Genomic DNA, 72,089 nt, shown 5'->3' on the forward strand with positions numbered 1-72,089 from the left:
CTGGCAGAAACAACAGTCAGATTAATAACAAATGTTTTGTTTTCTAAATATATTCAGAATATTAAACACATTGATTCTTTTCTTTTTTTTCCACTTATTTTGTTTTCATCTGGGAGCTAAATTATGGATGCCGCTACCACAATATTTGTCATTTTAACTCAAAGATCTGTTATAATGCCTTGTATCAGACACTCCGCCAATCTAATAACTAAGCTTCCAAAAAGATATCAAGTTCACACAGCTGTAGATATTCAAACAATTGGGACACACTACGGCATTCTCAGAAACTGCATATCCCTCAATTGTAGAATTTTAAAATTCAAGAATAATATACTGAGTTTTGGGAAAATATGAATCAGATATTCCCACAAAACTTCAACTAGCAAGGTAGGACGTATTTGATTATATTACAATTTAGCCTTCCAATACCTAGTTACGCAAGATAACATCAGTGCATGCTTCAAGGTCAGAGTCAAGGATTAACCAGCTAAATCCTTCTAATCTACAATTGGCAACTAAGGTTAACTGCCTTGAACAGAAGCCAGGAAAATCCAAGCATAGAAGCTGGTGCCAAGTAAACCTAAAATCAGTATGCAAAGTTGCATGCAAACAGGATAGAAAGCTAAACATGCTCATTCAAGCCAAGGGAATTTAAATTGAATAACCAAGGGCAACCAATGAGATCCCCAATTGCCCTTATAATTTTAGTTCCTGGGTCTTTGTGTTTCATCCTCCATCTCCAGTGCATCTTCAAAGCGTTCGTCATCAATTCGGAGCTGAAAAACCGAGAAACGAATGGCAAAAGCATTTAGATGAGCTTATGAGTAACTAGAAATGATAATACTACTGGCACTGTTTCTAGTCTAAATATAATAAATAGAATTTAATAACATTTTAAAAATCAGATTCCTAATGATTCAGACATACCTCTAAAATATTCTCAGGCAAGTTATGTACGAAACCATTAGAATAACCAATTGGATTGGCCATGTCCTCTTCATCATATTCAAAATCCTCACCAGCTTGTACTGGAATGTCATAATTTTTTGTTAAGAATTTAGAGGACAATTGCTCATACCAGAACATTAGAAACTGATTTCACTCAGGCACACAAGCAAGGCTCACCAGCAAGTAAACCAGAATTAGCCATGTCTTCAGCACTGAAAATCCAATCACCTTCCCCTTCGACCTCTGAAGATTCAAAGAGAAGATAATCTTAGTCAATCCATTCTTCAGAGGAAATTGATCGAGCAACAAGAAACAACGTATGTAAATCCAATGCAAGCACCACAAACCTCCATCTGGTTCTGGGTTTAATTCTGCACAGGCACACAACACCTTAAACAGATCGTCCACTAGTATACAATTATCTCGGTCAAGGAGTCCAGTTCGACAAGAAATGTAGCTTACAAATTAAAAGAATCTTCAACCATAGAAACAAGTTGACAACTTAAAAAGAAAAAATCTTCAGAGAGCTAGACCACATGTTTTGCCATCAGCACTTATTTAAACAATAGATAATAAATCCTCAAAATAAATTCATTTACTACTCTGATGAAGAAAAAAGCAAAAAGCTGGGGATAAAAACAAGGTGAAAGTAATGAAAATAAACTGTTTACACAATGATTTTATAATGGGAATGCAATCAAACCACAAAAACTATTCAGGGATTTGTGGATCCTGATGATTATAGCCTGTCATAATGACATTCTTCAAGCACGTCCACTGTATGAAATTTAAATAAGTCACACAAATTAGAAAGTATAAAGCAATATACTTGTGAAGGAAAGCAGAAAAATGATAAAACTTCTATGTAGCAGTTGCAGTTCAACTTTGAAATGCAAGAAGTTCCAAAATAAATTAAAACCGTTGGTTTTACTAGTCAGAAAACTTTCCATAGAAACCAAAACTAATCTGGTCTGGTAAATCCTGGTCAACTTCAAGAACATGAGTCTGTTTCATTAATAGATAAAGCTTTTCTATTTCTTGGTTGTAATCAGCATTCCAAGGGACGCATCCCCCCTGTGCCCTCCCCCCACCACAATGCACCCTCTGCCATTTGAGGGACGTTTCCTCTGATGGGGAACATCTCAGAGATGTTTCATGCCAGGAGATGCTGCAGCTTCCCCACAACTCCCAAACGTCCCTTGACCATGGAAGGGACTTGCTGTTACAAAGTAATTGGTAAAAGACTTGCTTGTAATTCATCAATATATACAAATGAATAAACGATGTTTCCTTAGGAAACAATCGTAAAGAATAGAAACATTCTATTCTAGCTATCAATTAACTAACAACTAACTAAATATTAGACACATTCTAATATTTACAATAGATTACAAATCAATAACCATTAAATAATAATAGATATTAATAGAGGCTATCAATTATCGTAATACCCTCCCTTAATGGTTAATCTATCCACAACAACAAGTTGTCCTCTGAATTTGACAAACTTTTCAGGACCAAGAGGCTTGGTGAGAATGTTTGCAGTCTGATTCATTGTAAGAACATACTGCAAATCTATTGTCTCGTCTTCAACCAGTGGTCGTATGTAGTGATAGTGAATTTCCACATGCTTGGTTTGTTCATGGAAAGACTGGATTCTGTGCTGATTTGAAAATGCCTTCATTATCAACAAACAAAGTGGTCAGTCCTACTAGTGACATCTGCATATCCCCAAGCATCCGACGAAGCCAAAAAGCTTCACAACTTTCCTTAACTTTCCATGTGATGGCACCCGATTCCAAACTGAACACATATCCAAAAATTGACTTTTTCTCATCAACAGAACCTACCCAATTTGAATATGTGAACCCATTGAGTCTTGGATTAGAACTCTGAGAGTAAAAAAGTCCATAATTTGTAGTGCACTTCACATAACAAAGCCCACACTTCGCTACCATCCAATGATAAGCCTTAGGAGCTATCATAAAACATGAGATGTAGCTAACTATGAAGTTGATATTAGGTCTAATAGCAAAGAGGTAGATGAGACTGCCTACTAGTTGCCTGTATGTAGTATCATCAACTAGAGGAGAATCAAACTTGGCTGATTACTTCAAACCTTTCTCCATGGGTGTAGATGCAGGCTTGCAATCCTACGTATGGAATTTGTCTAATAGAGCCCTAGCATATTTGGACTGAGAAATGAATATACCAAAAGGTTGTTGCCAAACCTCAACACCAAGGTAATAATGCATGAGCCTGAGATCAGTCATATCAAAAGACTCACATAAACTCTATTTGATTCCCTGAATCAAAGATGTTGAACTGTCAATGATGATCAAATAATCCAAATAAATGACCAGAAGGATGATGTCACTATCAATAGTCTTGATGTACAAATTTGAGTCTACAAAATTCCTCTAGACGGCTTGATTACTGAGGTACTTAACAATTTTCATGTGTAATGCCCTAGGGGCCTGCTTCAAGCCATAGAGCACTTTCACTAACCTAAGAACCTAATGTTCTTTACCAACAACCTTGAAACCAGGAGTCTACATCATGTAGACCTCTTTTTGTTGGTCATCATTCAGGAAACCACTCTTGACATCCATTTCGACCTTCCAGCCAAACTAAGTTGTCATGGCTAGGATTAATCTAATAGTGCTCATCTTTGTTGGAGGAGTAAAGGTCTCCTCATAATCAATGCCCTGATGCTACAAAAAGCCCTTTGCAACTAAACGAGCTTTGTACTTATCCAGAGTACCATCAGACTTGTATTTTATTTTGTAAACTCATTTGCAGCCAATGGGTTTCTTCCCTGATGGAAGATCAAAAAGGACCTAGGTGTGATTCTTTACAAGTTCTGGTATTCAAATTGCATGGCATGTTCCCACTGGAGTTCCTTTAGCCTCTAAGTATGTTTGAGGTTCAAACACACTGTCAATGTTGGCTATAAGAGCAAAATTAACTTTGTAGGTCAGCCCTTTTTTCTGAACAGTTCTCCCATCGATGAGCTCATCATCTCGAAGATCAACAAGTGTCTTAGTCGATCACTTAGGCCGGATACGAGAAGGACCAACATTAGCATCAGGCGATACTCTATGATTAGGTTCCTCATCAGAATAATCTGGATCAAACTCAAGTGAAGCATCTACAAATCGAGGTGATCCTACAGAAGTTGAAGGTGTATGTATAGGAATCACTGGTAGAACTCGAGCTGCAAGAGTTGTTGGAGCCCTCCCATTACGTGGACCTAATCAAAGTCGTGCTCTCAAATTATGAGCCTTCATAGGCTGATCTATTGGATTAAGAACAGGAGAAACAAGCAAGAATGGTCCTCGATTCTCATCAAAGACTACATCACGACTGTATAGGAGATGAGATGTCTCAGCGTCGATCAAGCAGTAGGCTTTGTGAAGATTACAGTATCCAGTAAGCATGAGTTTCTAACTCTTGGCATCCAACTCGGTGCGTGACGCATCAGGGATCCAAAAATAAGCAAGAGAGCCAAAAACCTTAAAGTGACTGATTCTGGGTTTGAGGCCTAAATAAGCCTCTTCTGGAGTCTTACCTTTGACCACTACAGTGGGTGATCGGTTCAAAAGCTAGACTACAATGTTACAAAATAAAATTCAAGTTTGGGGGTACTTTGGATAAGTACAAAGCTCATTTAATTGCAAAGAGCTTTTCTCAGCGTCAAGGCATTAATTATGAGGAGATCTTTGGTCCTACAACAAAGATGAGCACTATCAAATTAATCCTAGCCATGCCAGCTCAGTTTGGCTAGAAGGTCCATCAAATAGACATCAAGAGTGTTTTCTTGAATGGTAACCTACAAGAAGAGGTTTGCATGACACAGCCTCCTGGCTTCAAGGTTGTTGGTAAAGAACATCAGGTTCTCAAGTTAGTGAAAGCTCTATGGCTTGAAGCAAGCCCCTGGGGCATGGTACATGAAAATTAGTAAGTACCAAAGCAGATTTCATAGAAATAATTATTTGAAAAATATAGCTCAAATAATTTCAAACAAGAAATTATAATATTTTTCGAAAAAAAACCAAAGTATTTGTTCTGATACCATGTTACAAAGTAATTGGTAAAATACTTGCTTGTTATTACCAGTTATCAATGTTGTCGATAAATTCTATATTGTAGCTAACAAGTAGAATTGTATCTAAAAGGGCGCGTGACGATTGAGTCACCCCTTCAGGAAAGTATATATACATCGTCCATAGGGACTATTGAGACATCATTAGAATCATATTGCAAACATTGGAGTGCATATTGAGTATATGACTAAAGTATCTATTTTGTGTCATATCTTACTGTACTACATGTGATAAGTATCCGTTTACCTTGTATGGTAAAAATTTGGCATTGTTGCCAATCGAAACTAGAACAAAGGAAGTGTGATGAAGATTAATGTCGAATCCGCTTAATAAAGATAGAAATAAGATAAAAGATAAGGATGAGATACGCACAGCACAAGAAGTATTAATTTTAGCACAACAGGCGAAGCGCAAACAAAAGTTTCAACAGCTTACCAAAGGACACTGAGGGGGTGAAGGAGCACAGATGGAGGGAATACATTCACCTAGCAGACCAAGGAGTGTCGAGGAATTGCTTGAAGAAACTCAATAGCAATTGAATATGGTGGAAGAGACAAGAGAGGAGTTCTTTAACTTGTATACGCCAAGGGTAGAGAATCCGAACGGAAAGGAAGTAACTCGCACGGCTCTAAGTGCCGAAGGAGCACGAGCGTGGAGTGAACTCTTCATTCTCGATACACCCGACAAATGGATACATGTAGAGAAATGAATAACTTCGCTTGAGGAAGATCTTTTCTCACTGGATAATGCAGTTCTCCGAAGTAGGGTGGTTGTCCGAAGCAACGCCGGTGCTCAGAACAGCGTGGTTATACAGCAAGTACCACTTAATCAAAAGAAAGTAGCAATGGTGGGACCCAAGGAAAAATTGTCGAAGTTCAATGGTGATGGGACGGCCGATCCAATCAGACATTGTAAAACATGCAAAACAATATAGACAGTGAATGGTGTAACGGACCAGGATGACTGGGTCTGACAGTTCCCGACGACCCTACGAGGTGTAGAGATTGATTGGTTTTCGAATGTTGATCCGCAAAAATTAACTACATGGACAAAAGTCAGGAAGGAATTCATAGCAGAGTTCTAACTACTAAGGGACGATAATGAAATTGTGGCAGAAATATACAATACGAAGCAGGAAAAGAATGAAATGATCTGTGTGTATGCAAAAAGGCTGAAAGAGTTGGTGGGGAAGATGGAGAGCCCACCGGCAGACGAATTAAAGAAATGATAGTTTGTTGAAGGGCTACTGTTGGCACAAAAGAAAATGATGAAAATGTTACCTCCAACATCGTACATAGATGCGTATAATCGGGCAATGGATCTAGAGAGAGCAGAAAACAAACAAAACAAATCGTCGAACTCAGACGATTCATCTTCTGAAAGTAGTAGCAGGGACGAAGAATCAAGTAAGAAGGTTCGAGCGTTGCAGAAGGATATGTTACGTATGATGGAGTTCAAAAATCTAAAAAAGAATCCTGACTCAGTGAAAGGGGAATTGTGGTGTATAGACTGTAAGGAGGAGGGCCACACAAAGGGCTCCTACCCGAAAAAACAATTTTGTGATATCTACCAAATTGCGGGACATTCCACAAAGGAATATCCATTCAATATGAAGACGAAGGGACACCAGCAAGTGTTACTGACACAGGAAATATCCACCACAGGAGCAGGAACGAACAATGACGCAACCTCAAGAGGATACTAGAACAATAACCGGCGGGAACAAGGTGGTAATAATAATAATAACAATGGAGGCTGAAGTCGGATACAGTACGACTCGAGTGGACGGCCAATGATACAATGTCATGCGTGCAACCTCTGGGGCACTTCGCCAAAGACTGTACCACGAAGGAAATGCCATAGCTGTTGTGCAGATGGTGCAGTCTATGAGACCACGAGGTTTCGAAATGCCCGAAGCAAGAGGTGAACTTGTTAAGCATCGAAACATGTGATGAGGAGAGACTAGCCATTACTCGCAAGCAAGCAAAGACGGCAATGTACCCAGATGCAAAGGAAGAAAGAAGAGGTTGCAGGAAGCACGAATGGAATTGGAAAAACAAATGGAAGCCTAAAATTACAAACGAAAGACACTGTCGGCACCTCGAAGAGGAACCTAGCAGAACAAAATATTATAAGGCAGGTAATGCAAATAAAAGTTCCTATGAAACTAAATGACCTTCTTACAATACCTCAGTTGCGAATAGCGATACTAAATATGACACCACTCCCGAAAGAAACGGAAGAAACACGAAAGGATGGCAACAAAATAACTACAACAAACCCAATGCTACTGGCACTCACTATGAGAAGACATCCTACAGTAGTAGAGATGGGTATACTGGGAACCGTACTTACGGACACAATCATAGACAAAGGGTTAGGAGTAAACATGCTACCGGAGGATATATGGAAAAAGTTGGGACAACCTACATTGTGGCCACCTACATTTCAACTACTCATTGCTGATCAGCACGGAATCAAGCCCTTAGGGACCCTGACGACGCAACCTGTAACCATAGGGACACAGCCATTCTTATTGGATTTCGTGGTCATTCCATTGAAAAGAAAAGAGTATGATGCCATCCTTGGACAGGGCTAGTTGGTACAGGCGAAGGTGAAACATGATTGGAAATGAAATACCTTGTCCATAGAACGTGGAGACTGAAGATTTGTAATCGATTTACGCACACAGATGATAGGTGAGGAGGCAGCGTTATCGGATTCCAAAGGCAAAGGTGGAGGGGACAATGAGGGGAAGAAGAGAATGGATCTTGATGAAGAGGGAGTATTGACACTGGAAGGAGAGTCTAACAATGATGACTTAGACTCGGTAAATGGCCTACTCCATTGGCAAATGGAGGACTACGAGCTCTTTTCAAGCTGTAATATGTTATGGGTCGACAAAGGTAATAAAGGAGAAGAAAATGAATGTCCGAAGGAATACAAAGAAACAAAAGAAGGAAAGGCAGTTGCAGCTGAAGCTAAAGGAAAGAACATACTATATGGCTAGTACAAGAGGAAGAACATACCGCACGAACCCAGCAAAAGGAAAGATTCCATCGTACGATACACAGTGAACGAACCATGCGGAAAGAAAAGGTTACACCGCACCACAGATTTAGTAGAAAGGTGTCGGCAGCAAGGAAAACACATCATACAGTTTGCACAAGAAACAAAGAGGAAGAGCTTAATAAAAACTTCAACAGTACAGAGTGAAGGTCCTAGAATCAAGAATACGATTATTAACGGCAAGGAGTGGCAACCGACGGAACTCATGGTACCAAGTTTGAGGATTGTGATCAAAAACAAGCTGAGATATATGGAAACCCTAAGGGAAAGATTGTACAATTTAAATGAACTTGATGAGCAAGGACTGCAGGCACAATGGGCCACGGAGGTTATACAGAACAAAGTAAGGCATGGCATAACAAGCATTTAAAATTGAACAAATTTCAACCGGGCCAATTAGTTTTAAAGTATAATGAACGTAACGAGATCAGACCAAGAAAGTTCACAGGGAAATGTGTAGGACCATACAAGATCCATGAAGTTAGAGATAATGGAGTAATAAAATTATGGACGCTCGGTGGGAAAGAAGTACCCGATGCAGTGAATGGGTCGAAGCTAAAAGCTTATCATGAAAGACAAAATGTGCCTCTGAACAACTCAAAAAGAGTATAAACATAATAATAAGTGATGTATATATGTAAATATAAGTAATTATAATAAATAGGTACAAAATGAAGCAGTGAAATGAGCATAATGTATGGACATCGAGCATCAATTAGAAGGAAGAGTGCAATTAATACCATATGACATCAAGGAAAACGATGGGAGTAAAACAATACTGTACCGTATGGTCATCAATTAGAAGAGTAGAAGCAATACTGTACGGTGTTAAGGGAACACCTGGTGGCAGGAGAAAACATCATTAGCACTGTATGGTATTATAGCACACAGTAGGTACCCTACGGCCGACCAATAAGTAAAGGAGAAGAACAAATAAGCATCAGACGGCTATATTAACATATGGCCAAGACAAATAAGGCATACATCAACCGTACGGTCGTACAACAACAAGTGAGCAAGGTAAACTGAGATGGGCAAGCCATCATCCTCGTACACTGTACGAACTCCTTAATAGGAAACAAGCTCGTGAGACATTCCGTATGGACAAAACATTTCAGGAATTAAAGGACAAAAGTGTGAACCGTAAGGCCTAGGGATAGGAAGTATATCGTACGGCCTACAGATACCTGTGGATAGAGAATGTATTGTAAGGCTTGTAGATGCTTGTGGATAGAAAACATACCATATGATCCCTATTTGAGAATATTGTACGGCTAGGAGGGTAGCGTACTATCGTACAGCCATAATCACAAAGACACAGAGGTTATTAGTATGTAAACATACCATATGGCCGTAGAAGTGCACCGTACGGACACGAAAGGAGTGAGTCATTAATAGCCATTAATAACACCATACGGACGTATGGACTTAGAAAGCACATTAAGAGGAAGGGATACTGTACGGTCGTAGTAGTTAAAGACAAATATAAGGTACGGGCCTACGCATGAAGACTTTTGTGTCAAGAGTATTGAAAATGTACCATACGGACTAGAGAGCAAACAAACACAGTGGCAGTAAGCACACAGTATGGTGAGCAAGTGGAAGGACAAGAGTACTGTACAGATATTGTTTTGGAAGGAAGAACTATCGTATAGCTAATACAGAGGAGGGAAGGAAAACACAAGGAGTTTTTATCTTTCCTATAAAAAGAAAAAAAACAAATCAAAACAGTGCACAATGAATAATGTATGGTACCGAAGGGAAAGACATAAACAAGTAGTGAAGAAAACATAAGCGATTGGCCGATAGAGCATGGGATCGGAAGAAAATTATTAAAATGGTGTGTTCCATAGACTTCTGAGTGGGTTTGAGGGTGCTAAGGGCTCTACCCCAGGACCCCGCAAGGGCACTGCCCTTCGACCCCACTAGGGGCGTTGCCCTTTAAACCTCCAATCAATTTAGTTATCAGTCTTAGGAAGTGTGACCAATTGATGAGACTTGGAGCTACTGCAGGCATGGAATGTATGTCTGCCAGAGGTGGAGTGAGCACTGGAGCAAGCCTTTCAAGCAGGGTGCTACGCTTTGAGGCACTCGGAGTAGGTTTTGAACGTGAGGCTGTCTTGGTGGAAGCATAGAGGGCTCGAGAGGAGCTGACCATCCAATTAGAGGCAGTAGAGTGACACTTGGCTCAACGTACCCAGGAGTTGGCAACAAAGAAGGCGGCACGAATGGCTATCAAGGTCAGATTGTGGCTAGGGAGAGTATTGTGTTAGCAAAGGCTACAGATGCAACGTTTTTTTGGAAACCAATTTGGTGCAGGCACTGGACGAATGTAAATGTGATGTGACGAAAAAATATCTATCATGTTATAGTTAGTCACAGTTAATGTATTCCATTTTGTTAATCTGTCTCAGTAATTTTGTAATTGTCGTCCAGAGACAACTTTTCTTTTGGGAGGGATGATGTTGTTGGTAAATTCTATATTGTAGCCGACAGCTAGAATTGTATCCGAAAGGGCGCGTGACGGTTGAGTCACCCCTTCGAGAAAGTATATGTACATCATCCGTAGGGACTATTGAGACATCATCATAATCATATTGTAAGCATTGGAGTGCCTATTACGTATATGAATAAAGTATCTATTTTGTGTCATATCTTCCTGTACTACATGTGATAAGTATTTGTTTACCTAGTACGGTAAACAATCAATAGATCAATATATATAAATGAATAAACGATATTTCCTTAGGAAACGATCGTAAAGAATAGAAACATTCTAATATTTACTATAGATTACAAATAGATAACCATTAGACAATAATAAATATTAATAGAGGCTATCAATTATCATAATACTTGCACATTTCTGATGCTGTTTCGTATCATTGAGCAAATCTCAGACAGTTTGGCATTCTTTCAGGGCAAAGATGGTTGCAGAGAGTTTTAGGAGGATGTAAAGGGTTTTTTGGACCTACAATAATAGTTGCTAGTTGTATAAGACCTCCATTGTCATATACAGTAATTTAAATTCATGTTCCCTACCAGCTGTGATCATTTCTGCTCTCTTTTCATGGTGTTTCCCTTTATTGTTTTTCGTTATGCACTAGTGTCATGCAATTTGAGCAATCTTGGAAGTGTATTTTCAATGTGCTGCCCTGTACCATCATTTATATCAGCATGTAATCATTATCAGTACTTAAATAGCAGAGATAGCATTGTATCAATATGCATGGTTCTTATGCTTGTTAAAAAATAAAAGATCATATAGCCTAATCATACCACATATAAAGATGTTTTTAATGATGACAAAGTTGAATTAGAATTGTTCTATTATTTCTATACCGTGTACTGAAATATTAGGGGTAATTAGAGCTCTTACTGTCTTTAGGGTAAGATCCATTTAAGACACTCCAACAAAATCTTTCCACTTATAACTTAATGTTCAAAGTTCATTGCAATTATTGCAGTGTGTTTACTTATGCAGGTATACATCTTTTATAACTAAGTTTTCAAGTACTATATGTAATCAAGCAACCCCCCACCCACCCAGCCATCAACCTCTTGTAACCCAGCAAGTAATCGTGCGTTTACTTGCCGGTAACCCATGAGTAAACTTGCCAAAATTTGCCATTAAAGTCATCAAAAACACCAATTAACTCACCATAAATCGCCCACACTGGAAAAGATGAAAACTTAGGTCAATATTGGGCAAAATTATAAAATATGATCAAATGCGGCAAAAAAACATAGTAAAAGTCTAGATGCAAACAAAATGAGGGTAAAACGCGATTTCAAGGGCAATGGTTGTTTATAAAACCCTACATTCAATACTGTTATTACAGATATTTTTGCAGCAATTTTTTTAGGTGTGTTCAATTTTTAAGTTGCCAAGGTTTTGATCAAATTAACTTGCATGTGCAATCACAACTTTTGGCCATATACAGTAAATGGGGGGATGCTCCACACAAAGAAACATTTATCCTTTTAAATGTATTTAAAACAAAAACCAGCAACTGATAGATCATGTACTTACTCAAAAGTAAAATATATTCCAAGAAAAATATTCTCCTACATTCTACTCCACAGTGCACATAGAAGTTACAAATCAATGACCTTTAAGCAAAGGACAACAAGATTCAGTCTTTGGTAGTAAACAAATTATGAATGTTTAAGGATACACGTATTTGTATCAGAAGGCACGAGACGTATCTCAGTAACCTGTGACAAATCCAGGTCCTCATCATTTACTGAGTTTTCATCTTCCAACTCCTCATAGCCATAACCATCTGTTTCTGTGTTTTCAATCTAGAAATAATAATCAATGGTGTTTGTTAGACCGTTTTTAGCCATAACCATCTGTTTCTGTGTTTTCAATCTAGAAATAATAATCAATGGTGTTTGTTAGACCTGAAAAACAATATAAGCAACAGTGCTGATAAAATACATGGTTAGCATAATAAAATAAGAAGAATTAAGAATAATTCACAGTTTACTTAGCAGTTGTGCGTGTGCACGTGTGCCTGAGTGTGTTGTGCATTTTACGTGCATTATGCATGCTTGTGTGTGTATGTGCGCACCCGCGGATGTGTGTGTGTGTGTGTGTGAGTGTGTGAGAGAGAGAGAGAGACTTTTCCCAGAGGGTTCATATCTTGTAAGACAGTGTAATATTACTGCAGATAATCATAGGTGTAGTCCTAATAAATCTAATAATAATAAAAATTTAATGTTATTACTCTGCTGAAGGGGAAGCTCAACAGTCATCTTAGAAGAATAATGGAACAGTCATTTGAAGATAATAAATGTCTGTGTACGTGAATCACTGGACAATATTGAGTTTGAATTAATACAATTCTCAAATTGATTTTGCAGTCCAAATTCCTAGCCTGACATTACTCTTAAATTATCAATGCATAGGTGCTATTTTTTATCAGTACTAAGCAAGTCTTCTGCAGTCTGAAGATATTGCAGAAATATTTAGCTTACTTTTATTTGCTCTCCCTAGTGTCTGCACAACCCCATTCTCCCATTCATGGTTCTACACCCTACACTCCATGCTGCTGTTTTCAATCTACACACACTGCCTGTGCGTTGAACCCTTTTTAAACATATTGCAGCTCAAGTATAGGGTCCAAATGAGCAGACATGGAGTATATCAAGCAAGGGTCCACAAAAAAAATTCAGAGACCCTGTTAGCTTATGCTGCTTAAGTCAATATGACTGTTTCCAAAGTCCAAGATCGAAAAATTCAATTGGGAGCTTTTGTTTTTTGTTTTGTTAGCTTTTGTGGGATTTCTTTTATGTAGCAAAGGGTTTTTTTATTTTACAACAATAGTCGAACTATTTGTTATGTCTATAAATAAAGATGTATATTGATAAGGTTCACAAGTATTTATTTCTTTATTATTGATTGAATTCTTTTGTTAAAAAAATGGATAATTTTATTTAATTACCAGAGGCATCCTTCTAGGAGGTAATTTTTTAAATGGCATTTACTTTATTTTACCCATTTTGGACTATCCTTGGGGAATTTTGAACATTACAAATAGCTTTTATTTTATTCTTTGCCGCACAAAATCAAAACAAACAAATTGCAATCCTTCAAACAAATCACATCATTTTTTATTAGCAATGCCTCCAGTAAATATGAGCAGTGCCATCGCCGTTTATTATCGCATCCAACACCTAATATACCTGCAACAACAGTGTTTGCGACAACATCCATATAAATTGTTTGAAACAAATAAGATCATGTAAAGATCATCACGAAGTGCGTAGGAAGCTTCGACCTCCGTCTATAGTACGACCCCATACTAATTTGTCATTGACAACAGAGTTCTTTTATGTTCTCTGCCTGACACTTTGCTCCCACATGCCTTAGAAGAATAGTTTCACAGTTCACTTACTAACTGGTGTATCAAAAGAACTCGCTGGCTGGTATATATCCCATGTACTAATAAATATATAAGATGGGTGGGTATATGCTATGTAGAGATCTTTCATATATCAGTCTGGCTGGTATATAGAAAGGTGACCTGTTGAAATGATGATCACGAAAATTAAAAACACTATTATCTTTAATGAATTGTGGGATGGTAATTTACGATGGAGAAGTCGAGTTACAGTCATTGCCAAAATTTAAAAATTACCAATCTAAAAGCATAGGGATGGAAGGCATTGACCTTGCTAAGAGCCTCAGTTGATGGAGAAGTTTTCAAACACATTGCAACTTGCCAAGGTTCTCAACTTGCGAACTTTGCAAGTACTCTGCAAGTTTTGAACTATATATATTATATATGTGATTCCATTCATATAAGTACTTCTTTGCCCCTCCAACCTACTTGGAGTTCTTGCAAGCAAGCAAAAAATTAAAAACCTTCACCTTCGAATACTGATTGAGGATAAAGTTGGAGGAGAAAAATCCTTTAAAAGAATGACTGAAAATACTGGACAGAACAATTCTCTTGCTCCAAAAAGGCAAATCTTCATATTAGAGCTCTTCTAAAAGTGATAGGAGCAAAAGAGAAAGGAAGAGATCAGGGAGAGAATAAAGGAAGAGGAGGTAGAAATGGCAGAAGCAATGGAAAACACCATGAAACAAAATTAAGATTATGAAATAAAACAAAAGACACAAACATGGGGAAGCATCAAGCTTCAGGTTGAGCTCAATTTGCATGGTATTACTATAAGCATGATAAGTGTAGTCTCTCTACATTACATGACTCCAATTGTGCCTCAATGAAGCCAACCTAGAGTATTGCTTGGGTCTTAGATGATAGAAAACTGATGCTGTCCAGAGATTTAAGCCTTAGAACTATTTCAAATACGTTAAAGCAGACATTGGTATAGAGTGGAAATATTTTAGAGAGTATCCAAACAGAAAAGATGTCCAAACCACGTCAAGGCAAGAAAATCACGCTGCTTCATCATTCATGTAATCTCAGGACCTCCTACAGTTCATCCAAGATTTCAAAGACCCAATTTATAGGAAGCCAGATGTCTTAGATGGTGCTGTGGCTCAGTTTGAGGGGATTTCGGCTTCTTAAAATTCCAACTAGAGTTTTGTTTGTCTTCCAAAAACCATGCTGGAGAAACTGCGATTCATACCATGAATTTGCCTTTTGTATGATCAATAGAGAAAGACACACACCTCTGCACTCTTTCATTCAGGGAAATTGATTCCTTTAACTGTTTGGCAATTCCAGAAAATGGCAGCACAATTTTACTTCAATGAGGTGTCTAAACTCTCTTTTAATTCATTAAGAATTGCATCCAAATAAAAATCCTACAAATATCTGGAACTGGTAGGTAGACTTGAAAAAGATATTAAAAATTTAACCAGTCACCAATAACACCTTTCCAGACAATGTATTATTCACCTGCGAAAAGTCCTCTTATTGGCAAACCTTTCAAATCCAGAATAATTTATCATTCTTAGAGTTTTAAGCTCAATTTTGAATCCTACCTTGATCCACCTCCAACTTGCCCAAGAAGAATTCACATCTCTGAAGCCAAATACCCTAAGGGTTTTCGAATTGAACAAGAGTCCAATTGTCACAATGTAGAATGAAAAATGACCAAAGATGCCATATTGATTTTTCCCTTTCACAACTCTTTTTATATATTACCTGCAGACTTTTAGCAAATTCTATTTTCAAATTGCATAAAGTGACCCTTTTAATTTTTAATTCTCTTGAAATCCCTGGAAAGCTACATGTTTCTGAATTTTTTATCATCTGCACTTCCATATAAAGTTTTGGAAAGGAATGGCAAACCCTATCTTTTGTACACAATATGCATTTCTAAGTTAAAATAAGACAAATGATAATATGGTTTGTGATTACTTGAGTAATTGATGTGCTTAGACAATCACCATGCTATCGATTCTCCATGTAAAACACAATTATGATGCAATTTATGAGTGACCTATATGATCACTAATGAATGGCACGGTATCACACTGAATACATTAAGGATTGGCGATATGATGGTCGGCTCAGCCCACCCATCATCATGTAATCACCAATCATTTTTGCATTTCAATAAATTGCATCTATTCACTGCATTAACATACATTACACTGCACCAAATTCGATATCCATCCCTTTGGCATCATTCATAATCACATATCCAGCTTAATTATATGTCATCATATTCCATATTTAATCCATTTTCCATTCATCAATATCTCAAGTCTCCATCATTTCACAACTGTATTTGCAATACATCCCTTGCATCATTCCATATTCTCATAAATGCACTTATCATACTATGAATCGATTATTATATTAATCAGCTAAATATGAACCGATTACTATAATAATCAATTAAAGTTAGAAACCAATTGTTATATTAATTGAATAAAGACAATGTAAAGATCTCATGAGAATTATTTATAATGACTGTTTGAGATATTAACCAAACCGATTATAAATTGGTTGAAGAAGACGACTGTTCACCAAATCATTTTATTCATGGATCGTGAGTATAATATGAAGTTCGACTCACTCTCTCAAGCATCATCAAAGACATTTGTTATTTATTTATCCTTCATGGATCTGCTCTGTTTAGGGAAACAACCTTTCGCATTGTGGTGCAAGCACATATCGGCAAATCAGAGACCACATTTCAAGATTGCAGATATTAAAGAATCCATATCAGATACAGTGTTCATTCGTGATAGCACATTAAAACCATAAGAAGATCAGACACAGCATCAACTAAGTTTACGCTTTCAAAGTGATTGATACTTGATACTGCACATATCTAACTTCATATTAGAAACAGCAATTGTGTTACTCTAAGCAGCAGAATATTCTATTGCAGATATTACAAGAAAATTCAGACGTAGCACTTGATATTCTTGGAAATATTTTCTCATCAGTTGTTGTAAAGGTAAACAGATTGATCAAGCATTGCAGTCATTGTTGGAAGACAAGGAACACCAAATTTCAAAATCAAAGTCACTACCAATAGAGCAGATCACTATAAGTAATAAATAAACACTATATAGGTGTAACATCCTGTTTTCCCAGGTCTTAATTAACAACTAACAAACTCAAGAAATACAGTTATCATTTCATTTCCATAGGAAGACAGTTAATTCAGTTTCGTTCATATGAAAGAGATTGACAAATAAAATCAGTTAAACAAAATTTCTTAACGAAGAACTGAAAACACCATCAATGAAAATTACTATAGAAGTTAAAAACCACATACCGTGACTTTTGGGATTGAAATCAAAACTAGGGGTGCTTTTGCAACCATCCAGGTTAGTCCACAAATACCACTATAACAATATCAAATGACGACTATCCTCTAGAAACAGCTATCTCAAAATCAAATGATGATTACAAACAAATACCACTATATTTAAAAATTAGGGGATCACATACCACTATAATCATTAGGGCATCGATTACCGTTGAAATCTTTTAGGGCTTTAAGTTATCTCGATATCACTTAGGGCTTCCGATACCACTGATTCAAATAGGGCTTCCAATACCACTGTTTCAATTAGGGCTTCCGATACCACTGTATCATTTAGGGTTCCAATTACCACTGAATCAATTAGGGCTTCTGATTCCTTTCCATCCGATTACTTAACTTCTCACATATAAAAGTGATAATACTTATTTCCGACAACCAATTGAATGTATGGCTCATCTTTGTCCGATGCACATCCGACAACTTATGGAGAGGTGAAACATTGTCAAGAGCTTAACCATCCAACCTCAGACGATAACTTTATCCCCACACAATCTCTAACGAGAAAGGCCCTCCCTACCTAGAACAAACAAGGGTCAATTGCCATCCACTGGGCATCCTGGCATTTAACACACCATACAACTTGGCAGTAGGAGATTACAACATCAAGATCAAGCATGAGCTAATAATAATTCATTTTTCAAATCTGATTTCTTGAATTTGTTTACAGGTTAAATCTTCACCTCTTCACCATTCTTTGGCCTCTCTGCCAAGTGAATTCCTCAGTGTCAATATATTCTAATTTCATGCCTGGTAATATGTTAAAGCTTTGCAATCATATGGATTCATTCCAATAATCAAGATTATCTCAGTTTCAATGGGCTGTATAATTGGTGTAAGCTCAAGATCATTTAAATGATTGGATTCATAACACCTCGGATATCAACAGATAGCATAATGGATTATCTCTACTAATCAGTCTTAACCAACTGAAGAGAATATGTTGAACCAGATAGAGAGAGAAGAATAAAATAAAGGATGGAAAATACATATGCATAGATATTGATTTATAATATATACTACTCAATTAATTTCTCTATCCTCCAAATCCAGAATCTAAGTATTCTCATGGTTATTCAAATTTAAATTCAAAGAACAAGAAATTGGTTTGTTTATAAAATGACAATGGTTTTAACATTCAAACTAGAAAAGAAAGGTTATGAATATGCAAACCCCTTTGCATTATTATCAGCTCTATTAATATGTACTTGACATTAATCAATAAAGAGGAACTATGAATCATAGATGCATTTGTCATATCTCTTATAGCCGACTACAGTCGGCACATACACAGTAAGGAAGAAATTTTCTATGAATTATGTTGGCGTTATTCATGACCTGTGTCAAGATTGTAGTTGATCTGGGCGTGGCTCCTCCATTCTTGGTCGGAACCCCCTGGTCTTGAATGAATTTTGTAGCAACATGAAACAAAAAAGGTCATCCATTGGGTTGATTCACGGCTTCAATCCGACAGCAGCAAGGTGAATAAATTTGCTTTACCGCAGGGATTCGGGGTGCAAAAAGTATGGTTTTCGGCATAGAAAGAGAGTGCTTTTAAACGCATACGTAGAGGATGGAGAGAAAAGAAGTATATCCTCCTAATTCAATCACGGCTTCTTAATAACTACACTGAGTCTCCTTGACTTCCATCCGTTTTCAAGAAGTCTATTCGGATGCATTAAGAATTTCGATTTGAAAAGAGGAGAAATGAGGAGGGAAAAGAAATAAAGAGAAGTTGAAAGGTTAAAAGCAAGAATATAAAAAGAAAGAATAAAGTTGTAAGATTATAATTCAAATACTATAATAATTCAGATGTTATTATAATTTGAACATTATTATAATCTTATATGTACATGTAACATCACTTTATTAATTATTAAATTATAATGGTGCCAAATCATTTTTATTTTATATGCACGTATATAAATATTTATTAAAAATAATATGATGAATGATAAATTAAAATCCTTTAAAATACATTTTATATTTTTAACCCAATTATTTTCTCAATTTATTTATTTAAATAGCTCATTCGGGCCCCACGGATGTATCTTGTTTCAAGTGGCCAGGTCCTCAACCCATTTGCTCAATGATGGTGATGCTCTTGCCTAATTCTTTTCTAACAATGCTTCCACCCCTTCAACATGCTTCCTACAAGGAAATTCTCCACAGTTAAATTTTATTATCATAATAAATTATTTAATTATAAATAATCACAACAATTAACCATCTTCTTAATTCCATGAATTCGTGATTAACGATCAACTAACATGATAATCATAACGACTAACTATGTTATCTTCACTTGAAATCATAACGACTAACTATCTTACCATTTCGCCAAATTATAACAGATTAAACTGCCAACTGACTTCATGTGAACCTCAACGGCTATATTTCAAATTAGGTCAAAAATTGGGATGTAACAATAAGCATATTCTGTGACAGTTTTATCAGACATTGCCATATTGCACACATTTATATCAGAAGTTAAATCAATTTTGATCTATCTTCCATTACTTGCTTAAATAATATCCAGTTGACATGGTAAGAAAGGAAATAGAGGTAAGCGCCCTGGTTTTCCCCAAAGAACCAAAAAGCAGGACATTACACTTACACACATGGTTGTCTTTTAAATAAACTAACTTAAGAAAAATTAATCAAAAATTGATAATGCAAGAAAATTTTAGTAATTAAAAATATTCCTTGTCAAAAGCCTCTAAATTAGCCTATGAGAATGAAATAGGCTAAGAGATCCTTCCTGAACATCTATGTCGAAGAAGGGGGCAACACAACAAAATAACTGGAGGGTTCATCAAATGAATGTGGAAACTTTATATTCCTAATAGTAAATGGCAACCTCGAAGAAAAAATAGATATGACTAAACTGAAAGGATTTGCATTTAAAGGCCAAGAACAAAGAGTTCAGCTTATAGAATATTGAAGAAACCCCAAGAGCAAGATATGATAAACTAATCAAAAACCTCTTGAAAGTGATTCTGAGGTTTCCTGTCACAGTTAAGGGCAATGGTTGTTTCTTGCATGTCTATGAAGCAATCAATGCCAACTACCCCATACACGAAAACAAAATATATGGCAGCTTCAGAGGCAAAACAGCACAGTGTTATGGCACAAAAGGATTCTTGAGGATTTTCAAGAGAAACGGTCGTTGTCATCACCACTCCTGTCTGACAATACTTTTGTAATCACAACAGTAAAAACTCTAGTCTTTGACAACCACACAAAGCATATCAACACCAGATTTCTTTCATTTGGCATCATGTAAAATATGGCAATGTACAACTGAAATATTGTCCATCTGCAATTGGCAATGTACTTCGTAAAGCAATTCAAAAAATTTGGAGATACGCTTGGTCTCACAACCATCACTTTTGTAGATGGAGAAGAGTTTAACATTATTGAAAACAACCTTGGTGTATTGACAAACAAATGTACTGGTAATAAGATTGATAAATTCATCATCATGCACAAAGAATGAAAAGACAGTTTTGGGTTTGCATCAATACTATTTTCCAGTTCATTTTATAATCCAACTTCCAAGCCTGCCATCCATGGAAACCTATGTTGACCAAAAATATATCTGCTCAGTTTATATGATTGGATCGAATACAAAATCAGAAGTAATACACTAAAACACCAAAATATAGCAATTGAGGGTACTACAAAGTAATAATTCTATTCAAAAGTATCTAGACAAAAAAAAAAAATCTATTTGATCATTCTCTAAGATGCATTGAATACATGTAAACTTAAATACTCAATGAAGAACCAAAAAAGAGTAATAAGTTATTGAGTGACTACTGAATGCAGACTAAGCAAGCCATATACAGCCTTTTTAGCAACACATAGAAGAAAGAATATGAAAGTATGCAAACCCTCCTCTATAATAGAACAACTTCGTCAACAATAGAAAATAAAAGCTTTGGTGCTTGACACTTGCTGCCTATTCAAGCATCTATTTAATCATGTATATATGCATCTTGAAGGAATTTAACAGTAGACATATAGCAAAATAAAAAAGAATAAGATAAAATGTTACAACTTAGCATGAAATAATATGGATCTTAATAGAAAAATGCTGCATAAAAAACCAGAGCCAAAACTATCAGAAATAAAATGGGCACTTAAAACAACTTTCCTAAGAACCAAAAAATCCAACAAGAAACAACTATTTTGTGAGCATAGATCTGTATTCTAGCAACTGTATCATGCCAAAAGAGGCCATCTAGAAAATCACAAGATCTAGTTCATTGTGTGATGTAACCAAATTTTATTGTAATAATTAAATTTAATTAATTAATTAATTAGTCCCAGAATTTAATTATATAATAGAAAAAGAGAGGACCTTTAATTAATTACTTTAATTAATAAATATGGGCCCAAATTAATAAAATAAAAGTTGCATTTAGGGTTTTGATTGGTTTATGTATATCATGGGCCCATCTTTTATTTTTGGTTGTAGGTGTTTGTTGTCGTGTCGGCACTTGTTGTGCACCTCGGGACTTTTCCTCCAATGGGTATTTATGATCGGCAGGTAGGATATTTATGGCATGCGATTTTGGATTATTTTCTTGTTCTATGAATTATTGTTGGAATTTTGCGTGTTCGCCATTTCGAAGTGGAAGATCTTCCCTACTTGGCTATTCCCGACTTTGGTGGGATTCAACTCTCACCCTATTCCATTTCTATATTACTTGGCTCGAATCTAGTAAATCAGAGCACCATCGTTTATTAGCAACCATGCTTTGGATTCAAAAGATGCTTTTAGACATCCATATGTCACAAGCAGACCCTTTGCCCCTCTTTTGCGTCAACCGAGGGGTGCTCAAACTTGCCAAAAAATCAATCTTCCATGAGCAAACCAAGCATGTTGACCTTCATGGTCACTTCATCCCCCAACTAGTTGAAGATGGATCGGTGGATTCAATATGTTCCTACAGCAGACCAGATCGCAAAGTTTCTTACCAAGTCCTTGCTTCTAGATTACTTTGTTTAAGTTCATGGGTCTACTTGGGATAGTAGATAGATTGACCATTAAAAAAGGCTCTCTCTCTCTCTCTCTCTCTCTCTCTCTCTCTCTCTCTATATATATATATATATATATATATTTCTATTTTTATTTAATGGTTGATATTGTAAATCTTGTACATATTAGAATGTTTCTAATTCTTATGATTGTTTCATTATGAAAAAATTGTCTTTTTATACACTATAAATGAACATCTTGTTCATTCATTAATTGTTCCAATATTTTACCAATTATCTGTGTAATAAATATAAGGATTGAGACACATCCTCATCTTGAACTAGCCACTCACATGATAACTCAAACTATCAAACACTACTTGAGAGGCACTAGACATCAATTTTGCTTCTTGGAGCAAGGGGTGCTTGCGAAAATGTTCCCTAGTCATGTATTGTGATTGTATCGTATGTCTTGATCCATTTGAAGATGTTAAGTATGTCTCAATTTGCAAAAAGGGTGTTGTTGGTGAAGTAGGTCACAATTCACAAATTAAGTGTTGTATTATGGGTGAAAATCATGTCTCGTTCACATGTCGAGTATTTCTCTTATGGATAATGTGTCTCAACTCACACATATTAATGAATAGTAAATTTAATCCATCGAAATTTATATTACGTGTGTTTTTTTTGGGTGTGCATTTTGGTTTCTTTGTCCTAATATAGTGCCACTATTCCTATCTTTGTTTGGAATGATATAATAAAGGGTGAACATTGGAAATATTAAATCTCATTGGTATGATAAGTCTTACATAAAAAACATGTGTCCTTGATGGTGCGTGATATCATGTCTCATTCACATGTAGAGTATTTCTCTTATGGACAATGTGTCTCAAACTCTCAATTCACACATATTAATGCATAGTAAAGTTATTCCATTGAAATTTATATTACGTGTGTTCTTTTTGGGTGTGCATCTTGGTTTCCTTGTCCTAATATAGTGCCACTATTCCTATCTTTGTTTGGAATGATATAATAAAGGGCGAACATTGAAAATATTAAATCTCATTGGTATGATAAGTCTTACATAAAAAACATGTGTGTCCTTGATGATGCGTGATATCATGTCTCATTCACATGTAGAGTATTTCTCTTATGGATAATGTGTCTCAACTCACACATTTTACTGAATAGTAAATTTAATCCATCGAAATTTATATTGCGTGTGTTTTTTGTGGGTGTGCATTTTGGTTTCTTTGTCCTAATATAGTGCCACTCTTCCTATCTTTGTTTGGAATGATATAATAAAGGGTGAACATTGGAAATACTAAATCTCATTGGTATGATAAGTCTTACATAAAAAACATATGTCATTGATGGTGTGTGATATTTTGGGTAGAATGGGCTAGAGAAGTTAAAGCCATGTTTTTATTGGTCGTTTGGGATCTCCAAAAGGATTGGAAAGGTGGCATATGAGCTTGAGTTGCCCACGGGTAGCAAAGTGCATTACATTTTCCACATATCATACCTCAAAAAGGCACTTGGACATAATGTGGAAGGCAAAATGGTGTTGATTTCAAGGGCAATGATTGATTTCAAGAGGCATACTCAAAGGAAAAGAACGATCAAGGAATGCTTGGTAAAGTGCAGAACTTACTAGTGGAGAATGCTACTTGGTACAGTAATCAGATTATAGCATCCAGACCTACAATTGCTTGAGGACAAGCAATTCTGGGGAGGTAGGACTGTAAGGTCCCCTTCTCACACCTAGTTAGCAATGCTTACCATTAGCTTTCCCAAGTTCCCATAGGCTATTCCGTGATGGCTAGGGGACTCATTTTATTGTACGGAGAGCTCGAGTTTCTAGTTTCAATCCTATTGATTCAGGCATTTCACACAACTTTAGCTTTAGTTCTACTTCAATGAGAACTTGTTTCCTTTTCAATGCCTTGGCTTATTTTCAGTAAGGTGATTAAAATTAATTTATAGAGACTTTTTAATATTTAAATTAAATATTTTGTAAATACCTTTTTGTGGGAGAAAAAAATATTCAAAATTTTGAAATGACCTAATTCTTTCCACCAAGCTCTGATTTCAATACATGTAATTTGGGTTCTCATTTCTTGATTTGGAGCTTGCACAATTGTTGAGGATGAAAATCCTCTGAAATCTTTCTGGTTTAGAGTTTTCATTCAAAGAATGTGTTTGATTGCTTGAGTTTTTTGTGATTCGGAGGTTTGCAAGGATGAAGATTAATATGGTATTTTGATTTAGACTTTGGGGTTTATTGTAATTCGTGATATTCAAAGCTTTGATGCATTTATAATACTTTCTGGTGAATATCCAGACCTGGCAGTACCACTTCCAGCCACAGTTTGACCCTCATTTTGGTTCATATGTGATTTCTCGTTCTTGAAATAAGGTATACTAATAAATAATATATATACAGTATTATAAAAAAATTAAAATTAAAAAATCGGTGTACTAAGTGACACTAAATAAGATATACTAAGGCATCACACTAAATGGGAAATTACAATTTACTGCGGCAGCCACATATTCATATTCAGCTTCAGAACCAAAGAAAAACATCAGTTCAATAACAGCGATTCCAATAGGAATGTAGAAAAAGATCAGGAGATTACCAACAATTCATTAGTAAAGCTTTCAAACTTTGGCAGCCATCAGAAATTCAGAGTATATTTTCTAAAGAAGTTGATTAAATATTATCTCAAGAATACATGAGTTCGCCTTCCCTTCTTAGCTAAGCATGTCTTTCCTATGCCGACTGAGCAGCAATAAAGTAATCAGCAGATGAAGTCCAATGTATAGATAGACATGCTTAGTCAAATACAGCAGTGATTGTATTATCATGATGGCAACTATAAGAAGCAGCACTGATTTTTATAATTGGAGACTTCCTTATTGATAAGCAACTATATTAAAATGACAGCGAAGATATCAGCAGTGTGATTTAAATATGATATATTTGATCTCTTAAAGCAGCAGATATCATCTTATCTAGCAGTGATAATAAAAGGCTGTGTTAAAGAAGTTTGACAAGTAACTCACAAAATCGTTATGGTAATGATATAATTCGTTTGTCTAATGGAAGTCCGCAATAATACATATGACAAATATAAGGTAGATATGATATAGTTTCAAACCAAAAGATTAGTCCAAGCCAATGACTATCAATTGCAATGTTTCATTCATGCAAAGTGTGCGACCTGTTTATTGAGAGGTAGGAATCTGTTAGCAATCAGGAAAGGTAATCAGAAACTTCAAAACATTATTATTTAAGCAGCAGTTATCATGGAGAGATGTGACCTTTGCAAATTGAAGCTATAAGGGCATCAATTCCTCACAATGATCAAAAAGGATGGAAATTTTTTTTTAAAAAGATACAGAAAGATCACTTTCCAGCAATCTGAGATACATAGTAGTATTAAAAAGAGGAAAGACTTTCATTGATTGCAAGGCATCAAATACAAAGAATAAAGCAAGCGATAAATCAGAAACAAGAGCCTTCAGCAGATCGAATATCCAGTGCCAGGGCCAGCATTTCAGAAAATAATCTGGTATGAGCTCCTTATATATAGCATAGTTATAATTATAGATTCTATGGTTAATAATGCAGTGTTGATTATGACTGCTTAGCACAGCAAGATTAATATTATCTATGTCTGCCTCTGTTTGATGTTAGTCAATATGAAAAACATGATTAGAATCTTGCAATACTCATTCACAAGGAAATGGGAATTTCATTTAAGGTATTAAGATAATATCCCGTAAGTTAGACTATTTCTATTTTTAATGGTCAATTCTAGATATTGTAAATATCTTGTATAATAGATTTTTTTCTATTATTTGTGTAAGAATTTGTCTAAGGGAACGAATGAAAATATCAAGATCTACAAGTTCAATTGATAGCACAAATAAGAGAGAAAACGATACGATCAAATGATTAATTCAATATTTGATTAATTAATAATGGATGCCCAATCAATGATACAAAGTAGGTGTGTCTAAAATATATAGGCAATGCATGATAACTAGGAGATATGCATGAGATAACTTATCAATCACCCAAGGTGTAATCACATGTCCACTAGTGATGGATCATCTTCCGTTGTACAACAAGATATATACAGCATATGCAACAACGAAAGGATGATAATGTGATGAGAGAGCTAAAGGTGGATATCACACAAAAAGACGTATGAGATGATAACTAAGTCCACCTCAAGTGGATTTCTCCAACACCATGTGCTAAAATGAAATGCAAACTCCTATGTGTCTACATGACAACTAATATGCAAATGCACTATACTAAGTAAACTTAAGTTAAATGTAATTAGTAATATTTATTTACACCAACAATATGTATATTCTTTTTAGAAACATCTCTTTTGTAATCTCTATGAGAACAATTCATTCTTAGTAAATAATTATACAATATTTTACCAAATCATTTGTCTAATATAGCATCAAAGTGGGATTTTTATATTTTTTGAATTAACTTTTGTTTGGAAAACCACTTCCATTGGAAATTTGTTAGTGAACTTTTCAAAAGAATATCTTTAAGGAGTTTCATGGGTCAGTTTTAGGGGAATTTGTACCTACCCACGTTCATTATTCTCCTCGTCTCTACTTATTCATCCACAAGTTGCAGGTTTTGGACCATTTTCATGGTCATTTTTTTATAGGAATGGCGGAATTTCCTTAAACTTGTGGGCCATTGTTCTACTCACTGACCCTTCTACAATCACGTCATAGTGGTATCTGTTAAAAAACAGCATTTTTTTGCATTTTTTGTTCTCTCACGACATTTCTACAACCTATGACATCTTCCTATTGTGTCTTTACCAAACAACAACAATTCTGAAGGCCCGTGATAACCTCTTTGTCTTCTCACGACCCTTTACAAGTTGCTTTGAACTCAAGAAAAATGGCTCAATATTATTTTGAGACATCTTTTGTTCTCAACGGGTCTACTTTCTGCAAGAAGATTTAATGATTTAGGTCGTTTTTGGTTGCTTGAAGGTTTAGTGTCGACTGTGGAAACAGATATCTGTTGGTGGCTTCGTTTTCTACATATTGTTTTTGACATTCTTTCAATATATTTGACCTTCAACCCAACCATATAGGGTTTTTTTCAAAACCTCTAGTTTCTTCATCCATTTCAGATTTCAACTATGCATTCCTTATGGATTTTCTGAGATCTCAACTAGGTTGTCTTCAATTTTATGTGGTGTCTCGTTTTCTATGCCTTAGATTTTGTGCCAGCCAAAAAAATTACTTTGTTTATAAAGTCTTGGAAGGTTTTTCAAGACCTCAATTGGGTTGTCTTCAGATTTTTCTAGGTGTCTCATTTTTTGTGCCTCAAAGTTTATCGCAGCAGATTCATATTATACTATGTGTTTGTACCTGCCTCTGTAATCAACACATTCACATTTGTGTGATTAGCCATCTAGGCTTCTAATTTTTGGTGCCTCAAAAAGTGTGCTATGGCATCTTTGAACAAAAACGTTTTGCAAGGCAGGCAAGAATTCAATGGCTAAAATTGCAATTACTTGGAAGCAGCCCATGATGACAATTTTTGCAGGTGCCTTAACAAAATTGTTTTGGGCATCACTACTCGTCCTACGGATGAAGGCAAAGAAAAGGATAAATTTAATGAGCAAAATCAAGAAGTTGTTATCCTCATCAAACTTTTGGTCACTGATTATCAGCTCCCACTCAGAGCCATCTAAAAGATTTGCATGAAAAATCAAATAACAAAAGCATGTTCTCCCTGAACAACATGCTCCCTGCAAGATCATTTCAATAAAATCAAGAATATTCGAGATCAATTGGAAGCCATTAGACACAAAATGGAAGAAAAAGAAGACATGGTGGTGATCACCCTAAAGAGTTTTTCATCTTCCTATGAGCAAATTGTTAAAACCTTATGCATTGCTTCCACCCATTCTGATGTTCTGTTTTCCAATCTTTGTATAATGCTTCTATAGAAAGATTATTGGAACAACAATTTGGCAATGGTACCAACTCATCTTCAAACACCAAAGCCTTCTCAACTAAATCCACAGAATATTAGTTCTCCCAGTCTTCTCAGCTGAATCTTTTTGCTCAGTCATCAAAGGCCCAAAGAAGAAAAATGTTCAATGCGACTACTACCATAGATTTGGTCATATGAAATTGGAGTGCTGGAAATGCTTGGTTGCTCAAGCCAAGCAATCTAGTTCACAGCCTCAAGTATATGTTGTAGAGCACACTGAGCCAAGTAAATTTGTCTTTTACGCATTCATGGCTAAAAGACTTGCAGATCATGTAAAATCCTCTGCCTAGTAAATTGATTCAAGTGTCTCCCACCACTCATCGCAGGGATTGGTTCACAAATTTTCAGCCATTCTCAAATTCAGTTGTTTTTGGAGGAGCGAAAGAGTGCATTGTTGCTAGAAGTGGCAATATCCAGATTCAATCTAGAGGAAGGAAACTAATTTTCCTTGGTGTACTATGTTCCAGGAATGGAACTCAATCTTAGACAGATTCTAGTACATTCCCCTTGGCTTCAGTTCTCATCAGTGCAATATCATTGATCAAGAAACTCAGTCCACAATTGTTGTTGGTGTTGAAGATCATGGTCTTTTCAGGCTTGTTGACTCTAGGGATTCTTGAGAACTTACCATGGCAGCCCATCGCTTCTTTATTAGTACACTTTGGCATCAGCATGGGCACTTGAATGCGCACTATCATTCTCAACTTGTTCCGAAAGATCTTGTCATTGGACTACCAAAGGTTCAAACCCAAAATCTTGGAGTTTGTGGAGCATGTCATGCTTGAAAGCAATATCACACTCCTTTTTCCAGATGGCAACTTCTAGAGAGATTCTAAGGTATTACAATTGGTCAATGTTGATGTTTGTGGACCTAAGGCTATTGCCTCTATTACTAGATCCATTAAAATTAATTTCCGTTGATGATTTCAGTAGTAATATATGGATGAATTTCTTTTGCCAAGAGTTAGAGGTGTTCAAAGTATTTCTAAGAGTTCAAATCATTTGTAGAAGAAGAGTTTGGTTGACATATTATTACTCTTAGAACTGACAATGGGAGAGAGTTGTGTTCCTCTGCCTTCTCCCGTTTTTGTCATCAACATAGCATAAAGCTCCAATTACCCTACACCCGTTCAACAAAACGATGTTCTTGAGCACTAAAATTGCACGATTACCGAAATGGCATGGTCCATGCTTGAATACAAACATGTTGCAAAGAGATTTTGGGTTAAAACTGTCCACACTGTCATCTATCTTCTTAACTGCTTCCCTATAATGGTTGTCAAGAAGCAAACTCTAGAAGAGGCTTGATCAGGTTGTAAACCCAAAATAAGTCATCTCAAAGTTTTTGACTTCATTGCATTAGTGTATATCCCTTATGTTAAACGCATCAAGTTAGATGCCAAGAGCCAGAAACTCGTACTAATTGGCTACAGTGATAATCACAACGCCTACCGCCTAGTTGACATTGAGACAAATCATCTCATCTTTAGTCGTGATGTTTTCATTGACGAAGAATGGGGGTCATTTTAGCTCTCTCCTCCAATTATAATTTCAGAAGATTCGTTCCTCAAGACTCAAGACTTGATTCTCCGCCTCCCATTAGGTCCATGAATGGGAGGGCTTCAACTATGAAGGCTCCAATTGTTCCTATTCTTTCCTTTCAACTAGTTTCTTCTCTTGCAGGCTGACCCAGACATGCAACCCCACCTAATTTTGCTCAAGTTTCATTCGATCTTTTGTTTGATGATGATGATCACATTGAACGTGATGATGATCACATTGAATGATTATGATCACACTGAACCTCTTGCTTTTGGTGTTAATACTTCTACTATCTGGCATAAATGATGGGCTAACACAATTGGTGATCTTCATGATGAGCTCATCGAGGGTAGAATTGCTCAGAAGGATAGCAAACCTTCGAACTCCCTAAAGTTTGCTCCCATGGCCAACAATTACAGTGTAAATGAACCTCACATACACAAAGGCAAAAAGGATACCTGAGTGGGAAGAAGTTATCCAGACTAAGCATCACAACCCGTTGAAATATAACACTTGGTTCTATGAAATCTTCCTTTAGAAAAGAAACCCATGGGCTACAAATGGGTCTACAAAGTCGAATACAAAGTTGATGGTGGTTCAAATAAGTAAAAGGTTGTTGCCAAAGGCTCCTCTCAATAGGAAGGAATTGATTGTGGAGAGACCTTTACTCCCATTGCAAAGATGAGCACCATCAGATTAGTTATCACCATGGCAGTTGTGTGTAAATAGAAGGTCCTTCAAATGGACTTAAGAGTGCTTTCCAGAATGGTGAGTTGCAGGAAGTGTACATAATGCAACCTATTGGATTCAAGGTTGCCAATAAAGAATACCAAGTACTCAAATTGGTAAAAGAACTCTTCGACCTCAAACAAGCTCCTTGGGCATGGTACACAAAAATTGATGAGTACCTCATAGATCAGGGTTTACAAAGGAGCTCTAACTCAAAATTGTACATCAAGACTATTGGCAATGATATCATCATTTCAGTTATATATGTTGATGATATGATTATCATTGGCAGCTTTAAATCATTAGTTTATTAGGGAATCAAATAGAATCTATGGCAGTCTTTTGATGTGATCGACTTTGGACTTCTCCACCACTACCTAGATATCGAAGTTTGGCAACAATCACATGGCATCTTCATCTCTCAGTCTAAGTATGCACGGACTCCGCATGCAAAGGACCCGCTTCACATGGGCGAGCTGGGAGAGCGCTCAACCTTATCTATTACATAGTAAATAGCTGATTTGATCTTGCCAATCCCCTACTATTAGAAGGCCGCCGTAATCAATCCGTGCAAGCAGTACTCTAATAGCTAATTCAATCTTGCAACTAGAATCTACAACTATGGAGTTTGGTCTAAAGTTATCAGCCACTTTTGGAACTCTTGTTGAGAATGAATCAACGTTCAAACAACTAGTGGGCAATTTGATATATCTCATCACCACTACACCTGATCTCAGTTTTGTAGTAAGTTCCACTTTAGATCATTGACCTATACTCAAGCACTTCCTACGCTATATCAAGGGCACTCCTGATTTTGGTAGCCCCTATGGACAAACCAAAGATACCCGACTCATCAGTTACACAAACTCGAATTAAGGAGGCTCTGTAGGAGACAAATAGTTTACTTTCGATTAGATCTTCAATTTAGGCAAAGGTGGTATCACTTGGACCAATCTGAAGCAGCAAGTTGTATCTCTTTCCTCAACAGAGACTAAATAACAAGGAACAGTCAAAGAGGGTTGTGAGGAAGTTTGGCCTAATAGGATGCTGTCTGACATCCATATGTCTCAAATAGGCCCTTTGCCCCTCTTTTGTAACAATCAAGGGATCCTCAAACTTGCCATACATTCAATCTTTCATGAGCACACTAAGAATATTGACATTCATTATTATTCAATATGCCAGCTAGTCGAAGATAGATCCATGGATTTGCAGTTTAATCCTATAGCTTACCTAACAGCTGATATTCTCACCAAGTCCCTACTTTCAAAGAAGATTGTCAAATTTAGAAGACAACATGGTATCATTGATAAGTTGACCATTACGGGAGGGTATTAAAATAATATCTCCTAAGTCAAATTATTTCTATTTTGAATGGTCACTTCTAGATATTGTATACTAGATTCTTTCTATTATTTGTATGTTTCTTTTTAGAAACATCTCTTTTCTAATCTCTATAAAAATAATATGATCTTAGTACATAATCATCCAATATTTACCAAATCATTTGTAGAGGGCTCCATATTGTAGTGGCAGTTAAGAGAGAACAACTATGAGAGCACCCTACTACACTGTAATTAATTTAGGAACAGCTAAGGGCACCGTACTACATCATGATTGAGATGAGGTTGAACAACTAAGAGGGCACCCTATTGCATTGTGATGAGGGAGAATTACTAAGAGCACTCTATTGCAAGTACCCTCCCAACCCATAATCGAGGAACAAGTGGTGAATCATAAGTAACCCCACTCATAGAGGAATGGTGGTGGATATGTGAAGGGAGAAACACGATCTTAGGGCACCCTACTATGTTTCCTTACCCACATTGTCTATGATTGGAATTCACATATAATTTAAGTATTGCATAATTAGGAATAATGTTTCCTTGATCAATTTAGAAATAATATTTAAATTATTAGATGTATGTGTGTGTATATCAATTGCATGTAGGTTTTGTGTTTATGTGGTCAATTCAAAATCTCAAGTTACAGATCGGCACAAAGAAAGCATTTATTTGGTATACCCTAACCCTAAACTGTTATGACTGTGATTTGAGGTGAATTCTAGGGTAAATTAGGAAGGTGACATTAGATCATATGTTCTAGGATATTGCTTGTTTGCTTCTGGGTATTGTTTCCATGCACTTCCTTCAGCTGGATGACTAATTTCCATACATTTCAATGGTTTATAGTGACTTTGAAATTTCTACAAGAAAGCAACCCTGCCAGGCAGGCCATACAAGAGTGGGTTGCTTTGAGCTTTGTGCCAATGGTTTTATGGGTGAGATTTGAGACAAGAGTGGGTTGCTTTGAGGTTTGTGCCAACGGTTTAATGGGTGAGATTTGAGGATTGCAAACCACACTTTCTGAAGCACTGGCACTCGTAAAGACAATAGCATGTGTTTCAAATGCAGTTTGAGTTGGAGAAGGGATTTTTGAAAAACTAGCTAGCTGTGCCAGTGCAAGATGGCAGCCAATCAGCTTCAACAGCATCATCTGGAGACTCTGGAGGCTTTCTCAGCATTCTCGAGTCCCTATTAACTGGCATTCTTGTGTCGAAGTGCTGTCATTTAGTTCTGAGCAGATTGGAAGGGCCTTCCTATGTTTGATAAGGCTTCTCTAACCTATCACTGCCCTTAGAGGGATATCCTTTGTCAAGGGGAGACACAATCCATTGCAGTTGATTTCAGGTCTATCCTTTGTCAAGGGGAGACACAATGCATTGCAGTTGATCTCAGGTCTATCCTTTGCCAAGGGGAGACAATGCATTGCAGTTGAAAATTGTTTTGAATATAATTGACCCTGTCTTGATATGACATGATTTGGGTTGGTTTAGGATATATTCCATCTGCATTTCATTTGTGACAGGAATGTGTATCATTACTGTTTAGTAGTCGAGATTTATGAGATAAAAGATATTCCCATTAAGGAATATAACCAGATCTCTCTTCATAATAACCAAAACTGCAGGCTCACAGCAAAGAAAACAATAAAATGAATGTATATATAAATACTATTTTAAATATTCAAAATTCATACCTGTGCATAGATACAAGGAACTGGGTATGCCTCAGGATCTCGGGAAACAGCATGTAAAGAAATTGACAGGAAATCAACACCGTATCCATGTTGTTTGTTCTCATCGTTCAGCCAAATCAACCTCCTGCCAGAAAAGATGAAAATAAATCATAAGCCCTGCGACTTCTGAAATGACCTAGAATTTCTCTATTTCGAGAATGGAGATATCATCACAAACAAACTAAAGAATTCCTCTATTTTACCCATGGTTTTAATAGTATCAATGGGACCATTAACATTTCTCCTGAGATAACATGGCCATAACGAAGGACACTCCATGTAGATGATTGGAAACATGCTTACCAAACTGTAAGCGGAAAGGACCTGAAAGGAAACTCAAGACCCTATTTCTTTCTTATCATGTTTAATACCACTTGTTATCCTTTTGACGACTCCCGCGCACTTCTTATACTAACTTTACAAATTGTTCTGATATAAAGGCAGTCTCCAAGACCAGAATATCTCGCCTGGTTTTCCATGGCAAAGTGCCTCTCTATATCTACTGTACGTGTTGTTTCACAGACATGTTCAGGGCACCCCAACACACAACGACAGCATAATAGTTATTAACATGCTGCATAAAAATCTGGTCGCCGTCCAACAATGACGATAATAATCAGCAATATGTCAATGTAATGCGGGGAGCGGCTTACCTCAACAGGCAATCGTATACGGTGAAGACTTAAACAAAAAATTCAAATCTGGATACCACGTTTCATCCATCCAGAAAGGAAAGTATAGTGATAAGTACTACCACCATGCAACTCTATGTGCGGTTTGTCGAATATATGGTACCTCCGCGAACCGAACCGACTTGGCTTGATACCGAGCTATTCTGGATTCATTATAGTTTATAACTTATTTAAGGAATAAGGACTAAAGAAGGCTAGTAGTTCAGTTCTAGAGGGACCCAGCAGCCTAGGGAAGGTCCTAGACTCTGAGTCTTAGCTGCTCCATGGAAATTTGAAACAAACTAACAAGAAAGATGAAATTATTTCGATTACTGTACCACAACTACATTTTGGGGTGGCAAAGCACTACTAACAAGACCAGTACCAAGCCTTGGATGAGTTTAAAGGAACCTATAGCCCATGGCTACCCAAATTTAACGAAACATTGATATCCTCACACCATGTTGCTTAAACAGGTAGAATTTATCAGAACAGTAAAACAAACAGAGAACGGGAATAGAGAAAGAATGAACAGTGCGCAAATATTATTCATACTTGGTGGTGATGTAGAGTGTCCCAGGCTGCTCGGGGTTTCGATTCCCCAGCACAATGGCCACTTGTGACTGGACATGTCTGATTTCTTCACCGTTCTCTGTGTCTAAACGGAGCTGCCCATCTTCCTCCGCTGCAGCAGTTAAACCTACACCCATTTCTGCAAAAGACAGGAATCTTTGCTACCGGAACTCGGACAACTGTTCACTTCCTAGAAACCTCAAAAAACACTAAAAAAACCCTTGTAAAGACCAATGCTTTATGGCAGCGGCTAAATAGCCGAATATTTGGCCCGTGGCTATACAGCCACGAAAATGCACTTCCTTTACATTGTTTTTTCCAACTTTTCAAAAAAAAAAAAAAATCCAGGTCCTCTCCTTCGTAAGGAAGTGCATTTTCGTGGCTCTATAGACGTTGCCAAATATTTGCACCACACATCCGTTACTTCCCTCGTCCTCTCGAAATCAAATTAATCGTACATACTGAAGAGCTAATCATCAGTCATCAGTCAGCACAAGATTACAGTAGAAACCACCGTGTTAAAAACAAAATAAAGATTTTTTTTAATGAATTTTGAGAATGATAAAAAGTATTGGTAGTCAAGGTTAAAAACATAAGGAAAATATTATTTTATTTTGATTTAATATAATTATTTTTATTTTTATTTTTATTTTTATTTTTTATAATATATTATTATTTATCATTTTATATTTATTTAGTTTCATTTATAATTTTTAAATTCATTTTTTCAAATCTATTATTAGATATTATCAATATTGAAAATTATTATACCTTTTAATTTTACTATAGAAAAATCTACTGTTTAATTTCTTCCAACTTAGAAAAAATAAATTATTTGCAATTAATATTTTACTTTTATATCTCAAAGTCAAAATTTTCTCATTCTTTGATTAATGTTATACTCCACAATAGATTAATATAATAAATATTAAATCATAATTGCACACATTTTAAAGTTAGATTAAAAGTGACAAATCTATTCACAAAATGTAGAAAATTCATATACCTCTATATATTTATTATTTGTATACTTTTTATCTTAGCAATTCAAATAAATTTTATACTCTTTTTAATATCATCACTAACATTGAATTAATCTTCATCATTAAAACAGTTTTTACTTCTTAAAACAAGTGCCACATAATAGCATGTACTTGTTGAAGAATATATTGTAATAGATATAGTAATTAAATATTATAATAATTAATCAATAGAGTAAATGGATTATAAAAAAGATAGATGTATGATTAAATTATTATTAAAATAGGAATTTCAAATCAACAAATCTATTTTCAATATTAAAATTAGTTAAATAAATAATAATTTTATAAATAACCTCATCATAATCTTCACTTTTATTTGTAAAAGTTAAAACTAAACAATAATCTAGTAATAAATTCAAGACAAGAGCCTACAACTCAAAGAAGTCTTGGGTTTGAATCTACACGTACTTAGTAAAATAATAATTAATAACAATACATAATAATTAATCTTGGCTTCGGCCTCTTAAGATCAAAAAAAAAATCTAGTAATAAATTCAAAACTACCTTGAAAGTCAATGGAATTAATGAAGTGGTATTTCATTTCAATCTAATCTCATTTGATAAAGAAGGTGGACTATGGACTTAATGAATTTGAATTGTTAGAAGATTCTATTAATTTTTAAATACAAAATAGCTAAAAAAGAATACTCTTAATTTTCCACTATTTCATTTGAGTTTCACTCTTCTCTAAAAACTTTATTCAAACTAAATAGATAAACAATCTTTAACTTTATTTGTTTCCTTCAATATAGAATTTTAAATTTATATGTAAATTAATTTCACATATATTTTCCACTTAAGAAAGAACTAATCCAAAATCTTACTTTTAGATAAAGTATATGATTAATTTCACTTTTACTTAAAAGTAGATTTTCTTCTCTCTTACAATTATCATTATCTAAAGATTTATTTTTAAAATTATTTTTCATTTAATAAATTGTAATTATAAGATTTCTGGAATAATATCTGGATAGCAAAAATATTTTAGGTAAATATATAAAATTTAATATAGAAATACAATATAAAAATATTTGAGTAGGTTTCATATAAAATTCAGTTTTTAAAATTCAAGGTGGATAAATGTTAAATAAAAAGATCAAATGTGTCTTAAAATGAAAATTAAATTTAAAATATTATGATTGTATTTGTAAAAACTAAATGAATATTTAAAAAATAAATAAATACTTAATATTGTTGTGAAGATAATATAGTTTATTAATTCATTCCTAAAATCGTGCCAATGAAAAATGAGTAATGGAGCTATCTCCAAACAAATGGGTCCTATAACACAAAATCAAAACAACTAATCAGAATGGTGAAAATTAATTTTTAGAATATATAAAATTCGTCAATAAATTAAAAAATTTTAGAAACATGTCAGTTACATAAAAATTGTCATATTGCCTAGGGCAAGTATAGTAAGTAATGTTTAAAATTAATTAATGTAATAAATATGGTAACAAAATTAAAATATAAAAAGGAAAACTTAGAACATGATTTTAAATTATTAAATTATCAAAATATAATAAAATAAAATTATTAGAATTCATCTCTTTATTTGATAATATAGTTTGAAAATAAATATTATAAATTAAATGGAAAGAGTAATTCTTAAAATAACAAAATACTAAACAAACTACTGATTGTCAATTAAAAAATTCAAACATTAAGTCTAATAAAATCAATATATTATATTTAAATTATTTCAAAAGAATATTTTAATAGAAACTAAATGTTCACATTAAAAGTTTAAATATTTAAATTTATTCTAAATGACAAATTTATATAAAAGTATAAAATAAAATTAATGTTTATGTTTTATAATATAATAAGTGTTTTAAATAATAGTAGTAGTTTGAAAACAAACATGAAAAATTAATGTAAATAATTAATATTTTAAAAATTGATTACATCAAATAATAAATTTAATAGTTGAAAATATAAATTATATATTATTATAAAAATATAAGTAAGGTATAAAATTAATAAATTAAAAATATTAAAAATTAAAATTGATATATTAAATAAAAATTAAATAATATTTCTACAACTTTACTGAGTACCAATACTTTTTATCATATCTAAATTACGTATCGTTCACCTCCTATATTTATTCTAAGAAATTCATAGTTTTTAAAAAATATATCAATTGTGACTGAAAAATTATGTACTATGTTTGCATTTTAATAAATCTATGTTGACTAACAACTAACTCTACAACATGTATGATTTGATTCGATGTTGGCTAATAGGAACAAATGACAATAGACAGATGTAACGGACATATGGTGCAAATATTTGGCTATTTAGTCGCTGCCAAGAACAAACAGCAACAAACGGATGTAACGGACATGTGGTGCAAATATTCGGCTATTTAGCCACTACCCTATCGTATACCCTTGCAAAACTGCAACGAGATCTCTAAATTCACAAGACAAGACCATTGATGTTCTAATGTATGTACGGGAGAGGGGTCAGATGTACTTTGAGGTCCACATGGATCACCATGTAGAACTAGTGTTTTAAAATGCCCTTACTTATGAACGAAGATACAAACTTCATAGGCCTATTGCTTTGTTGAGTTTTAAAATGCTTTTGATTTTCTTTCGAGAGATGAACTTTGGGTCAGGTGGAAGAATCGGGGATCCTTGAATCATAGGATGAAGAGTTGAAAGTCAAAATCAAAATTTAGATTGCATTTCAAAGTGTTTTAAGAGTGATATAGGGGTCAAACAAGGTTGTATGGTTAGATATGCAAATTGTTGATGATATCCAATAGGTGAATTTCTAATAAAGCTCCTCATGTGTGCGGACAATCTCATGGTGGCTGCCAAGTATGCTCTTAGTTTGCAAGAACATTTATTCTCACTTTAGCACTTTTGCAAAATAGTAGGGATGCAGGTCAATATCAATAAGACCAAAGTTGTGATTTTTTCTAAAGGTAGAAAATGACATCAACTTGAGTTCTATTTTGAGGGCAATGTTCTTGAGGAGCTTGTGGAGTATAAATATATGGGGATTGACTTCAACAATAATCTAAGTTGGGAAGGTTGTAGAAAGAAAAGAGTTAGAGGAGGATGGAAGATACTTTATGCACTTCAAAATAGATGTCATGATGTTGAGGTTTGGGATTGAAAAACTACTCAAATTTATTTGGGCTTCTTATTTTACCAGTTGTTCTTTATGGATGTGAAATATGGACAAGCAACACTTCAACCTTACAATGGAAACCAATCTAGATGATTCAAATGTGTTGGATTACAAGCAAGTTTAAAATCAAAAGCGTTGTTTCATATGATATCATGCTTAGTAAAGTGGGAGTTACTCCTATCGAGGCTATTGCTATGGTTCGCATCATTAGTTATCTTAAAAGAACTTAACAAATGTGTGCAAGTAGGTGGTATTTGATGATACTTTGTGCAAATGTAGAAAGATGTGGATGCAACAAAACACCAAGTGGATGAAAAAATGGAATATTCATTTCAATATATATCTTGCAAATTATAAAGAAATAAAGTTATTTGTTATGAAGAAATTCTATAAGGGGAATTGGGGAAAAGGGCTTGGAAGGAAAATGGCTTATTACATCGGCGAGTTCAATCCTACTTGTGACCAACTCCAAAAGGTGTATATAGAGGAAAATATTTTTTGGAGAGATTAAACTCTTATTGCTCATCTTAGAACCAACTCCCGCCAACTTAGATGTGAGACCAAAAGATAGAAGAGGCAAAAAGAGCCTTGGGAAGAGAGAGTTTGCACATTTTGCAACTATCAGAAGGTGGAAACTAAGCAACACTTTATTTTAGAATGTGATTCATACAAAGACAACATGATCAAATTTGTGGATACTGTATATGATAGCTCTTGGTATGATCTATTCAATAAGGAGAACATTGAGCAGTTAGGTGGGCTCATCATCAGGTTGCATAATAAGAGAGTTGATATACTAAAGTTAGTTTAGTAGATAGGGTGTCTCATAGGCTATTTTTAGCCTCATGGATGTTAAAATTTCATCTATTTGTCTATATATTCTTATTATGGATCTTATCTTTTTTAAATAAACATTGTTTACTTTCATTGACCTTCAAGAAGATAATATACTAGACTTGGATGTTCATATGTCGTGTAGTCAATGAGAAAGTGTCATTAAGTTTTAATCGTACCTTTTCTATAGAACTTGTACATCCTTTCTTTGCACTCCTTTTTGGGCCTTTTCCATCTACTTATTTACATCTAAGATGATGTGAGTTAGTTATCAGCTGAATCACTAACACCCTAGCCTTACCTTTAATAGTTGACCATGGATATGTTAGAAATAGGAAATACTAGGGGGGCGGGGGGGGAGGGAATTAGTATTCTAAGACTTTTTCCCAATAATAGATATCGACAATCAAACATATAGTTGCATAAATAATCAAACTAAAAAGAAAAGTGCACAATATAATGGAATGTTAGACATTATATTTTGTCAACTAAGGAAACCCTAGGAAAGGGAAAGCTTCAATGGGGATGGTACCCACAAAATGATGTACTAATAAAAAATACTCTATAAGGAGTGTTGATCCTATTAGGAGTTGATTACATGCATTTAGTACACCAGTCCTTGTTAGAGGACTAGACCTTGTTAGAGGCCTCAACTTTATTAGAAGTTGTATTACAAAAGGAGCCCATGACTCATACAATGAATTACAATCTATAAAAGAGCTAGATATGTTGTACCAAAATTGGTTGATGTCTTTAATATGTGATTAGTTCTTGTGTTCCTTGCATCTAATCATGCCCATTTAACATCTGATCGCTTCTGAGCATCAATAGATGCATATATCAACATACATAAAGCTTCCATAACATATTAATAATGTTGTCATACTTCACATGTCCAGTCTTATATACCATTTTCTTTTACTATGTCTAATCAACTTGAATAACAAAGGGTGTAAACACTTATCAAAACTCTTTATCTACAATCTACTAAGGGGGGGTTAACATATAGGGTGTCATCCCTACATTGCTAATTTCTTGAATTTTCAATACAACTCAATTCCTTGCTTGAATTACTGATTCTTTACCTAATACTCTGGCCTTGCCTTATTTTGGTTCTCATCTTAGGCTTTGCCTTTTCTAAAATTCTCTTTATCTCATCATAGGTTATAAGTGTACAAATTTCACACAACTAATCCTCTCTAATATTTTTGTCCTCGTCTAAAGCACACTGTCTTCTCACATCTAATTTTTCAAAAATAGGGTATGTAATATTGCCCTTAATTTCTAAAAGGTTCATTTTAAAGTTCATCAGATACTTAATAACAAAGTTCATCATACCTCAAATAATATTTCTTGATCTAATCAAGTTTACCTTCTTGCTCAATCCTTGAAGTGATTTTCTTAACATTAGGCTTCCACTTCTTCCTCTCTTTTGCAATATCAATCTCTACTACATCAGGAGAAACTGTAGTCATGGGTTCATCGTCTTTAATCACTTTGTCCTCTTAGATATATTTCCCTTCTTTGGCTTCTTCTTCTTTGTGACCTTAGGTTTCTTAGGGCTAAGGACTTGGGCCTTTGTCTTCTACCTTGAAGTTCTTGTACTAGATGTTTTCTCAACTATTTTTTCAATCTCCTTTGCAAATGGAGCCCTTGTAGACCTCCTAGATGTCTGGTGAGGTTTAGCTATAACCTCAATATCCTCAACATGAACATCAAGTGCATCATTTACTTCAATATTCTCTATGACTATCTCTTTTATAGGCTTAGTAGTTGTATTATCTAGCTTGGCCTTGAGGGTACTTCACTGCTCTTTTTTATCTCTATCCATTTTTCTTTAGTCATACATTCCTAAATAGGAATCTTTTCAACAATTTCTCAATTTTGATTTCCCTTGTACCTTTGTACAATTGTTCTCTCACCTGACTAGAGTTCACCTTGTATGCACCTCATCTCTCTATATCCTTGTTGATGAGAGCCATTTACAATCCATTTTAATGTCATATTTTAATCTATTTCATGTACGTTCATAGTCACTTCCATGCTTTATTTATATTCTAATTCATCTCATTTTATCATTTTATGTTGCATGTGATTTAACATATGTAAGTAATATTGTTGGGCGATCATTTTACACAAGGTCAACAACAGGAATCCATTGTGTAATTCCTCTCTTGAAAAGCTAATCCTTTGGGGATCAACTCCAAGGTTCAGTATTTGTCTTGCAACGTACCAAAATCTGCTCAGTTGAAGATAAATGTGATTGTTCACAAGGAGGCCTTTGTTGGTTCTACTATGATCTCGGAATGAAGTAAATTTGTTTGTTGTCTCAAAATAATACACAAAAGAACAATATTTTTGTATTTTTTGGTTTTTCAATGAATGCAATTCTAACAGTGCAACTAAAATGAGTTCCTATTCTAACAAGGGGTTAGCAAAGAAAATAATGAAACTGAAAGCAAATAACATGAAATTGAAATCCTAAACAGACATAAGCTACAAAGAACAACACATTGTGAGTTAAACTTTTGAAGAAATCAGTAGGAAACCAATGAAAACAGGAGCAACGCTTCCTAGAATCCACTGATGCAATCGTCGATGGGAAATTTCAATAACCGAATGATGTTTCACTCTTCATCAAATCGCAAGGCCATGGAAAGTGCACTCATGCGAGACAAAAAGTTATGCAAGCACAATTTAGTGATTTCTTCTCAAGCTCAATATGTCAGCGAAATTCGTAAATCTATAGCAAACACTAGAACTAAAAGTTCGCACAACCAGAAACAATGCAATAAACCTTTGGCTCAATCACAATTCCATGAACAAAAGTCACAAAATAATGACACATTCATGCAAGAATAACTACACTCCAAATGCGAGCACCAAAAGAAAAATTTTATTGCATAATAATGACAGCCCTTGTTACATATTACAATAGGGTATTTATAAGAAATCCTCTCCTCAATTTGTGTTGAGAGTGAAAGATATCTTTATGCAATAAAATGCTTTTAAAACATTAAAACAAACTAAATATATACAGACTAACAATTAATCTGGTGCTTAGAGGGACTCCATCCACATTTTATTCATTAATTGGATGCATGAGCCCATTACATGTCAAAAATAGAGAAAGCATGAGAGAGAAAGTAGGAGGAAGCCTTCAGTCGAAGTAAGAGCATTTGGAGGTGCCAAAAATAGAAGCTAGTCCTTCACTAGGCATGTGTCACATTTATAATGTAATCAGAATGTGTTCCCAATGCATGGAAGGCGCTATTTTTGGAACAAGTAGTTAACTATCGACGCACCTTTGAATTGAGGACCTGCGTACCTATGGAGCTACAAACCTCAACAAGGTCAAAATCTCAAAATTTTACAAAGTGTCAAAATTGAAATTCTGGCATCTGGGTTTTGTTCTTCTTCATCCCAAAGCTATGTTTGGATGTTTGCCCTTGAATTTCTCTATCATCTCAGTTATCTTAGTAACATCCAGAAGATCTAAAGCCTCATACTTGTCCTTGACCTTCTATTTGTAGTTTTCCACCTCAATTCGAGTCTGTGCAAAATCTTTGAGCTTGGTGTCCAACTCTAACAAGGCTTCTTCTGTCCTAAAGGTCTGTTAGATGTCCTCATCATCTGTGACCTCCACAAAAATCTTCCTGAAATTCTCCACTACTGTCTCTATAGGTAACAACCTTTCTCTTTCTTCATCTTCGAAAATATCCAACCATGCATCACTAGTGTGTCTCTTTGCTTCCAAAATCCGCTCTCAGGCTTGGTCCTTGAGCCAATGGATCTCCTCATGTAATGTCTCCATTACTTTATTATTATCTGCTATTTTCTCTATCCAGTCATTGATCGAATCCAATTCTTCTTCGGTATATACATCAATCAAAACCTGGTATCTTTGGCCCTTTATGGCTTGTAGAGTCTGCAAATCCTTACTCCAGGCTCATACCTCATCCATAATACTAAAGTCCTGCTTCAAAATTGCTACGATCTTGTTCACGTTCTCCTGCGTAGCATGCAATAACTTCATATTTCCTATGATGATTGTGACACCTTTCTCCTCAAAAATTTCTCACTATTCCTACCAAGCTTTCAAAAATAGATCAAGTTGTGCACCTACCCCTTCTTTAAGTACAGTGTTCAAAGTATGCTCCGGGTGTTCAAGATCAAGAGGACCAACTACTTCAGCTAGATATCCCTTTAGGATCTCGACTTGCCTTCGAAGTGTTCAAAGTTTAATCTCATCTTGCTCCATGTGCCTAAGGACCTCTTTGACTCTCATGGTCATCATTTGTTGGGTTGAATCCTGTGTAGGCCTTCCCAACATAACATCCTTCATCTCATAATCTTCAAAGCTAATGCCTTCTACATTTGTATCTTAAGGGGGGAGAGCTACTTGTGCAAATAAATCTTGGTCATGGTGGTGAAAAACGCTAATAGTATCGCCTCATGTGGTGGAGACTCGAGTTTGTTCAAAATCTCTGCAATATCACAAATGTCATCCTCTGATGCACAGAATTGAGGAGATGGAGGAGTGAGATCAGGACTCTATGTAACTGGCAGCATCTATGTCTAGTCTTCTTGTTGTGGTTCACTTGTAGGGGTGTCCTTGATCTTATCCCCGATCAACTCTATACCTACGGGCATGAAATCAAAATCTGACATTGAGAAAACACCACCACTCTCTTCACTCTGCTCATCTACCCACTATTGTACTTCATCTTTTAAAGAAGAGAGCTCTAATGGTTTTGCTTGAGTAGATGGTAGGGTACCCATGGCACTCTTTCTTCTTTGTAATTCTATGGCTCTAGCTAGTCGAGTTCTTCCCTATAGGGGCATTTGTTCTTCCTCTTCCTCCTCTGATTCTATTTCTTCTTCTTCTTCATCTCCCTCCGAAATGCTTTCAGGAATGGAAGGATTAGGCACTAATCTTCTACTAATCCTTTGCCTTTTCTTCATCTGAATCTTAATCCTCTTCTTCTATTTCTTGGAGGTAGAAGGAGAAGCGGGTTCATCTTGCATAGGAGGAATGGAGACTTGTGGAGTCTCTCCCTCTTCTAGTTAGCTAGACACAACGGGAGGCAACTATTGTTCATCATGGACTAGGGTAGCTCCAGTATCTTGAGACCCTTGTGGACTCTATTCCTGCTACTGGGAAGGTGTCTATTCTATTTGAATCCTTTGAGGAGATGTTCTCTTTCTTTTGTTCTTTCCCTTCCTTTCAAGAGGGTGGTAATATCCTACTAGGCGATCAAGCTAGTAGACTATCTTTGGCCTGATAGGGGACTGGAGCGCAAAGATAGGAACTGTTACTTTCCTTCCTCTACCTCTTTTTAGGTGAGCATGTGCATGGAAGATTACTATGTCAGGAATTGGATCAAGTGGAAAAGGTTTCTTGATCCAATCCTTTGTCATCTTAATAACATGCCTCGCTTGATAATTAATATCATCACCTTCTTCCTTGTCAACCTCGACATTCAGAATAGTTCTTTCACCAACTTTATCTGCGTTGAACAGTGGGTCCAGTAATTCCTTAGAATCCTGTTGCTTTATCTCCTTCGGGATGTTCAACTAGAGAGCCTTCTCTGCAAGATACAAAGTCATTCTATAATAGTCCCTAAAACAGACATCATAGTCATTCGTGGCATTCATCCAATGATCTTCAATAGCATCCTCATGATGGAAGTCTTTTCTTGCTAGACTCTCCACTTTCCCAACATTGTCAAAATATGGCCGAGGAGAGTTGTATTCTTCAAGAGGATAGTTCTCCCATTCCCACTCGAAGGTCAAAATATCCTATTTTCGCTTCACTTGATACGGCCTAATGACCAATGGCCATTCCCAGCAAGGTCTTCATTGCCTCTTTATCTTCTCATAGGCCGACTCAATTTGCCTAGAGAACTCCAATAGTACCAACTTGTCACTTGGGTATCTCAGAAGCTTCTTAGGATTGATGGATGCACCAACTACTTGTAAATACGTGAACATCTTGAACTAGATGAAGTAGGCTCCAAGAGCCGTGATCTGTGCTTTGGCTTCCTCAGATAACATTTTCCCATAGTCACTCTCAATGAATCATATGATAGCAAAGATGAACGCATCATTCACAATCTTGTATTCCTTGCTTTGTGCTGAGAGCTTCTTCTTCACCAACTGAGGATAAACTATGTAAGGCCAGGCATTGGAGTCCTACATACTGCCTCTCCTGTATAAACCGAGATAGTTTGTTGCCTGCACTGCAAGCAGGTACACTAGGTAAGAAGTCATGTAAAACTTCTTCTTGTCCTTCACCGTCCTCAGTTGCTCACACAAGTTTTCACTTAGTGTGGTGGCCAAGCCCAATGGTATTTTCGCATATCTGATGGTCTCAATAAAGTTGACCATGAAGGTATTAAGGTGACCTGATGTGGGTAAGCCCATGACTCTACTCAGGAGAATAATGAAGCATCCAATGTCTTCCTTTATGTATCCCCAAGTCATATCCACTTTTCTGGTTATCCTTTCTCGAGGAGGCTTCTCAATCAGGTATGAGGATTGTATAATGTTAATGGCCTCCTGCTGATGTTCCCTGTACCATCTCTCAGCCTCTTCATAGGAAAGTCATATGTACTAGTCTTCTCTTGGTAGGTGGAAAACCCTCTCAATGTTGTTAGGTCAAAGATCCAATACCACTTCCCCTATGATGCTCTTGACCACCCTCTCATCAAGCACAAAGTGTTGTGACAGGGCTATGATCAGTTCAGGTGATTGCATCGACACAGGATGTGATGCTGCATTTACCAATCCAGAATAGATCAATGCAGATACCAAAGCTGATCTTTCTATTGGTTATTCGCAAATTCTGAGGAAATCTCCTAAATTCGCGCATCTAAGGTTGGTATCTCTGATCTCTACATTATCATCGTGGAATCTAGACTTTGAAGGTATGCCTTGGAACTTGAATACTATAGGTTTGGGTGTTGCTCTAGACAGGGACGCCATTTAAATATTTGCACATTATGAGAAAAAGCGTTATTAGTCCAAAAATGTAAAAACTATGAATTAAAATAGAAAAAATAGAAAAAAAAAACCCCCATTTAGACACTTTATTTATTTTCATTTATTTTTATTATTTCTTCTTCTTCTTTTTATCCTTTTTTTAAAACAAAATAAAAATAAATTTTAAAAAATAATGTATGATAAGGTTATGGAAAACCCCCGTGGCGGAGAGCACAACGCGCGCGGCGGCATGAGGCTAGGCGGGTGGTGCACATTTGGGGTTTGGTGTGATATGGGTGCCACCGCCACCACTTGGCATGGGCACAAAATGTAATGGGCAATGTGGCCTTTGTTATGCATAGGTACAAAATGGAATGGCACCACTGCCTTTACTAGGCACGGGCACGGAATGGAATGGCGTTGCTGCCTTTGTTTGGCACAGGTGCGAATGTAATGGGCATCGTTGTCTTTTCTAGGCACGAGTGTGGATGTAATGGCGTTACTACCTTTTGCTAAGCATGAGAACGGGATGTAATGGTGTTGCTGCCTTTGTTTGGCATAAGCAAAGATGTAATGGTGTCGCTGCCTTTTGCTAGACACAGGCGCAGATTTACCTTGTGTGTTGCGCTAAGCTCCCACGAACAAAACAAAAGGGGTGAAGTTTTTGAAGACAAGTATGGGGTTATATAACCCCAGTTGTATATGCACTTGATTGATTTTTTTTTCCAATTTGCTAATTTTTTGTGTTTTTTTGAATTTTCTAATTTTTTGTTTTTTTTCAAATTTTCAACTCTAAAATTCTAACTCTAACAGAATTTCTTCTCCCGATTCTCGAATTGTGAGTCTGGGAGTCGAAAAAAGTAGGGGGGTCCCCATTCCTAGTGAGGAATGGGGCATGTATTGTGGACACCACAACAAATAGCCCCAAAAAAAGGAAGAAATGACCAAGGCAAATCTTCATCAGCAAACATTTTTCCAATGTGTGTCAAACACCAACCAAACTTAGAACATCTTGAGCATCTTTCAGATGACTTTTCAATCAAAATCTTAGAATTTGAAACCTTCAAGCTTAGTGTGTGCGTTGTGTATTTATTTCTATTGACACCTCAAGATGTTGTTTATCAAAGTTTTCTGATCACTTGAAACAATCTTCCACTCCTCCCAGCTCATTCATTCAGAGTCTTTACGAAGGCTTTTATCAATCAGTTGCTTGACCAGATGAGAGAATCAGTTCGAGGGTTGTTGGCGGGATGCCACGTTCTTCAAATTTACTAGCTTTTGAATAATGGCTCCATGTCGTTCAAAATGTTACTTTTGATGAAACAATACTTTGAATACAAGATTACTCTATTGTGAGAATGTATCTTTTACCATTTTAGATCTTTAGAATCCTTTAGGCTTAACACTATATTTTTCTCTCTCTTTTTTCTTTTTCTTTTTTCTTCTTTTTTTATTCTATATCCTGACTATGCTTAGACTATGTAGTTAGAACATCGGTGTCATTTCTCAGATTCAATCTCTTGTAAACATCCCTCGCACTCCTCTTTTAGAACTTTTTGAAAACTCTCACACCAAACAATGGTCTTAGCAACCTCTCGAGGAGACCCCTCCTATTTGAACCAATTGAAGTTTAGATCATCCCTCGTCATCTTTTACTTCAATTCAACAACACCTAAAACAATCAAATTTTAAAAAATTGCAGAGTGTTGAGAACTTGTTGGTCAAGGCTTCTGATTTCTAGACTGCAAATCCCCTATTTCCACAAGAAATGTCAGTTTCTTGGTTGGAATAAGACACACAATTGTCCAAATGTTTTGACAAAGAAATACCTCTTCCTAAAATCAGAACCAAAGAGTGGTTAGCGAAATCTTAAGAGAAAATCTCAAGTACACCTTACCCCCTAGGACTGACACAACTTGAAAAGAAGCACACGACTGAAAGAAAACACGCAACACGAAAATAAACACACTTGTAGAAATAAAATTCTAAGCTAAATGCAGAAAGAAAATCTAATTGAATTTTTGTTGTTCTTGTCTTTTAGGCTTCAAAATAATGCTTCAAAAACTGCCCATTTATGGGCAAGGGCAGAAATTCCCCCTGTAAGGAATTGAGCCTAAAAGTGTTTTCTCCCAAAATTTCCACAATCTGATAAGGGCCCATCCACAAGCATTGAAACTTAGTATGATTGCCCAACTTTTCTTTTGCCTTATCCCATAGTAGAACAAGGTCAAAAATCCTGAATGATTTGATCGTGGCCCTCTTGTCAAACCATCTTTTTACAAAAACTTGATGTTTAGCCATATTGTTTGATGCAACTATCTATTTCTTGTCTATATCTAAGAGATTCATCAATCTAATTTGTACTTTGTCATCATCTTCAGCATACCCACTTGAACCACCTCACAATAGGTGTTCCATAGTCATGCGCTAGGCTTGGCTTAGGAATAATCTATTCAAGCTAAGGACTACTTTTCCCCTACCATGAGGTGCATTTAGATTGTCAACCCAAGGACGTATACTTGAAATGGTCGGCACAGTATGTGCACTAGGTACCTTGATGAGTCATTATGCTTGTGCTGTAGGAAAGTAAAAATGCAAAGGAAGGAAACTACACTACTGATGTGGAAAGGAAAATACTGAATCTATGAATGTTGAAGACATAATGACAAGATAACAGAGATTCCATCTTGACTCATCCACTAGACTGTTCTCACAGATGCTGCAGGAACGTTTATGAAGTGTGATGCTACAAGAAGGAATTAACTAGCTACGTCTTACTTAAAATACTGCTAATGCTAGTAAAATGAATCTATTCTATCCTAATCTAATCCACCTTCCAAGTGGGCCCCCTTGGTTGGCTTCTCTAATCTACCAATGCAAGATAGAAGCTAAAGAGAACTAATTCATTTCATTAATCAGTCATTACATGATTCAGAATTGTAAAACACAACTACAACAAACTATGAATCAGTGTTCTCTCTTACTTGATAAAACTTATCAAAAACTAAAACTTCACACACAGGAGTCGATCCCGACATATATAGGGAATCTACTCTTTATTACATAACAAAAAAGTAACTATCCTAAGCTAAGTCTGCAGGAGAGAATATAGGAGAACAACTGAAAGCGGAAAGGAAGGATAACAGAATTGAGGAGGGAGCAATGAAGTCTTAGCATCCACTTGTTACAATGTAAATGCAAAGAAGGTAATAGCTCGTAAAAGCTCCTCCTTATTCTCTGCCATGTTTCCTGGAGTGGTTATAACTTCCTTTTCGTGGTTGTTCCTTGATGCTCGTTTCTCCTTGAATGTTATCGGCAACCAACTTCTGGATTCTTTGCTCATCCTTTAATCCTTATCATCAGGATAGTTATGATATAAAACATATTTGCAAGTAAACATCCATCAAACTAAATTCAAGCATAAGAACACACATTTGGATATTTATATGAAATACTGCATATTAGATATAATTTAGGCAAAAGATGACATAGTTTTTCTACCCCATAAATCATCAAAGGTTTATCAAACATAGGCTTATAAGTGTTAAAACAAGGATAAACAGAGTATCACAAAGTATCTTGAACATAACAAAATAAAGGCATTTTTTAGACTCATCACCACTCATGAATTTCAAAACCATAATTCTAAGATTAAGTGGGGACACTGGTTCTTGTCCGTAAACAAGCAAATGTGGAGAAGTCCCCAAGGCATTTTTGACTCTCACTTGATCTATCCATAGGGCGTATTTCAGTTGTGTATTCCAATTCCTAGGATTATCCTTCAACAATCATTTTATTACTGTGATCAAGTTCTTGTTTGTAGATTTTGCTACCCATTTTCCTTACAGGTAATAAATTGAAGAGAACTTGATAATGACTTTGTTTTCAAATGCCCACTAGGTCAAGAATATGAATGCAAATGCAGACCCATTATTACACACAAGAGTGAATGGCATTTTGAATCTAGTAACAATATGTTCTTCCAGAAAGTCAGTCACCACCTTAGCAGTGCAATTTCTGAATGTATCTACCTCCGTCCATCGTGTGAAGTAATCTGTAGCTGTAAGAATAAATGTGTGTCTAGTTGATGACAGTGGATTGATCGAACCAATAGGATCCAATCCCCACTTTGTGAAGGGGCGCACCTCGTATACCGGTTGTAATGGCATTGTTGGGTGCCTCTCTTTGTTAGCACTGGTTTGACATATATGACAAGAACGCACATGCTCAAAAGTATCCTTGAATATCAAGGGCCATAAATAACCCAATCTTAAAATCATGTGAGTCGTTGCTTCTGCTGAACCATGTCATGTACCATACTTGTCATGGAAATGTTCCAAGACATCCTTGGCTTCCTCATGTCCTAGGCATTTTAGGTAAATCCCTTTGTAGTTGCTATTATACAACTTGTTATCCAGTAACATGTAATACTTGCATTTCATCTTAAGACCCCTATGTTACGAACTATTCATCCATTTGGGGCATTGGTCTTGTAGAAGATAATAAACAATTTCTTGGTACCATATGTCTATCACCACTCCTTGGTTAACATCAACTTGTGACCTAACCATCCTTTTCTGATCATCCTCATCTATCTCATCGTCAAACTTGAATTCTTTTTCATTTTCATCCTAGTTATCAGCAATCATCTTTGATAACCCTTGACCTCTGACTAATCTCATAGATTGAATTTCAAGATCAAATTCTTGAAGTATGGCCATCTACTTTCCTCTCCTTTCACCAAGTTCATTCTACATCAAAAGCGTCTTCACTACTGGATCAGGAACAATTGCATACACCTTACTTCTAAGTATGTAGTGATGAAACTTATTTACTGCCTTGATCAACGCAAAGGATTGTTTATCAAGGTTTGAATATTTCAACTCTGCATTCTTCAAAGGACAACTCATAAAAGCAATTGGTCTTTCATCTTCCTTCTCTCTTTTCTGTGTCAGGATCCCTACACAAGAATGTTCAAAAGAAAAGGAGTAGATCTTAAAAAGCAACTCGTAATCTAGACTTACCAAAACTGGGGCCGTGGAAATAACAACCTTTATATCTTCAAATGATTTCTTTATTTCTAGAGACCACTCTATTTTAGCTCCCTTCTTGAGTAGATCATTAAGGGGATAGACTATCTTTGCAAATCCACTTATGAATTTTGCACAAAGTTTATCTTCCCAAAGAAAGACTTCAATTCTTTCTAACTGTGTGGAAGTGCTAACTTTAGAATAGATTCAACTCTATCTAGATTAATGGAGATTCTGGCCTTAGAAATGACGTGTCCTAGGAGCTTTCCTTTAGTAACACCAAATGAACATTTCTTGGGATTGAGCGATATGCCGTATCTATGACATCTATTGAATACATGTCTTAGATCAGTAATGTGGGTACTTTGATCTTTCGAAAAGATAGTCAAGTCATCCATATAGATAACTATACACCTGCTAATCAACCCTTGGAAAGCTTCATCCATTGCTTGTTGAAAAGTAGCTCCTGCATTAATTAGTCTGAAGGGCATTCTCCTGTAAGCAAAAGTTCCCCACTTGGTTGTGAAAGCAGTCTTTAATCGATCTTCTTCATCAACCATCACTTGGTTGTATCCTGAATAACCATCTATGAATGAAATCATCTTCAAACCATTAACAATTTGCAAAACCTCATCTAGTCAGGTTAAAGGATAGTTGTCTTTCTGGGATGCTAGGTTCAAGTTGCGAAAGTCAACATAAAGATGAATCTCTCTAGTCTTCTTTTGCACAAGAACCAAATTTGCCACCCATGTGGAATGGCAGACAGGAAATATGATATGAGCATCCAGTAACTTCTTTACTTCTTTCATGATTAGTGGTTCAATGAGAGGATTTACTGGTCTTTGTCTTTGTTGAAATGGTTTGGCATCGAGCTTCAGTGGGATATCATGCGTGATAATCTTAGGATCATAAGTCTTTAATTCTTCATAGCTCTGAGCGATGACATCTTTATACTCAGTGAGTAATTTGAGCATGTCTTCTCTTTCTTGCGAGTTGCACGCTTTTCCTATTTGTACCATTCTTGGTTCTTCATCAATACCCAAATTGTATGAGTCACATTCTTTGATTCCCTTTTCTTGGGTTTCCCTTCTATTGAGTGTTGATTCATCACAGTCAAAGATGCATTCTAGTTCAACCATTCCTTTTGGAATAGTGTTAGTTTTTAAATTTTGAATCCCATCTTCATCTTCAAGCCCATCATCTTCAGGTCTATCATCTGGTGTAGCCCATCATCTTTAGGTCTATCATCTGGTGTATCATCAATTTCTTATCCCTCAAAATGGCGACTACTCATGATAAACTCAAGGATATGTTGATCATCTTGAAAGATGTAAAAGTTTGTGATATTATCAGGGATGGATGGAACAGCAGCCAGTTCCACTGAAAATCTTTTCAACTGGTTGCAAAGCACTTGCTGAGATGGCAAGAGCATCTGCTACCATATTCTTTCTTCTTGGAATGGATTTGATGTTTAAGGCTTCGAAGCCATCCAATATATCCCATACCCTTTTTTTGTAAGCAAGTAATCTTTTATTGTTGCAAGAGTATATGGATTTTACTTGTCGTATAACCAATTGAGAGTCTCCTTTGATTTTGAGAGTTGTGACTCCCTTTTCCAGTGCAAAGAGAAGTCCTCAAATTAACGCCTTGTATTCTACAACATTATTAGTACATCTAAACTGTAACTGATATGCAGCATAGAAAGACCTACCTTTTGGGTTGATCAATTTGATACCTACACCAAATCCCATCTTGCACCTAGAACCATCGAAGTGGAGTGTCCAAATTACATTTTCCTTGGGTTTTTTGACTTTATGCTTATTCGTCCTTAACTTCTCTTTCACTTGAGTCTTGAATGACTGTTTCTTAGGAACCCATTGTAACTTTCCTTGTGTAGGACTTGACAAGTCCCCTCCATAATTTGTAGATAGAGGAAGTGCATATTTTTCTTATTTATCTTGAATCTCCCCTATCAATTCTTTGATTTCCTCAACTTTAGGTTCAGGATGAATGACTACTAAAGTCCATCCTTTACCTTTCACATATCATCTTCTTCTTTGTACTTTAATCATCCCTAGAGGAGGAGAAGATAGGCCTCCCCCATCTGAAGAGGTATTACTGTATGACATATTTAGATCTTCACTTTCCTCTTCAATCTTTTCAACAAGGTGGGATGAGTTCATAGAATTTTGACTTTCTGTAAGTTCATTTGTTGAGGTCTTTTTACCCTTATTTTTCATTATGTGTGTCAGTACCTTCACAACTACTTCTTGGCATGACGAGCACTCAAACTCAAAGTGACTAACTTTGTGTAACTGACAAAATCTCAAAAGGAGGAGGATGTTAGGATCAACTTCCTCTCCCAAACATTGTAAATTAGTCACCATACTGTTTATGAGCTATGTCATAGTTTCACTTTTGGGCTGGCACCTTAGGTTCTTCTTTCTGATCTTGAGGTGTATTTTTTGGAGCCACATCTAATATCATCACTTTGTATGAACCCAAATCTGATTGTAAGAATGTTATCTCATTCAGGGCATTGTAATATGTGATCATTATTTTCAATTTGGGCTCAACATCTATCTTGATTTGATTGTTCAATCCTTTCCATGGCAACCACAATTGAGTAAAGTCTGTAGAAAACCATCCTCATACATTCTATCCATTCTCTACTTAGAAGCAACCCATATGTTTTTGGGATATCAACCACATGTATATCAATAACATCCTAAATTTGAGGGTCAACTATTAACTATATTTGCACATCTTTCAATACTCTAATGACTTTTACCCGTATCTTATCCAATTGTGTCACCACTCGATTGGAGGGTTGAGGGCTAACTCCCAACCTTTGAGCGATTGATAATGGCATCATGTTACATGAAGCTCCTGAATTAATGAGGCAATTGTGAAGATTATTCCCATATATCCTAATGTTTAGCAAAAATGGGGGTACCTCAACTTTGTCTTTGAACATAGTGGGCATCGCTTCTGTAGCATTTACTTGTTGAAATACTATTTTTTGAGGGATAATATTTGTATTGTGGTAAACCTTCATATTATCCAATGTCTTCATGAGTGCTTCTCGTTATTGCGGACAATTCTGCAACATGTCAAACATGAACATATTGGCTTTAGTTCTTTTCAAATCTTCTACCACTTTGCACTTTTTAGTGGACCAAGCGGGATTCTTTAGTATCACTGGTATGTTTACTTGATTTTAATTCTGTTGTCCTCCCTACACTGGTCTTACCAGTGGCAGATTATTACTTGCTTTTGGATCAGGTGGAGTTGGTTGCAAACCTAGAGGAATCTTGTCTATCAAGGGGTCCTTTCTGTTTTTGAGATTGTATGTATTCTGATTGTCATTTCGAAAGGCAAACATGTCATCATGTTGAAGGTCTAGTTCTTGGCTAAATGGAAATGAGAATTCCTCATTTTTTGGTTGCTCCACTTGTGGATTCTGTGTAGAATCATAAGATTCCAATAGCATATCATTGAATTAAATAGGAGGAGGATTGTCATTTACTTGTGAGTTTTGATTCACCTCCTGATTACCATTGTAGTACAAAGCATTGTTGTTGAGTGCATTTTGGCTATCATCATACTAATTTATATCAACATATTGAACATTGTTGTTGTTGTTATTAGTAGGAATGCTTCCATTATTCGGTCGAGTGTTCCATTGTTGGTTCTACCTTTGGAAGCCATTGTTGCGATCAGAAGGATTGAAGTTGTTCCCTCTATTGTTGTTTCCTACATTGTTGTTGTTACTGTTCCCATTAAAGTTCCTGTTGTAATTCTGACCAAAATTGTTGTTGTGAGGACCATAATTGTTTATTTGGAAGTTGCTATTTTGTCCTTGTGACAATCTAAGACATGTCAATTCATTGTTCATTTGTGACATAGTCCTCTTCATTTGACCAACTTCTGAAATAAGATTGTTATCCATTTCCACAAGAACCATTGCTTTCTGTTCAAAGAAAGTTGTTTTTGGAGGCTCATACCCTAGATATGTTATCGCTTGAGTTTGTGGAGCAGGTGTCTATTGTAATAGAACTGGGTTCATAGGTATGAACTGGCTAGGCACCGTGGGTGCTCCCACAGGGTATGTTGGTATTGTAGGGGATGCTTGTGTTGGAAGCATCATTCCTCCTCCATTAGGATTGGCTTGCTTTTTGAACATGATCACTTCTGCAAAGACTTTATCTAATGTGTCAATATTTGCTACAAGAAGCCTTCTTAGAAAGATTGCAGTAAGAGGGTCCATAGCATTCAGATAAATCTGAATAGCAACTTCAACAGGTATGGTGTATGGTATTTCCAACTTGCGGTAGGCCATATGAAAGTGATGGTTGAAGCATGAAACTATCTCAGCTGGGTCCCTTTTGATTGATATGAATTGTTGATGTATCACAGTTGGATTGATGAATGTTTCAAATTGTTCCAAGAATAATTTTTTGAATGTATCCCAATCTCCAATGCATCCAGGTGGCAAATTGACATACCAATTGAAGGCAGTTTCTCCCAAGGAGTAGGGAAATAAATGAAGAACCACGTCCTCATTAGCAACTTGTTTACAATTGAAAATTTCCTTGAATACCTTGACATGATCTTCGACAGTTCAAGTCTCACCATAGATGAATATTGGGAAAAACTTCTTGGGATTCTTGTGGAGGTCATGGAGTGCACCTCTCAAGTTTATTGGTGAGTCCATGAAATTCGTGAAAAAGGCCATTGGAGGGTTTGGTGGACCTAATGGTGGTTGTTGAGGAGTAGCTATTGCAATATGTGGTGGTCCACTAGGTGGTTGGAGTGGAGGCGGAGTTGAAGAAGATGATGAAAGTTTGAATGGAAGTGGTTGAACTTGGGATATTCCCTTCTCACTACATGGTTTGTGGAAGTGGGTATGCTCAAAAAATTTGTGTGCACTTGGCGTAGACCTTAATGTTCACTAAAATAGGGATTTTGGATCAATATCCTCTAGCTTGCATCAACTGTTGGAAAAAGCGCACCTCTGTAGAAGTACACTTTCTCACTATTCTAAATTTTGCACACCATAGAGTTTTGTGCACTTGTGAAGTTGCAAGCCCGTGTAGCTACGGACCTGCATACCTATAGAGATGCAAACCTGAATTTGTCAAAAAAACTTAGGAAATTTTCTGAACTTTTGTGAAGAGCAAATTATTGTAGAAGTGCAAAATTCTGAAACTTTAATAATTTTTCTTCCTTTCTAGGAGTCAAAAGGGGCCCTCCTTCTAGCACCACTTCTATTGGGCAGTCATTTTACATGAGGTCAATGGCAGGAATCCATTGCGCAATTCCTCTCTTGAAAAGCTAATCCTTTGGGGATCAACTCCAAGGTTCACTATTTGCCTTGCGACATACCAAAATTTGCTCAGTTGAAGATAAATGTGATTGTTCACGAGGAGGCCATTGCTAGTTCTACTATGATCTCAGAATGAAGTAGATCTATTCACTATCTCAAAATAATACACAAAAGAACAATGTTTTTGTATTTTCTGGTTTTTCAATGAATGCAATTCTAACAGTGCAAGTAAAATGATTTCATATTCTAACAAGGGTTTAGCATAAAAAATAACAAAACTGAAAGAAAATAACATGAAATTGAAATCCTAAATGCACATAAGCTACAGAGAACAACACATTGTGATTTAAACTTTCAAAGAAATCAGTAGGAAACCAATGAAAATAGGAGCAACGCTTCCTAGAATCCACTAATGCAATCGTCAATGGGAAATTTCAATAACTGAATGATGTTTCACTCTTCATCAAAATGCAAGGCCATAGAAAATGCACTCATGTGAGACAAAAAAAGCACAATTTAGTGATTTCTTCTTGAGCTTGATATGTCAGCAAAATTCGTAAATCTGTAGCAAACACCGGAACTAAAATATTGCACAACTAGAAAAATTGCAATAAACCTTTGGCTCAATCACAATTCCATGAACAAAATTCACAAAATGATGACACATTTAGGCAAGAATAACTGCATTCCAAATGCGAGCACCAAAAGCATGATTTTATTGCATAATAACGGTAACCCTTCTTACATATTACAATAGGGTATTTATAAGAAATTGTCTCCTCAATTTGTGTTGAGAGTGAGAGATATCTTCATGCAATAAAATGCTTTCAAACCATTAAAACAAACTAAATATATACAGACTAACAATTAATCTGGTGCTTAGAGGGACTCCATCCATATTTTATTCATTAATTGGATGCATGAGCCCCTTACATGTCAAAAATAGAGCTAGCATGAGAGAGAAAGTAGGAGGAATCCTTTAGTCGGAGTAAGAGCATTTGGAGGTGCCAAAAATAGAAGCCGGTCCTTCACTAGGCGTGTGTTGTAGTTAAATTATCATCAGAATGTGTTCTCGATATATGGAAGGTGTTATTTTTGGAAGAAGTAGTTAACTGTCGATGCACCTCTAAATTGCAGAGCTGCGAACCTGCGCACCTGCGGAGCTGTGGACCTCGACAGGGTCAAAATCTCAAAATTTTACTAAGTGTCAAAATTGAAATTCTAGCATCTATGTTTTGTTCTTCTTCATCCCAAAGCTATGTTTGGATGTTTTCCCTTGAATTTCTCTATCATCTCAGTTATCTTAGCAACATCCAGAAGATCTAAAGCCTCATACTTGTCCTTGACCTTATGTCTATAGTTGTCCACCTCAATTCAAGTCTCTACAAAATCTCTGAGCTTGGTGTCCAACTCTAACAAGGCTTCTTTTGTCCTAAAGGCTTGTCGGATGTCCTCATCATCTGCGACCTCCACAAAAATCTTCCTAAAATTCTCCACTACTATATCTACAAGTAACAACCTTTCTCTTTCTTCATCTTCAAAAATATCCAAGCATGCATCACTGTAGTGTCTCTCTGCTTCCAAAATCCACTCTCGGGCTTGGTCCTTGAGCCGATGGAGCTCCTCATGTAATGTCTCCATTACTTTATTACTATCCGCTATTTTCTCTATCCAGTCATCGATCAAATCCAATTCTTCTTTGGTATATACATCAATCAAAACCTAGTATCTTTGGCCCTTCATGGCTTGTAGAGTCTAAAAATCCTTACTCCATGCTTGTACCTCATCCATAATACTGAAGTCTTGCTTCAAAATTGCCATGATCTTGTTCACGTTCTCTTGTGTAGCATGCAATAACTTCATATTTCCTGTGATGATTGTGACACCTTTCTCCTCAAAACTTTCTTTCCCTTCCAGACAAGTTTTCAAAAATGGATCAAGTTGCACACCTCCCCCTTCTCTAAGTAAAATGTTCAAAGTATGCTTCGAGTGTTTAGGATCAAGAGGACCAACAACTTCAGCTAGATATCCCTTTAGGATCTTGACTTGCCTTTGAAGTGTTCAAAGTTCAATCTCATCTTGCTCCATATGCCTAAGGACCTCTTTGACTCCCATGGTCATCATTTGTCGGCCTGAATCCTGTGTAGGCCTTCCCAACATAAAATCCTTCATCTCATAATCTTCAAAGCTAATGCCTTCTACATTTGTGTCTTCAGGGGGGAGAGACACTTGTGTAAATAAATCTTGGTTCTGCATGGTGGTGACAAATGCTAATGGTATCACCTCATGTGGCGGAGACTCAGGTTTGTTCAAAATCTCTGCAATATCACAAATGTCATCCTCTGATGCACAAAACTGAGGCTTAGCACTTCTCATTATTTTCTTTTAGAACTATCTTGAGATATGTTTTCCTGCAAATCTAGCTCTTGATGATGAAGGGGTATGTTCAACTACCTCTTTCCCTTTATCACACTTGGTTGGAGTGATCTCGTATTGTGAGGACTCCTCTTTTGTAGCTTCAGTATCCGTGGATCCTATAGCCTACTCCTCAGCATCTTGGGAAGGTTGTTGTGCATATTCTACCATTTGTCCTTCCTTTGACACTTCATTAGTAGCCCTTTGTTATGGTTTCTCTTTTGATGATATTTCCTTCTAAACCTATTGCTCTTCTAAACTCAAAGGTGGAGGAGTTACTAAACCCTTATCTACCATTGTAATATATGGTGGAGATGGAGGAGTGAGATCAGGACCCTGTGTATCTGGTAGCATTTGTTTCCAGTCTTCTTGTTGAGGTTCACCTGTAGGGGTGTCCTTGATCTTATCCCCGATCAACTCTATACCTATGGGCATGAAATCAAAATTTGACATTGAGAAAACACCACCACTCTCTTCACTCCGCAAATCTACCCACTATTGTACTTCATCTTCTGAAGAAGAGAGCTCTAATGGTTCTGCTTGAGTGGATGGCGGGGTACCCGTGGCCCTCTTTCTTCTTTATAATTCTGTTGCTCTAGCTAGCTGAGTTCTTCCTTGTAGGGGCACTTTTTCTTCCTCTGCCTCCTCTGATTTTGTTTCTTCTTCTTCTTCATCTCCCTTTGGAATGCTTTCAGGAATAGAAGGATTAGGCACTAATCTTCTACCAATCCTTTTCCTTTTCTTCATCCAAATCTTAATCCTCTTCTTCTGTTTCATGGAGGTAGAAGGAGAAGCAGGTTCATCTTACGTTGGCCAGATACAATGGGAGGCAACTGTGGTTCATTCTGGACTAGGGTAGCTCCAATATCTTGAGACCCTTGTGGACCCTATTCTTGCTACTATGAAGGCACATGTTCTGTTTGAATCCTCTGAGGAGAGGTCCTCTTTCTTTTGTTCTTTCCCTTCCTTTCAGGATGGTGATAATATCCCTTTGGGTGATCAAGCTGGTTGATGGTCTCTGACTTGATAGGGGACTAGAGCACAAAGATAGGAATTGTTACTTTCCTTCCTCTACCTCTTTCTGGGTGAGCATGTGCATGGAAGATTACTGTGTCAAGAATTGGATCAAGTGGAAAAGGTTTCTTGATCCAATCCTTTTTCATTCTAATAACATGCCTCACTCGATGATTAATATCATCGCCTTCTTCCTTGTCAACCTTGACATTTAGAATAGGTCTTTCACCAACTTTATTTGCGTTGAACAGGGGATTCAATAATTCCTTAAAATCTTGTTGCTTTATCTCCTTCGGGATGTTCAACTGGAGAGCATTCTCTGCAAGATACAAAGTCATCCTATAATAGTCCCTAAAATAGACATCATAGTCGTTCATGGCATTCATCCAATGATCTTCAACAACATCCTCATGATGGAAGTCTTTTCTTGCTAGACTCTCCACTTTCCTAACATTGTCAATATATGGCTGGGGAGAGTTGTATTCTTCAAGATGATAGTTCTCCCATTCCCACTCGAAGGTTGGAATATCCTGTTTCCATTTCACTTGGTATACCAATGGCCATTCCCAACAGGGTCTTCATTGCCTCTTTATCTTCTCATAGGCCAACTCAATTTGCCTAGAGATCTCCAATAGTACTAACTTGTCACTTGGGTATCTCAGAAGCTTCTTAGGATTGATGGATGCACCAACTACCGGTAAATATGTGAATGTCTTGAACTAGATGAAGTAGGCTCTAAGAGTCATTATCTGTGCTTTGGCTTCCTCAAATAACATTTTTCCATAGTCACCCTCAATGAATTGTATGATAGCAAAGATGAATGCATCATTCACAATCTTGTATTCCTTGCTCTATGTTGAGAGCTTGTTCTTCACCAAATGAGGATAAACTATGTAAGGCCAGGCATTAGGGTCCAACATATTGCCTCTCCTATTCAAATCAGGATAGTTTGTCGCCTGCACTACAAGTAGGTATATAAGGTAAAAAGTCATGTAAAACTTCTTCTTGTCCTTCACCATCCTTAGTTGTTCACACAAGTTTTCACTTAGTGTGGTGGCCCAGTCCAATGGTATTTTTGCCTATCTAATGGTCTCAATAAAGTTGACCATGAAGGTACTGAGATGACCTATTATGGGTAAGCCCATGACTCTACTCAGGAGAATAATGGAGTATCCAATGTCTTCCTTCATGTATCCTCGAGTCATATCCACTTTTCCAATTATCCTTCCCAGAGGAGGCTTCTCAATCAGGTATGAGGATTGTATAATGTTAATGGCCTCTTGCTGATGTTTCTTGCACCATCTTTCAGCCGCTTCATAGGAAATTCATATGAATTGGTCTGCTCTTGGTAGGTGGAAAACCCTCTCAATGTTGTTAGGTTGCAGATCCAATACCACTTCCTCTGTGATGCTCTTGTTCACCCTCTCATCAAGCACAAAGTGTTGTGATAGGGCCATGATTAGTTTAGTTGATTGCACCAACACAAGATGTGATGCTGCATTTACCAATCTGAAATAGATCAATGTAGATACCAAGGCTGATCCTTCTATTGGTTTATTGTAAATTCTGAGGAAATCTCCTATCTTTGTGTGTCCGAGGTCGATATCTCTGATCTCTGCATAATCATCGTGGAATCTAGACTTTGAAGGTACGTCTTGGAACTTGAATACTACAAGTTTGGGTGCTGCTCTAGATGTGGATGCCATTTAAATATCTGCACATTATGAGAAAAAGTGTTATTAGCCCAAAAACATAAAAACTATGAATTAAAATAGAAATAAAAGAAAAAAAAATGCCCCCATTTAGACACTTTATTTATTTTCATTTATTTTTGTTATTTCTTCTTCTTTTTTATCCCTTTTTATTTCCTTTTTATTTTTATTTATTTAAAAATAAAATTATCATTTTTTTAAAACAAAATAAAAATAAATAAATAAAAATAATGTATGATAAGGTTATGGAAAACCCGCGTGGTAGAGAGTGTAAAGCATGTGCGGCGTAAGGCTGGGCAGGCGGCACACATTTGGGGTTTGGTGTAATATGGGTGGCGCTGCCATCGCTTGGTGCGAGTGAGGAATGTAATGGGCGTTGTGGCCTTTTTTAGGTGCATGCGCAAAATAGAATGGCGCTGCTACCTTTGGTTGGCATGGGTGCGGATGTAATGGGTGCCGCTAGCTTTGCTAGGTGCGAGCACAGAATGGAATGGTGCAATTGCCTTTGTTTGGCATGGGCATAGATGTAATGGGCACCACTGCCTTTACTAGGCATGGGCACAGATGTAATGGTGTCATTTCCTTTTTCTAGGCATGGGCACGGGATGTAATGGCATCACTGCCTTTGTTTAGCGCGAGTGCAGATGTAATGGCGTCGCTACCTTTTGCTAGATGCGGGTGTGGATTTACCTTACGTGTTGTGCTAAGCTCCCATGAACAAAAGAAAAGGGGTGAAGTTTTTGAAGACAAGTATGGGGTTATATAACCTCAGCATTGAGTGGGGGGGTGTGTGGCGTGCCTCGGCACATGTGCTGGTGCACGACGCACACCGAGCCCGCACGCGTATGCACTTGATTGATTTTTTTTTCAATTTTCTAATTTTTTGTGTTTTTTTGAATTTTCTAATTTTTTGTGTTTTTTTCAAATTTTCAACTCTAAAATTCTAACTCTAATAGAATTTCTTCTCCCGACTCTCGAACTGTGAGTCTGAGAGTCAAAAAAATTAGGGGGGTCCCCATTCCTAGTGAGGAATGGGGCATGTATTGTGGACACCACAACAATTATTTAATATGGTTTTGGGGTTAAGATATAGAAAATATATTATTGATTATTTTTACTAATAGGAATTATGATCCTAAGCTTTTGGAAAATTAGGCTTTTAGCATACATATTAAGGAACTTTTTGCTACAGGAGCTTTTTGGTCTTCCTATCGCTCTCTTCATTAGAATCTGCTATCTAAACAATTATTCCTATCATCTACCAACTCAATCCTTTTTAAAACCATTACCACCCTTGTGCATATTATTTGATTATCCAATTCTTCTAACAACTTTATTGAGGATTATGGCAAAGGATGCATTCATTGGCTACATGGAGGATTTGCAGTTGTAATAATTTCTTATTATTATTTTCTATTATAAAACTATTTTTAACATGTGGTTGGTATCCCAAATGTTATGATGATTATTTCCATTTATAGCCATGGTTATAACAAATCTTTTTTATTTTATAGGCAAGAGCCTACAACACAATGGTAACTTGTGAGCCTCTCATCGGGGAGGTCTTGGGTTTGAAATTACTCAAGCTTAACGAATGATAATAATTAATCTTCACAAATAATAATAAATAATCAAGACTTTGATCGATTACCTATAAAAAAAATCTATTTTATTATGTGGTCAACAAATAATATATCATGTAAACCACTTATTTTCAATTTGTTGGCCACGTTCAAAAATGTTTTTATCTATTTTTATATTATTTGTTACAGGCTACAATAATATAAGTAGCATATGTAAACATTTCAAAACAATTTGTCTTTTGTATCAAATTGCTAAGAGATAATATTATTTTGTTGATCGATTCCAATATATTTCTATGAGATTTATCTCTGTTGATTGGTTGGGAGGAAGAGCGCCCACTCTTCAACAACCGATGGATTGTAAATGATCTATATTTATGTGTTTTGATATTTATTCATTATGTTTTATATTGTTATGTTTGTACGTTTGTTATTTATTAATAATTTTTTTTAGTTAATATTGAATTTCTATGTTTGTTGTTTGTTAATAATTTGTGTTTTGTAGATCTAGATAATATGGTTTTCACATTTAATCTCTATTTTTATAATCTATCTTAATTTGTAACTTGCACTGCCTGTTGTATTTATGTACTGTAGTTCCTGTCACATTTCTATATTGTAGTTCCTATAGAATTTTAATCACAAAATTAGAAGAGAAAGTATTGTGCATTAAGGAATCATTTTACTAGATTAACCATTTGTGCCTTATGCAAATTTATGGTCTATAAATTATTTTTCTTTGGGTTTGTGATTTTTATTTTTAGAATTATTAGATTTGTTAACATTGTTGTGACTGGAAAATGATAGTTCCTGTCACCAAGAAGTGATAGTTGTTGTCGCTAGAATTGCTTTAGTTTGTTGTAGGTTTATTTTTATGTCTTCTAGCTACGTTGATAATCACTTAGCTCACAATCTACACCCCTTGACAGTATATTACCTAGACACCTTTCACAAGCTTACACCCCCAGATTGACACGAATAGACCAAGCTGAAAATCATCTTAATTTATATTAAATCTTTCTCATTATTTACCTTGGTGTTGGCCTATCATTTTGGTGTCATTGTTGGGGAAAGGTGTCAAAGGCATGTTAGCGTGTGAGTTGAGTTAGGAACAGTGCGCCTTAGAGAGTGACTGATCAAGTGTCGATGTTGTTTAGTCTAGTACCTTAGGTTTGCACTGTAGTAAGTCATATAGATGCATTATTTTAGAGTTTGTAAGTAGGGATTAGAATTCAAATTCAATTTTATGTTATCACTTGTTATTGTGAGTAATTTGTAAAAAAAAATTGAATTAAAAAATGTTTAAAATGATGCTTTTTTTTTGGATCGGTAACAGCTAAAGCCTAGATTAATTATTGTTATTTTATGTTATTAATTATTTATGTGTTAAGAGAATTCGAACCCAAGACCTCCCACACAAGAGGCTCACAAGTTACTGTTGTGTTGTAAGCTCTTGCCTAATTTAAAATGATGCATTTTCAAGGTAGTTCCAACACATCATTTTTTGGTGAAAAATGCTCAAAAAAATGCAAAATTCAAAGGGAACACAAGAAGAAAAATCAACAAAATGAGTTTTTACCCCTTGAACCCACTTTCAAATTTTAAAAAAGAAGAAGAAATTGGTGAAGAAATCATGCCTACCAAAGGTGATGTTTTTATAGACTCTTTACCTAATGAATGCAACTTAAATGATCTTAGGTTTCCATTATCACAGGCATGTAGAAATGGTATCTTTATGTCTGACCAAGAGAAAATCATTGTTGAATTCTTATAACAATATGATTTTGCGGATGAAAATTTAACCACTTGTTGTTCTAATTGCTCCAGGAAAGATGCTCAATGCATATGCTTAAACAACCAAGAGGGCATGGTGAAAGAAACATGAGATATTTGTGAACCTCACTACAAAAAGGATGTAAGTGCACAAGTATTCCTTGTACCTAGTAACCCATTTCAAATACCAACTCAAGAAGATCAAGGTATGAAGTATGTTGGTAACATATATTGTCACTCTATTTCATTACAAATCCAACATGTTTATTCAAAACATACTTCTTCACATAATATGCAGGATGAATGGAATCATGAATATTCACAACAACCATTTTATGCATCTTAATCATCTCCATCCTACTTATTCTCACCCACATTATATTCTCAACAATTCTTACCATTCTATATTATACTACCCACTCCACCATATCCACCAAGGGAAAATATAATGCCTCTTGATGCACTTCATATTAAGGTGACAAAAACTGCATATAAACTTTCAAGGATCCCTTTACCATCTAAAGATGTGCTTAAAATTGGTAAATCAACATTCAAATGTATTGTTGCATATAAGGGATGTGATTTTGGCTTAATTGACTTAGAAGAACAATATAATGTATTGAATTATAATCAACTTTGTTCTTCTTTTCTACTTAGTGAATCACAAATACACACAAATGAGGTCATACTTCAAATTGAGTGGATTTTAATTATTGAACTCATAAATATGTGTGTTTTCATTAATCCTACACTAAGGAATATTAAACCATATGCATTCCTCATTCCACAAATGTGTTGTCAAATTCTCCAAGATCTATATTTTATTATTTTTATACATATCCACAGTGATCTTTGGAGGCCTATGGTTAAAATGCATATTCCTCACACACTTGTTGATTTGGGACCACTAATAATAGATTAAGCACAACCATAAGGGATTATATGGATTAATGAACAAATAAAATAGATTGTAAATGAATGATCTTTAATTTCAAAAGGATCAAAGTATTCATATCTGTTCCTCACTCTTGATTCATTCCATTAAGATGATTGTTCATTGGTAAAAGGTGTTATTATATTCATTAATTCCTGGAATGATCTTAATGTAGTATCTTTGATCAAGGAATAAGGTATTCTTAAATATGTTAACATTCTTTATATTATCATCTTAATGTTCTCATTTCCTTGTAGTATGAAGTTAAGTTGAAGGGGAAATTCCTTGAATTCCAAGTGATTCCTAATAAATCCTCCTTGATTTTTTCATTGGTGAATTTTCTATTCATAAATTGTGTGACACCTAGATCACATCACGGTATGCATTCCTATTTTAATTAATATTTATCTTTTGTCTATGCAAGAATTCATTATCAAGTATTAATCAGTATAAATAACTCTACCATTTATATTCTACTAAAAATATCCCATAACATGGTAGAGTTATTAAATAAATAATTACTATACTTGATCTACTTGGTCTTGAGAATATGGTTACAAGTCTATTCTGGTGGTTATCAAATATTGTCACACACATGATAATTGATGATTGCTTTCTTACTTAGCATCCAATGATAAGATTTGTTGGTCTTATTGGGAGAAGAATAGAATGATTCCTTTGTATTTTCCTCATGGAAATCACAAGCAGATTACTGGGATATTTGTTTCACTATTCATGGTTACCATATCTCTTTTGTACCACCTTGGATGCCAATTAATGTGACACTTGGTTTTTGAGATCCATGGGTCTTATATCTTTTGCTAATTCTTCATCACACATGGGATGCCAACATTAGAAGACTCTAAATATGTTAATATCACAAATTGACTCATCTACCTATCTGGAGCTCTAATGATGAGTTGGAGTGCTACATTGGTCTTTCTCTACAATGCCTTCACTATGGGACATGTCTTGTATAACCAGTAATTATGTCAGCCAATGAGTAGGCATATTTTCCAAAGTTCTATAATCAACTTTTCAATATGGTGGCATGAATTTACTAGGATCCAACATTCTTATAACACTCACGCTATAGAGATATGAATGGTCACTCTTAGTGAGGTATATTTCTTTCTAATTGGTCATCATTTGAAGATTTGCAAGCAACCCCTTTTATTAGTGAATTTCATGGAACTCTATGATTTGGATGGTTTTGTTTCTACACAAGAGTTCCCATTTCTTTGGTCATTATATGCAAATTCTCAAAACAAAAATAAAATAAAATATTAAAAAAATGAAAAAACAAGATGCAATAAAAGATCCAACAATGAAAACCTTCAAGCATTGTTGGCCAGTTAATATCTAAAAATCGGTTTCCAGTGGATGTTAATTGCAAATAAATTCTTTGCGGTGAAAACTATTTTTCCAACGCAATTAATTAGTGAGTGATTGAAAATTGGCTTTCAAATGGTCACTTGTTGTTATCAAAATTGACAAAAATAAAAAAAATAAAAAAATTGAAAAATATACAGAAAAAGAAAAATGTAATAATTGGTTTGAGCTAGCTATTTTTCAATGACACTCAACTACTTCTATAACTATTTATTCTTTCAGTGTCTCTAGCATCTCCTATTACTTAGTTTTTTTGGTTGTGCTTCCATTATGGTGATCACCATGTCTTTCATCACCTTGGGTACATGCTACACATTAGGTTGAGGTGTTATGAAAAGTGAATTTGCTCCCTTCAATGTGATCTATATTGCTTCATTCAGATGTTGGTGGGTCCTCAAGTTGCAAGACTTCTTCACAGTTTTAGTTCCTTCCAGTGGAATGTTGTCTACTACTTTTAATCTGATGGTGGTCTTTTGTGATGTTGAAGTTCTTAGTATACTCCTTGATTCCTTGCTGTAGCTTCATTATCACTATTGTTGAGATGCCTTGGCCTTCCCTAGACATGTAAGATGGTAAAATAGTCAATTTTATCTTTCATTATTTTGCCTCTTACCTTTATTAATATTGCTTAATATATTGATCATTTTGTAACACTCATACTTAGCCCCTCCTTGTTTCCCAAGATGGTCAACCTGTTTAAGTTGGGGGGAGGTGTATCATCTAATTACTTATCCATTCACATATTATCACCCATTACTTACCCTTTCCCTTATCATTTCACCATAAATTCCATTATTTCAACTCTCATAATAATTTGGTTTTGTCAATTAGTCCCATTATATTTCTTTTTGCCTTTCACCTATTTCATATGGTTGAGCATAGAAACTAATTTTTGCAATGCTGCGAACACAAAATGGTAGAAAAGAAAAAAAATGAAAAATGAAAGGAGAAAAAGAAAGAAAGAAAAGATAAAGGCTTTAATATAAAATATTTTAGAAAAGTCACGAAGCTTTCTATGAAGAAGATTTTGATGAAATATACTAAAGGGTGAAGGACACAAGTTGCAAATTCAAACATAAGACCTCTTGATCCTAATGATTGCATGGGGACATGCAATATGTTAAGATTGGGGGAATGAAGAGAGCCATTTACAATCCATTTTTATGCCATATTTTAATCCATTTCATGTACCTACATACTCACTTCCATGCTTTATTTCTATTCTAATTCATCTCATTTTATCATTTTATGTTGCATGTGATTTAATATATGTAAGTAATATTTAATATGGTTTTGGGATTAAAATATAGAAAATGTATTATTTATTATTTTTACTAATAAGAATTATAATCCAAAGCTTTTGGAAAATTAGGCTAGCATACATATTACATGAACTTTCTGCTACAGGAGCTTTTTGGTCTTCCTGTTGCTCTCTTCACCAAAATTTGCTATCTAAACAATCATTCCTATCATCTGCCAACTCAATCCTTTTTACAACCATGTGGATTTATTTCATTATCCACTTCAGCATTTTGTATATTGTCATTTTTACTAGCCTCGTGCATGTTATAATTTGACTATCCATTTCTTCCAACAACTTTATTGAGGATTATGGCAAAGGATGCATTCATTGGCTACATGGAGGATTTGTAGTTGCAATAATTTCCTATTATTATTTTCTGTTATAAAACTATTTTTAACATGTGGTTGGTATCCCAAATGTTATGAAGATTATTCCCATTTATAGCCATGGTTATAACAAATATATTTTGTAATGTGGCCAAAAAATAATATATTATGTAAACCACTTATTTTTAGTTTGTTGACCACGTTCAAAAACATCTTATAAATTTTTATATTATTTGTTATAGGTTGCAATAATATAAGCAACATGTGTAAACATTTGAAAACAATTTTTCTTTCGTATCAAATTGCTAAGAGATAATGTCATTTTGTTGATCGTTTTCAACATATTTAAGTGAGAATTATCTCTGTCGACTGATTGGGAGGAAGGGCACCAACTCTTCAATAGTTTATGGACTATAAATGATATGTATTTATGTGTTTTGATCTTTGTTCATTATGTTTTATATTGTTATGTTTGTACGTTTGTTATTTATTAATAGTTTGCTTTAGTTAATATTGTGTTTCTATGTTTGTTGTTTGTTAATAATTTGTGTTTTGCAGATCTAGATTATATGGTTTTGACATTTAATCTCTTATTTTTAATCTATCTTAATTTTTTTACTGTACTTCCTATTGCATTTCTGTACAATAGTTCCTGTCGCATTTATGTATTGCAGTTCCTATAGAATTTTAATCATAGAATTAGAAGAGAGAGTATTGTGAATTAAGGAATCATTTTACTAGATCAACCATTTATGCCTTATGCACATTTATGGATTGTACTTTATTTTTTTGGGTTTATGATTTTTATTTTTAGAATTATTAGATTTGCAACTAACATTGTTGTGGCTCGAAAATAATAGTTCTTGTTGCTAGGAAATGATAGTTCCTATCACCAAAATTGCTTTAGTTTGTTGAAGGCTTATTTTTGTGTATTCTAGCTGCATTCATAATCACTCATCTCACAACCTACACCCCTTGATGCTATATTACCCAGACACCTTTTGCAAGCTTACGCCCTCAAATTGACATGAATAGACCAAGTTGAAGATCATCTCAATTTATATTAAATCTTTCTCATTATTTACCTCAATGTTGGTCTATCACTTATCTTTAGGTGATGTAAGCATCACGTCTACATATTGCTCCAATACCTCCTTTTCTGCCCTATAACCCATTCTGTGAATGAAAAATTATCTAAGCTCAACAACCTCCATACACGTGACATCTTTCTCAACCATAAAACAAATAGTTTCTTAAAAAAATTCTTCTACTAATTTTGGTATTCTAAATCTTTGTTTAATTTCCTTTTGAAATCCCTTGAACATGCCAAATAAGTTTGTTTTGATGTCTCCTCTATATTGCATGTTGTAATGTTATGTGAATTCCAAGGTAAGTTTATCATTTATCCATGCATGAGGGTGAACGTGTTGGAATCTTGTGCATGATAGAAAAAAAATGTGAAAGACAAGTGATCCAAATCTAAATGATGGTTTCTTGTCATGTTTGATCTTTCTTAGGTTTTCAAAAAGTTATTTCCTTAAGATCACACAAACATCAAAATGTTCTTTCTCCACAACCATTTTATATGGGATCTTTATTACACTAGTTGGTACTAGATTATTCCTTGTATTGTAATGCCTTTTATATCCCATGATCTTAGTTATAATCCTTACATCTTGTTGTCTTATATTTGATAAAGACATTGCTCGTTTCTCTCACTTAGTACCAATATTGACTTCAACTTCCTTTTTCACCATATTTGTTGCTATAGACACTATCTCAACACTATCCAATCTAGTCACTAAGTGAATTAACTCATTACTAATCATAGTAGTCTTGTCTCCCAACCAAAATAATTGATCATGAATCCTACAAATCATTATCCTAATCCACTATGGTTCCTCAAATTCCTTATAATCTATAAATTGTATAATGTTTAGGCTGCCCAAATGTACAAACTTAGCTTTAAGGGTCTTATCTACATTGTAAAAATTTGTGAATTCTTCCCTTATGTCATCATTATCAATTGACTCATATTATAATGTATATAAGCTCTAATATCTTTTACATGTAGGACTCCTTCAAGGGTTTATGAAAATGCATTGGTAGGGTCGTCTTCCATAGATACAAATAGTTGTTTCTTGAATTGGAACCTAGGTCTATCTTTAATATTGTATAGTGCAAGCTTATCCATCTCAAATTACTTTAAAAATAACATCAATTGACAATAGATACCAACATCA

General features: G+C 35.6%; 1 protein-coding gene across 1 annotated transcript; it reads right to left on the minus strand.

Annotated features, from left to right (window-relative positions):
- Nucleotides 1-277: 277 nt before the first annotated feature.
- On the minus strand, nt 278-35,249 carry LOC149554799 (chloride conductance regulatory protein ICln-like). Its single transcript, XM_089828796.1, has 7 exons — nt 35,007-35,249; nt 33,742-33,865; nt 12,302-12,428; nt 1,296-1,355; nt 1,126-1,191; nt 928-1,028; nt 278-776 (listed from the first exon to the last, which is right to left on the minus strand). The coding sequence occupies exons 1-7, from the start codon at nt 35,159-35,161 to the stop codon at nt 705-707; spliced, it is 705 nt and encodes a 234-aa protein (XP_089684922.1). The 5' UTR covers nt 35,162-35,249; the 3' UTR covers nt 278-704.
- Between the last annotated feature and the right edge of the window lie 36,840 nt (nt 35,250-72,089).

Source organism: Cupressus sempervirens, chromosome 5 (genome assembly GCF_028749045.1).
Source record: "Cupressus sempervirens isolate cs-2001-9-10 chromosome 5, ASM2874904v1, whole genome shotgun sequence".
NCBI classification, from domain to species: Eukaryota; Viridiplantae; Streptophyta; class Pinopsida; order Cupressales; family Cupressaceae; genus Cupressus; species Cupressus sempervirens.

Bases quoted from the DNA above. Each gene is read 5' to 3' on its own strand.
- LOC149554799 (XM_089828796.1), bottom strand. From the start codon at position 35,161: ATGGGTGTAGGTTTAACTGCTGCAGCGGAGGAAGATGGGCAGCTCCGT. The intron at 1,356-12,301 runs GTATCCTTAAAC...ATTGTATACTAG, and splicing joins GCCTTCTGATACAAATACGT to TGGACGATCTGTTTAAGGTG. The intron at 1,192-1,295 runs GTTTGTGGTGCT...TTGAATCTTCAG, and splicing joins AAACCCAGAACCAGATGGAG to AGGTCGAAGGGGAAGGTGAT.